At 41.6% G+C, this 72,089-nt stretch overlaps 3 protein-coding genes across 3 annotated transcripts; all 3 read left to right on the forward strand.

The window, feature by feature from the left end:
- Positions 1–24,118: 24,118 nt before the first annotated feature.
- LOC120065425 (ubiquitin-conjugating enzyme E2 variant 1-like) lies at positions 24,119–31,779 on the forward strand. Its single transcript, XM_039016430.1, has 4 exons — positions 24,119–24,250; positions 25,911–26,059; positions 28,568–28,693; positions 30,315–31,779. The coding sequence occupies exons 1-4, from the start codon at positions 24,229–24,231 to the stop codon at positions 30,459–30,461; spliced, it is 444 nt and encodes a 147-aa protein (XP_038872358.1). The 5' UTR covers positions 24,119–24,228; the 3' UTR covers positions 30,462–31,779.
- A 15,537-nt stretch (positions 31,780–47,316) lies between these two features.
- Positions 47,317–50,491, forward strand: LOC120064845 (transcriptional repressor scratch 1-like). The gene is made up of 2 exons (XM_039015439.1): positions 47,317–47,467; positions 49,656–50,491. The coding sequence occupies exons 1-2, from the start codon at positions 47,317–47,319 to the stop codon at positions 50,489–50,491; spliced, it is 987 nt and encodes a 328-aa protein (XP_038871367.1).
- An 8,703-nt stretch (positions 50,492–59,194) lies between these two features.
- On the forward strand, positions 59,195–60,748 carry LOC120064648 (transcription factor 15-like). The gene is made up of 2 exons (XM_039015273.1): positions 59,195–59,839; positions 60,456–60,748. Exons 1-2 carry the CDS (start codon positions 59,342–59,344, stop codon positions 60,519–60,521), a joined length of 564 nt encoding a protein of 187 aa, XP_038871201.1. The 5' UTR covers positions 59,195–59,341; the 3' UTR covers positions 60,522–60,748.
- The last annotated feature ends 11,341 nt before the right edge of the window (positions 60,749–72,089 follow it).

Genomic DNA, 72,089 nt, shown 5'->3' on the forward strand with positions numbered 1-72,089 from the left:
GGACACTCAAATTAGTATGATATGTTACCATACCAAACATAACATAAGACAGGTGGTTATTTAAGGCAAAAATGAAAGTAGGGTGGTTGGTCGGGTGTATAACAGAAACCTCTAGCAACCAAAGGTCACAAGTTAAAATCTTATCAGGTACAACTTGGGCATTTTAGCAACTTTTCAGCAAACCCTTCCCCTAACTCCTGAACTGGTGATAACATCTGCTGAATGGCATATACTTTTATCAAAGAGACTTAGTCATTTGTGCATACTTTTTACATATGGGTGGTAGCAGGAACTAAACACACTAACCTGGCATTACACACCATGCTCTACCCACTGAGCTACAAAGCACCTGTAACCTTCAACCTAACCTAGCTTACGTTAGCTAACATTACCCACCTAGCTCAATTTCATAATATCATACATTTTGTAAATTCATAACATATAATACAAGTTATATTTCATAACATATCATACATCCACAAATGAATACATACCATACGAAACGTATCATATCATACTAAATTAAATGTCTCGGATTTACGTACAGAATAATATGACATGCTCTGACACCAGGATGCACTATTTGGCCACTTTTACTACCTCTGACCTATTATACCAGTACAGTAGGGTGAGGGGTAAAAACATGTTTCGGTCTCAGCTTATGACAAGACCTTTGTCAAGTGTATCAGTGATCACCTTACCCAAGTTCATATATTGGTTTAACAAATATATTGTTTATCATCTGACAGTGCATCATGTCACAATCTGAATGGTACAGCCAGTGGTAGGACGGCAGAGCCAGGAGCGCTGCTTGTCTGAGAAGAGGTAGAAGAAAATGTGCTTTTTAGAGGGGTCCTTACTGATAATGAATTCAATACCTTCATTGTAATTTGTCATATCCACAAGGATGTTGCACACTTACACATTTCATCTATGCCTTTACGAGTAGTGTCACGATCGTTATAAGGAGTGGACCAAGATGCAGCGTGGTATGTTTCCATCCTCTTTATTTTGAAGAGAAACTCAAAGAAAAAACTATAAATCGCAAAACGAACCGTGAAGCTACAATAGTGCTCCCAGGCAACTATACATAGTCAAGATCCCAAAAAGGGGAAATGGCTGCCTAAATATGATCCCCAATCAGAGACAACGATAAACAGCTGCCTCTGATTGGGAACCATACCAGGCCAACATAGAAATGTATTTACCTAGATGACCCACCCTAGTCACACCCCGACCTAACCAACATAGAGAATAAATAGCTCTCTATGGTCAGGGTGTGACAAGTAGATGCATACAAAAAGCAAATATCAACCACCAAAGTTTTGTTTTGCGCAGTAACACAGCCAAACCACCCAAGATCACTGGCAGCTTCATCATTGACACTCTGATAATCAGGTGGGGGCTTAAAGGAGGAGGTGACATTACATACAGTGAACCATTAACTTAACCGCTCTTTGTATCTGTCCATGTAAGGTAATAATGAAAGACCCTTGGTTATAAAAGTGTCTCTTTCACCACAGTTAACATCTGTAAATATGGAGAACATTCGTATTGTCCTACATTGTAAGTACCCGCCTATCTACTGAGTTCTAAATCAATTATATTTATTTACATCAACTCATAAGTCTATCAAGATCAATCTAGGTAACTTTAAGTAAAGTGATGTTTTGGGAACACTTCACCTAACAGCAAACAAGTATTGATCAAATGCTTTGTTACTTGTAATCAGCATGCATGAGCCCTTATGACTTCTAAGGCTTATCTTATGTGTTATGCATTTCTATGTTGCAATTATCCAATGCTGTTATTTAGTCAGGATCATGACAAGATAATATTACATTACAGGTACTTATAATAAATCGTACAAGGTTATGTGACAACAGTAGGCCTGTCTGCATTAAGTAAATTGTTACAAAATGTGTTACTGTGTGTGACTAACCTAAAACAATGATAGGAAAGTCAGTAGGCTCTATAGTCATGTCTGTTTCTCCACTGGTCTCTCCAGTGTTCTCCAGTCCACAGGCTCTCTCTGATCAAACTGTGACCAGAGTCGTCAGACCTGGGGACAAGGTCACTCTGTTCTGCAGTGTAGAACACAAGAACCAAACCGTGTGGTATGGACAACAGAGCAACAAGCTTCCCTTCGTCATCATCTCAGCCAAACAGTCTATTGTTAGCCCGAAGGAAGTTCTAAATAAATTCTACAAAGGCTTTAACAACCGATTCACCACAACGGTGGAATACAACCGGTCCAACATGACAGTCTTTTCTAGCGCTTTATTAATGTACCTCAGGAGTTGGTGACAAAACCGTTGTTGGATCAGTTGCATTTGATGGTACAGTATGTTCTCTTAAGCATCCCATTATGGTTTCATATTTGCTTCTCTCAACTATTGACAATTTCATGAATTTTGTGTTGCATTTACACAGAGAATCTGGATGAGTCTTCAATATGTCTTCCTGAGTCTTCTGGGCAGTCCTGGGTGCTGATGGCCATTTTGTGTTCTCTCAGTGCTGCTGTCGCTGCTCTGCTCTCCTTTTTTTGTACCTGGATGTTTCACAGAAAAGGCTAAAGTTAATTCTCAAAACTTCAAACACCTTTTATGTATTAAGAACATTTTTTAACCAAATATGTTACAATGTTATTTTTTTTAAATCTGGTTAATCAATAACTTTACTGCTATAACCCTAACACCCTAATTAATTATATATATAATTATACATCAGTTGTTTGATAGAAATGTAAATGGATCAAACTTTTTGAATCACATGATGACAAGTTTCTTTGTACCAACAGGACAAAATGAACTTGAGCGCCCGAAAATAGATCAGAGACGCAACGACGATGTGCAGGTATGTAGGTATTTACTTTTACTTTATAAAATGTTGTTTTACAGGCACAGTGCACGTTCATGTAAAAGTGTCCGTTTTAGCCAGCCAGCAATTTTTTTACTGAAATCCCTGGGCAGGTTATTAAAAACAATTAAAATGACAATACAAACAGAGAATATAAGATAAAGGCTTCGTTATACCCGTAGGCATAAACCAGGACATACAGTATACTGACAGTAGGTAGAAAAGGTGCAATTCCTGAGAGCTCAATTATCATCTTTACATTAAACACACATTTTACACATCTGTACTCTCAACTACAATGTCAACTCTAGGCTAGCCCATGGTCCTACACTTTTAGAAAAAAGTCAAGAACCTCAGCTGTGCCCATAGGAAAACCTTTGAATAACACTTTTTGGTTCTAGCTAGAACCCTTTCCACAAGGTTTCTACATGGAACTGAAAAGGATTCTACCTTGAACCAAAAAGGGTTATCCTAGGCTACGGGGACAGCCGAAGAACCCCTTTTTCTTAGAGTAGTTGTTTTTTTAAACATTCAGAAGCCTTATTGTCTCTGGGACAAAGGATTGCCTTGCTCTATTCCTTTTGTACCCTGGTGCCCTGTAAGGTCTCCCCGAGGGGAGTAGCTCAAACTCCTGGTAAAGAGGATGTCTGGGGTCCATCAGTACCTTGTGGGTCGTAGTGAGGGCTCTTTTGTCATAAATGACCTCCAGACCTGTCTACTTGAACCCCAGCACCTTACTTGTTACAGAGCTAACAATTTTCCTTAGCTTATTTCTCTGAGACGTTTCCATACCAGCAGATGATACAAAAAAAAGGAAACAAACTTGGGGTTAATTGTCCCCCATGATGAAATCAGGGAGGGGGCTGTGGATCGGTCTCCGATCGTTTGTGTGTTCGTTTGAACGTTAGTCGCAAGCAATATCTCAGACAGCAAAGGGAAGATTTTGACTACACTTGGGTCAATGATCCGTCTTGCCATAGAGATCTGGCATTTACAAAATAACGCAGATTGGCTTAAGGCGGGAGCTATAGTAATTAACAGAAATATGTTAGTCCCACACGCAATCTCAATTGGCCCAAGGGGGGGGCACTGCATCATTTGTGGGGTACGACATGTTTACTGTTGTCTTGTTGATCATTGATCTCGTTCATTGATCACAAAGTTAAACTGTACTGTACAAAAACTAGGCTCCATCCATTTAAAAGTTAAATGCAATGGCCTTAAATTGTGTATCTACGTTTAAACATGTAATAGCAGAATACACAAACCTATGCTTGTTTCATTTTAACAGGGAGGCGAGAAAGGAGAGCTTTACATCATCGTAAGTTTCTCGAATGGAGATCGCAGAGGCAAAGGGAAGAACTAACTAGTGTGATCCTATGTTTTTTTTTTATCAGCTGCGGTTGGAACATGCTGATATGAGGTTTCTTAATGTTAGTACAGCCACTGGTACACATATTGTTTATCTGCTACTGTATTGTTGTAATTATATTTCTTCCTGTAAAATGTACATTGTTCTTTTGGTATGAAGCCCTTATATGCTCTTATCTGTCTTACACTGTACTCATAGTCTATGATGATTTTACTATTATGTGACCATACTGTTGTCTTCTACAATCCAGTGAACCTTGTCTGTTGATGCATTTGATCATTTATTATATATAAATGTACAGTGATGTGGCAAAATGGCTTAAGGACAACAAAGTCAAGGTATTGGAATGGCCATCACAACACCCTGACCTCATCCTATAGAAAATTTGTGGGCAGAACTGAAAAAGCTTGTGTGAGCAAGGAGGCCTACAAACCTGACTCAGTTACACCAGCTCTGTCAGGAGGAATGGGCCAAAATTCACCCAACTTATTGTGGGAAGCTTGTGGAAGGCTACCTGAAACGTTTGACCCAAGTTAAACAATTTAAAGGCAATGCTACCAAATACTAATCAAATCAAAGTTTATTTGTCACGTGCGCCGAATACAACAGGTGTAGACCTTACAGTGCTTACTTACAGGCTCTAACCAATAGTGCGGGAAAAAAAGGCGTGTGTGAGTAAGTAAAGAAATAAAACAACAGTAAAAAGACATTTGAAAGTAAGAGTAGCAAGGCTATATACAGACACCTGTTAGTCAGGCTTATTGAGGTAGTATGTACATGTAGGTATGGTTAAAGTGACTATGCATATATGATGAACAGAGTGGCAGTAGCGTAAAAAGAGGGGTTGGCGGGTGGTGGGACACAATGCCGATATCCCGGTTAGCCAATGTGCGGGAGCACTGGTTAGTCGGGCCAATTGAGTTGAGTTAATTGAGTGTATGTAAACTTCTGACCCACTGGGAATGTGATGAAAGAAATAAAAGCTAAAATAAATCATTCTCTCTACTATTATTCTGACATTTCACATTCTTAAAATAAAGTGGTGATCCTAACTGACCTAAGACAGGGAATTTTTTGCTAGGATTAAATGTCAGGAATTGTGAAAAACGGAGTTTAAATGTTTTTAGCTAAGGTGTATGTATCTTCCGACTTCAACTGTATCTACCTCCATTACCACGTAACCCTGCACATTGACTCGATTCTGGTAGTCCCTGTACATAGCAGGTTATTTTTACTTGTTATTGTTATCCACTGTGTATTTATTCCTCGTCACGAGATATATATATATATATAGTGGTAAACCGTAAGGTGTTGGGTTGAGCGTGCAGAGATTGACACAGAGACAGAGGGGCTTTAGTCCGAAAAACAACTTTACTTAAGACAGAAAATAAATATATCAAAGAAATAACTTAGGTTTAGCTCGGTCTTCTCTCTCTTCTCTGGGGTCCGTCTCTCTCCCTTCTCTCTCTTCTCTGGGGTCCGTCTCTCTCCCTTCTCTCTCTTCTCTGGGGTCCGTCTCTCTCCCTTCTCTCTCTTCTCTGGGGTCCGTCTCTCCCCCTTCTCTCTCGCGGTGTGCCATCGTGCTCCTTTTATTTAGCCTCCACGGCTGGTTGGCTCTTTCCTCTAATTACCTCCACTTAGCTGTCCGTGTCGGGGTGCCCAGCTCCCGTATTCCCAGCAGAGGGAGCCAACATCGCCTCACGTACCTCCCCTCTATTACCATCCCCCGGGGTAGACCTCCTGGGATACAACAATATATATATCATATATTTATTATTCTTTATATTTAATTCTACATTGTTGGAAAAGGACCCATAAGTAAGCATTTCACTTTTAGTCTACACCTGTTGCTTACAAAACGTAACAAATAGAATTTAGTTTGATGTAGTTTTACTTGTCATGATTTCAGTTTTGTCTCTTTGTTAAAATATTCAAGTTATAGTTGCTTGTTGGGATAAATGTGACATTTTATGCAATGTAGGCGATTTTATTGAATTTAAATCACAATTCTCATACATAGATAGCAGCATAATCGTGGGAAGTAGGTGTGCTGAGCACCCCCTGAAAAATCAGAGTATTTTTAAAAATTATTATTATTAAAAAAATAATAATCACAAAAGAAGTGCACAGGGCCTTTAATAGTCCTTTATTAGCAATATAGCCGTCTGCAGCCCCAGCGGGAGGAAAACATTGGGTTGACATATCATGATAAAATGGCTGAGACCGACAGTGTGGAACCACAACCTCAAACCAAAGAAGGAACCACTGCTGTACTGCAGGAAGGCTAGCTTCCCTTGCTAGCATACCCTTCGCTCTGACCACACTGCAGTTCTCAGTAATTCCATTTCTGGTTGATGATACTTCAGGTCATTACGCTAGCTTTACAGTGCCTTCAGAAAGTATTCACACCCCTGACTTTTAAATGGATTAAATTGAGATTTTGTGTCACTGGCATGCACACAATAGCCCATAGTGTCAAAGTGGAATTATTTAAAAAATATATTTTTTACAAATGAATTAAAAGTGAAAAGCTGAAATGTCTTCAGTGAATAAGTATTCAACACCTTTGTTATGGAAAGCCTAAATAAGTTCAGGAGTAAAAATGTGCTTAACAAGTCACGTAGTAAGTTGCATGGACTCATTCTGCGTTCAATAATAGTGTTTAACATGATTTTGAATGACTACCCCATCTCTGTACCCCACACATACAATTATCTGTAAGGTCCCTCAATTGAGCAATGAATTTCAAACACAGATTCCACAAACACCACAAAGACCAGGGAGGTTTCCAATGCCTCGCAAAGAAGGGCACCTATTGGGGGGAAAAGGCAGACATTGAATAGCCCTTTGAGTATGGTGAAGTTATTAATAACACTGTGGATGGTGTATCAATACACCCAGTCACAACAAAGATACAGGCGTCCTTCCTAACTCAGTTGCCGGAGAGGAAGGAAACCGCTCAGGGATTTCACCATGATGCCAATGGTGACTGTAAAACAGTTACAGAGTTTAATGCCTTTGATAGGAGGAAACTGAGGATGGATCAACAACATTATAGCTACTCCACAATACTAACCTAAATGACAGACTGAAAAGAAGGAAGCCTGTACAATAAAAAATATTCCAAAACATGCATCTTGTTTGCAATAAGGCACTAAACTAAAACTACAAAAAATGTGGCAAAGATATTAACTTTATGTTCTGAATACAAAGTGTTATGTTTGGGGCATGAAGAATAAAATAAAATAAACAAGGGCAAATATTGTAAGTAACTAACAAATTCTTCATAATTCTTAATGTTTGTTATTATACAGTCATGATTTTGTTACAGCAAAATGTTCCTAATGTGTCAGTTACACATCTTGAGATGTATTTCAATGTTATTTCTCATTAGGCTTAATGTTAATATCTGCTTCTCTGAAGACCTCCAATTCAACGACTGTCACAGTTAGTCCTGGGGGCAACGTTTCTCTGGACTGCAATGTAGAACACCATGAAGAAACCCTTTGGTACGGACAGCGATGAGACAAGGTGCCCTTCCTCATAATGTCTACTACTACGAAGACTGGAGGAGGGAATATTCAACATAAAGGCTCTGGAAGTTTTTCTACTAAACATCTCCAAAGCAACAAGTCTGATCATCACTGAATCTGTTCTAGGACTCTACTATTGTACTTCTAATGGAAAGGTTGAGTCTGGCTACATCCTTAGCTATACTGGTGATGGTATGTACTAAATAGCATCATTTATCTTTCATGCTATTTCTCTGAATAGATTGATGAGTAAAGACTATCAATGGAAATGTATATTTCCTTGAAACAGATCAGACCAGTGGGTCAAAGACATCATCTCATCTACTTCTCAGTCTACTGATGCTCTGTCTTCAGCAACTCCGTCCTCTGATCAGTGCTGGATGCTGGTGGCCATCTTGTCTCGTTTCTGTGTCATCTTTGCTATGGCTGCTCTGCTCTCCTCTGTCGGTGCCTGGTGGATCTATAAAATAAAAGATAAAGCTTTTTTACTAAGGGGGATTTGTTATTGGCATGCAAGTGTTGTTCTGCGTTAATTTGGAAATATTGGAGGGTTGACCACTGTTTATTCATGATTGATTGATAGTTCAGAATATTTGATATGATCAAATTAAATATGTATTTGCATATTTACAAATTAAATATGTTTTTGTATATTTTGTCATTCTCTTCAACTACTTTGCTCCATTATAATGCAAAAGATCTCTGATAAAATAACATCCAAGGCGGCAGGTATCCTAGTGGTTAGAGCGTTGGACTTGTAACCGAAAGGTTGCAAGATCAAATCCCATAACTGACAAGGTAAAAATCTGTCGTTCTGCTCCTGAACAAGGCAGATAATCCATTGTTCCTAGGCCGTCATTGAAAATAAGAATTTGTTCTTAATTGACTTGCCTAGTAAAATAAAATATCTATATTCTAATTAGCATAATAAAAAAATCCTCATACAAATCCATCAGTTTAAGATAGAGATATTTTTGCATTGGATGCGTCTCAATCCACCGCATCCGCCTATGTCGCAATTCCGCATCTGCAGTGAAAGGTGACAGAGCTAGAGTGGTGTTTGTCAGACCATGAGACATCCCGAAAATCGGTGTTCTCACAAAATCGTATGCAGCGTCCGAATGGTTTGGCCTCTCACGAACACAATGGTATTCTCCGTTTTGCTTTACGACCCCCACAAACGTCTTGGGACTCATCTGAAGTCGGTACAGCCGATTTGCCAACTTCTGTCTGTAGCGTCCAAACCGTTTGGGCCACACACTAATATGACCCCACTGTGGAAAGGTGAGACTCTCACGACCATGTACATGTTCTGCTCTAGGACGCCTACAGGGCTCACAAGACTTGTCTGAAGGTCCCCCGGTACCAGTTAAAAAAATGAATGGAAGTATATTTGGAGACTGTTTAGTGCCAAAAATAAGGGCTTAAATACATTTTTTAAAATGTATGTCCTGATCTTTCTTATAACTTTCAGATATAGGACAGACACTTCAGAACAAACTTGCTTTAGGTTTTTAATAGTAAATCTGTTATTCAATGCATTTGCATGGGCTAATAACAGTAAGGACAAAAATTATGAATAATTTTTTCCTATTTTTTGGGGATACTTCAAGGGGTCTTAAAATTCATAATCAAATAGCAAAGTATCCTTCCTGTGACCTTCTTAAAACAATTCCATTTAGCTTAGTGGAAATTCCCCGCCTGGCTTGGACAGGGCTTAGACTCTTATGGGATAAAGCTGCCTAAAGACATGTTGGCTGATGTTGAACAGATCTATTTTCTCATCTTTATTGTATCATTATTTAATCTTCTGTAGATTAATCTGTTGTTTTTTGACATTGTACACACAGGACAAACAAAGCCGGCTACACTGCAAACAGACCAGAAGAAAGATGGAAACAATGAACAGGATTCATTCAGTACATTTTCATCCAATTTATCATTCAATCCTATGAGGTGGTTAAAAGCAATGAACTGGATGTTATGATTGATTACATCGTTTTTTTGTTGTTGTTATAGTTTTACATTTCAAATTAGGGATAGATAGTGTAATGGCTGCGCTATTTGATGCTCTGTGAGCGAGGTTGGCATGCTAATGCTAGTTTGGTTGAGATTTCAGGGCCTATAATATTTGGAATATCCTTTTATTTATTACAACAGTGGTTTATATTCTATGTGTTATATTCTCTTCCGGTGTAATTTCCTACTTGACACAGTTTTTTCCCCTTACAGACAGAGGATGAAGGACTGACCTACAGTACATTACACTTCTCTAACAAAGGTCAAAGAGGCAAAGGTAGGTATCCGTTGCAACACATTTTAAGGGTAGAGCGACGTTTGGTCTGACTCAGAAGGTGCCAACAGTTTTACCACAAGAAGTAAATATAAAAGTACTATTCTAATTATAAAATAAGCGAACAAGGCGGATCTGTTGATAATAATCTAATATTGAGGTGTCATGGGGGCTCGTTCCTTAAATGTGTTGCATTGGTGTCAAGGTGGCTCGTCCGGAATCTCGCTGGGACCTCCAGATGCAGAGAATTTGAGGTGTTGGAGAGGTGTGAACTTGCAACCCTCTGCTCTCAAGTATAGCATGCTATGAACTGTACCAAAAGCCTGGACTATTGCTCATTGTAACATGTTAACTTTACCGTAGTCACTACAATCACTCTATCTAGCCCAGTTTTGCTCTTTAAATCAAATCAAATCTTATTTGTCACATGCGCCGAATACAACAGGTGTAGTACAGTGAAATGCTGAATACAACAGGTATTCAGCCTTACAGTGAAATGCTTAGTTACAAGCCCTTAACCAACAATGCAGTTTTAAGAAAAATAAGTGTTAAGTAAAAAAATACAAGTAACACATAATTAAAGAGCAGCAGTACAATAACAATATCAAGACTATATACAGGGGTTACTCGAGGTAATTTAGGTAATATGTACATGTAGGTAGAGTTATTAAAGTGACTATGTATACAGTAGATAATAAACAGAGAGTAGCAGCAGCTTAAAGAGGGGTGGGGGGCGGGGGGCAATGCAAATAGTCTGGGTAGCCATTTGATTAGCTGTTCAGGAGTCTTATGGCTTGGGGTTAGAAGCTGTTAAGAAGTCTTTTGGACCTAGACTTGGCGCTCCGGTACCGCTTGCCAACAGCCTTCTTTAACCATGTCAATTTGACTAAAACGTGTTGACCACTAAAGGGATACTTCGGGATTTTGACAATGAGTTAATCAAGGAAACAAGCATGCTAGTATATACCCATAGACTTCCAGTCATCGTGCTAACTCTAGTTAGCATTGGCTTGCGAAACTACCTCTAACATCCTTCTGGACACAGAGACATAAAAATGGTATCCATGAGTTCATCTGACTCTGGGGAAGTAAATAAAGGGCCTCATTGCTAAAATCCTGAAGTATCCATTGAATATTATACTACTGTAAGTTTGCTCATATTTGTTTACTTGATTAACATTTACATTTTACATTTTAGTCATTTAGCAGACGCTCTTATCCAGAGCGACTTACAGTAGAGTGCATACATTTATATATTTATATATTATATTATAACAGCTGACATAACTTGTCATAGCCTGTCATAATGTGGTCATGACACTGTCATGTTGTGACATGTATTGTGTAATTTTATGACTGGCTATGACACCTACATAAGTGTGTCAAAACCCCCAAAAAAATCCCTGCCAAGAAGTTTCTTTTCGTTTGAAAGTTTGTTTCACCTCTTAAGGATCGGACCCTTTTTTTTTTTTAAATTTCGCCTAAAATGACATACCCAAATATAACTGCCTGTAGCTCAGGCCCTGAAGCAAGGATATGCATATTATTGGCACCATTTGAAAGGAAACACTTTGAAGTTTGTGGAAACGTGAAATGAATTTTGGAGAATATAACACAATAGATCTGGTAGAAGAAAATACAAAGAAAAAAACAACTGGTTTTTTGTATTTTTGTTATACCATCATCTCTGAAATGCAAGAGAAAGGTCACACATCTAGCCATGAAGCTGGATGTAATTTAGATGGTGTCCACAAGAGGGCAACAGTGTATGCACAAAGTTCAGAGACTTGTCCCGAAGCCACTCCTGCGTTGTCTTGGCTGTGTGCTTAGGGTTGTTGTCCTGTTGGAAGGTGAAATTTCACCCAAAGTCTGAGGTCCTGAGTGCTCTGGAGCAGGTTTTCATTATGGATCTCTCTGTACTTTGCTCCGTTCATCTTTGCTTCGATCGTCACTAGTCTCCCTGCCACTGAGAAACATCCCCACAGCATGATGCTGCCACCACCATGCCAGGTTTCCTCCAGATGTGACGCTTGGCATTCAGGCCGAAGAGTTCAATCTTGGTTTCATCAGACCAGAGAATCTTGTTTCTCATGGTTTGAGAGTCTTTAGGTGCCTTTTGGCAAACTCCAAGCGGGCTGTCATGTGCCTGTTATTGAAGAGTGGCTTCCATACACACAACAGCTGTTAAATGCAGCTATCTGACAGATGGCTAAAGCTGAACTGGCTGTGGTAGCTACTAGCTAGTTCATTCTCTTCAGATGGGAACTTCAGTCTAGATTGGATGAAACATGTCATGTTACATGCTACATGTCAGTTACACTACTAGTTCAGCACTGGGAATAAACACTTATTTCCCTGTTAAGTCAAACAACTGTTACCTTGCCAGCTACATCAATCAAATAAAGAGTAGCCAGTTTCTGTTCTTCTTACTTTTACAACCTGGAAAAAAAGTGCAACACACAGAGACAACAGCTCCAGACAGCATCTGGTCCTATAATAATAGCTTTTCCTTCACACAGCCTGTCCTCACGCTCTGTCGTCTCCACGCAGTCCTAAATCCTGCAGGCTGAAACCGCCAAACAGCCTACCCGACTGCCTCTGAGGAATCCGCATGGTCCTGAAGCACACCGATAACGCTTTTTGTATCGTACTTCAATTAAGAAAATGGGGGGGGGGGGGGGAAATGCAATTTTAGAATGTGGGGGGGGGGGGGGGGGGGTCATGTCCCCCTGTCCCCAGTGAAAGTTGCACGCCTGGATTACATTGAGTTAACTATTGATTTATATACTATGACATCATATACTGAAAAACGGACAAGTACCCATATATTCATTTTGTTTAGTCTTTTACAAGCTGGGGGCAGAAGTAGGCAGTTCAGGGGAGTACTGTTGTTGGGAAAATGGTGGAATGGTAAGTCACATGTGTTAGTTACAGCGCTTGGTCTTATGGCAATAAAACCCTGTTTGAATTCATTCTGCTTCCAGTGTTGTACTTGCTATCCACACCACATTGCTATTTCCTAATGTACTACAACTACTAAATATTAGACCACTTTAAATTAGACTACTTTTGAGGAAACAAAACATCTTACAAACTTTGGAGTTCATTATCGCTGAGAAATCTACATAATTATGAGAAATATGACTATACAGTGTCTATTGTAACTGATTCTTCTTACATGTCATCCTTGCAGACAATATCTGTATTTCTGTGCATGAGTTTACCATGAATGTGAGAAACCACATTTCCAACCACTGAGAATCACATAGGCTGGTGTTAACAGGTTGTTGGCTTCTTTGACCCCTCAACAGCTCACGCACACATCTCTCAATCATAGGTCTTCTCATAAAGACGCTGTTTTCTTCACCATTGTGAAGTACAGAATGTTGTTTCCAACCACAACAGCTTTAGTTAGACCAAGAGGTTGACATAGCGACCCACACAAGGCCAGCATACATGTACAACAACACAAATGTATATAAATATATACAGTACCAGTCAAAAGTTTCATTCAAGGGTTTTTATATATTTTTTTTTTACAATTTTCTACATTGTAGAATAATAGTGAAGACATCAAAACTTTGAAATAACACATACGGAATCATGTAGTAACCCAAAAAGTGTTTAAAAAAAAATCTAAATATATGTTATAATTGAGATTCTTCAAAGTAGCCACCCTTTGCCTTGATGACAGCTTTGCACACTCTTGGCATTCTGCCAACCATCTTCACCTGTAGAAAATAGTAAAAAATGAAGAAAAACCCTTGAATGAGTAGGTGTGTCCAAACTTTTGACTGGTACTATATAAATTAAAGAGAGGTACTAAATTACTGTTGGAGTACTCTCATTAAATAACCCCCCAATAAGTGTAATTTTAGATACATGTGTATAGTCTGGAAAGATCACTTCACATGTTGGGTGAACATAATGTACTGCAGCCACTTTGAGAGAGAGGGACACACTGAACAACTCATTTAAACAGTAAAGGTGTGTAAGAAAAAGGGCTGGAACCAATGCATGTAGTGCATCACTATTATCCATTTATCAGGACTGGAGGAGTTGGAGATACGTTACAATAACCTCCCTGACATATTACTTAAGATTAAATTACATTAAATGATAGCTTTGAAGCCGGAGAATGTGGAGGATGGTGTGAGAGCGATCTGTGTCCTGCACAACTACATCAAGAGGAAATCCCAGAGCAAGGGGTCGCAGAGGTCAACACCGGTTGAGGAGAGGCATCCAAGAGCAGGCCTGCAGGAGGTCACCCAGGCAGGGGGCAAAAACACCACCAGGGAGGCAAAATTAGTGAGGGAGACCCTAACGGAGTACCTCATCTCTGAAAACGGGTGCCGTTCCATGGCAGAACGACGTCCGATCATACTCTCCTTCGTAATGCCACTCAGAAATCAAATGTATTTTTTAAGAGCCACCCACCACTTTCCAAAAAGAGCAAAGTAAATTCCATTACATCACATTGTGCATCTTATTTCTCACCTACATTGCATTCCCCAATCAGTAAAAAGTGAACCTTATCCAACTTCATTAAATAACAGGTTATCACGTGGATGTTTGGAAACAAAAGTGACAAAAGTGTACATAAGAGGGATAAAAATAATATAAAAAAGAATACACCTACTTCTGAGCCAATTACAAGGGCCACCAAAGTCATACAAACGTATCCGTTGAGTAATTTATATCCATAAGGAAGTAGAGTATGTGCATAACAACAGTTGACATGGAGAGATGTAAGCTGTCAGATGTGAATCCTTTCCCCAGTGACATTTAATAGTTCATATTGAATTGTAGGCCTGTTATAATAACATTGCTAGAACATAAGATAAAACAAGTTGTGATAAATACATAAGCTAGATATGTTAGGCTACACTATTATAGACGTAGTTGAGTATATAGCCATAATTAAAGTTAAATTGGAGATGGAAGCCTTTTGGGGTGGCAGCGTAGCCTAGTGGTTAGAGTGATGGTCTAGTAACCAAAAGGTTGCAAGTTCAAATCCCTGAGCTGACAAGATACAAATCTGCTGTTCTGCCCCTGAACAAGGCAGTTAACCCACATAGGCCATCATTAAAAATAATAATTTGTTATTAACTGACTTGCCTAGTTAAATAAAGGTAAAATAAATTGGAGGAAACTGAAATAAGACCAACTTTTCCAGAAGACACATTGGAGAACAAATCAGTACAGAGTTCTCTGGTGTGTATATCAACCAATGTTAATTTCATCACAAGAGCTGTTGTTGATCTAAAACCTACAAGAACACCCTGTCTGTCAGTAGAATATGATTTTATTCTATTTTTCTCCACCATTGAAGTTAAGCGCACTGATACTAACGTACCACAAACCTCAGGGACACTAATAGTACATGTAGAGAAATAGATCTGTTCCCTTTTCATAAGACCACATCATTCAGTGAAGACAAATATTAGAAGTGTATGAACAAAAGAGGGCACTGTAACACAAATAAACATTTGTGGCCCAAAAAAAGTTGGGCTTCACAGCTAGGGCTTGATTAATTTAATACAGGGATGGGTAACTGGAGTCCATCAAATCAAATGTTATTGGTCACATACACATATTTAGCAGATGTTATTGCGGGTGTAGCGACATGCTTGTAGGCCCGCAGACCAATTTCTGTTTTTTAAAAAATTAATATATATTTTCAGTGCCTTCAGAAAGTATTCAGTCCCCTTGACTTTTTCAACATTATGTTACGTTACAGCCTTATCCTAAAATGCATTAAATAAATAAAAATCCTCAGCAATCTACACACAATATTCCAGAATTTCAAAGTGAAAACATTTTTGCAAATTCATAAAATAATTTGAACAGAAATACACTATTTACATAAGTATTAAGACCCTTTGCTATGGGACTCGAAATTGAGCTCAGGGGCATCCTGTTTCCATTGATCATCCTTGAGGTGTTTCTACAACTTGATTGTGGAGGCCACTTGTGGTAAATTCAATTGATTGGACATGATTTGGAAATGTATTATTTCTGTTTTTTATTATTTAATAAATTAGCAAACATTTCTAAAAATGTCTTTATGCTTTGTCATTATGAGGTATTGTGTATAGATAGATGAGAGGGAAAATAACAATTTAATCAATTTTATTATAAGGCTGTAACCTAACAAAATGTGGAAAAAGTCAAGGGGTCTGAAATACATTGCATTCAGAAATTATTCAGACACCTTGACTTTTTTGATCAATCTACACGCAATACCCCATAATGACAAAGCAAAAACAGGTTTTTAGAAATCTTTGCTAATTTATTATAAATAAAAAACTGAAAAATCACATTTACATAAGTATTCAGACCCTTTAATCAGTACTTTGTTGAAGCACCGTTGGCAGCGATTACAGCCTAGAGTCTTCTAGGGTATGACGCTACAAGCTTGGCACACCTGTATTTGGGGAGTTTCTCCCATTCTTCTCTGCAGATCCTCTCAAGCTCTGTCAGGTTGGATAGGGAGCGTTGCTGCACATCTATTTTCAGGTATCTCCAGAGATGTTCGATCGGGTTCAGGTCCGGGCTCTGGCTGGGACACTCAAGGACATTCAGAGACTTGTCCCGAAGTCACTACTGCGTTGTCTTGGCTGTGTGCTTAGGGTCGTTGTCCTGTTGGAAGGTGAACCTTCGCACCCAGTCTGAGGTCCTGAGCACTCTAGTGCAGGTTTTCATTAAGGATCTCTCTGTACTTTGCTCTGTTCATCTTTGCCTCGATCCTGACTAGTCTCCCAGTCCCTGCCACTGAAAAACATCCCCACAGCATGATGCTGCCACCACCATGCTTCACCATAGGGGTGGTGCCAGGTTTCCTCCAGACGTGACGCTTGGCATTTAGGCCAACGAGTTTCATCAGACCAGAGAATCTTGTTTCTCATGGTCTGAGAGTCTTTAGGTTCCTTTTGGGAAACTCCAAGCAGGCTGTCATGTGTCTTTCACTGAGGAGTGACTTCCATCTGGACACTCTACCATAAAGGCCTGATTGGTGGAGTGCTGCAGAGATGGTTGTCCTACTGGAAGGTTCTCCCATCTCCACAGAGGAACTCTAGAGCTCTGTCAGAGTGACCATTGGGTTCTTGGTCACCTCCCTGACCAATGCCCTTCTCCCCCGATTGCTCAGTTTGGCCGTGCGGCCAGCTCTAAGAAGAGTCTTGGTGGTTCCAAACTTCTTCCATTTAAGAATGATGGAGGCCACTGTGTTCTTGGGGACCTTCAATGCTGCAGAAATGTTTCGTACCCTTCCCCAGATCTGTGCCTCGACACAATCCTGTCTCAGAGCTCTATGGACAATTCCTGTGACCTCATGGCTTGGTTTTTGCTCTGACATGCACCGTCACAACTGTGTGACCTTATATAGACAGGTGTATGCCTTTCCAAATCATATCCAATCAATTGAATTTACCACAGGTGGACTCCAATCAAGTTGTAGAAATAGGAGGCACTGAGCTCAATTTCGAGTCTTATAGCAAAGGGTCTGAATACTTATGTAAATAAGGTATTTTAAAAATGTTTTTTTATACATTTGCAAACATTTCTAAAAGACTGTGTTCGCTTTGTCATTATGGGGTATTGTGTGTAGATGGCTGAGGATTTGTCCATTTTAGAATAAGGCTGTAACATAACAAATTGTGGAAAAAGTCAAAGTGTCTGAATACTTTCCGAAGGCACTGTATCTGTGACCAACAGATGCTTATCTGTATTACCAGTCATGTGAAATCCATAGATTAGGGCCTAATACATATATTTAAATTAAATTATTAACTTATATGAACTGTAATTCAGTAAAATCGTTGCGTTTATATTTTGGTTCAGTGTATGTAAAGTTTGATTTGATTGATGACATTACAGCTGTAGAATATTAAATAAACTGTCATTTTCAGATGAGGACAAGTGAAGTTTTTCCATAAACTTTTAATGAATAACTTAGGATTTTATCACTTGACATTTCAATCATATAGTGGGAAGGATCCTATAAATCAAAACTGAATGCCTGTACCACTCCGAATAAATAAATAATGTGCATTTGAAGATTTGTCTCTGGTCATGCAACTACAATACAGGCTGGATGTCTAAGCAAAGTCAATTCTGAATGTCAATAGATTTTTAGATTCATTCTCATCAATGACAACATTCTAGAACTGAGTTACCACTCAACTGTCTAGTATCCGGGTTAATGAATATATACTTGATTAAGTGTCTCTTTCCTTGTAGAATGTTGACAGCTGTGTAGAAAACATTGTATTGCTAAGATGCTCAAACTTAACTTAATAGCTACACTTGTTAAACAGAAAACCAAAACATATGGCAGCAGATCCACAAGGTCTGCCATGAAAGGTGACTGTATAGTTCCCTTAAGGAAAAGCACCTTTAGTAAATCCGCTTTCTCTGTGAGAGCTTCCCATGTCTGGAATACACTGCCATCAGACACACATAACTGCACCACATATCACACTTTCACAAAATGCATGAAGACATGGCTATAGGTCAATCAGATTTGTGAACATAATCCCTAGCTGTGTATTGTTGCTTTCCATGTTGTCTGTTGTCTGTAGCTTGTGAGGTGTGGAAACACTTTGTTGCTTTTATGAATTTTGTCTTGCTGCTTTTTGTTCTATGTTGCTCTGTCTGTATGCTATGTCTTGCTTGTCCTATGTTGCTCTGCATGTGCTCACTGCTCAATGATTGTCTTTATTGTAATTGTTTTTAATAACCTGCCCAGGGACTGCGGTTGAAAATTAGCTGGCTGGCTAAAACCGGCACTTTTACTGAAACGTTGATTAATGTGCACTGTTCATGTAAAAATAAAATAAACTCAAACTCAACACTCAGTGACACAGGATAAACTTTATCTGGCATGCTGGCCCTGACCAAACCGGTAAGTTGCCTCTCACTATAGCTGCATTTCTCCACATGGCTAGACTTAGAGTGGTATTCTCCACTTTTAATGCTCTTATGCTCATCCTTTAAAAATACCATAAGGTCTCAAATAGACACCAAAGTCGACATACTGTACAAACAATTATCTAGGCTAAGTAAAACAAAATAATTGTTTTGATCTACTGCTCTGCTAACTAACTAGCCAAAGTGTAGTCAGTCAGTGGCTAGCAAAAACAGAGAAAGGGGACGTAAGAAATTCATGGCTTGGTCTCTGATTGCGCTGGTGAACGGTAGCTGACAATGTCAGCAAGAGATGATGTGCAGGAGCTTCCTGCAGGAATTTGTAGCTTGCTGAGGTCTTCTCTGTTGCTAATTAGCATTTCCAACCTATAAAAAAGAACATGTCTAATAAAATCCTATAATAGGCTAATAATGATTATTGTTCCATAGCCTAATTGTTCTCATGTAAATTGCTTTTGACGCTCTCCGCTCCATCTACAAACTACATTTGTACTCTTGCATTATGTTAATAGTAGGCTAAGTTTGCCTACCTACCACATATTTATTGAAATGGGCTATGGCGGATAGGTAGGTAATTTGGTGTGATGCTCGGCTGTGCGCTGCCCGACTCCAGCGGTGCCAGTCATGTTCAAATAGGCAAAACTATAGTATGTAAGAAATGAATATCATGTCACACCACAATGTCGTCACCATCGATGATGGTTGTCAAACATCGACTTCTGATTATATTGTAATATTGCCCAACCGAGGTAATTCATCCTCTCATCAGGTTCCATTTTTGAGGTACCGGTGTAATTGAATTAAAAAGAAATACTTTATACCAATCTTCCTCACCACACCGCTTCCCTCTACACTCAACTCCTTTCCTTCTTCCTTGCTGTCCATTTCCACATCTCCACACTCTTTCTGCTCCTTCATCCACTGTAATAGTAAACTATTCAAATATCTTGAATTTGCAGGCATGTCACGTTGACTCAAAAAGCTCTCAAGAAAGTGCTCATGACTCTGTGGTCGAGCAACTACTCTCTCCTTGAGTGACAGGCGGCAGCCAGGGCTTGGTATGGCAAGTGGCATGCAACAGGAGGAGAGGGAGAAAGACAACTCAAGTATCAAACTTGAATGAACTATAAAAAAAACATTACACATGACAGAGTTGATATCACATTTAACAAACCAAACATTGAGCATGGTTACATGCACACAATAACGATTATCAGAGTTGTGGACTTGAGTCACAAATTTGATGACTTGATAGAAAATAAAATAACTTGAGACTTAACTTGGACTTGGAGCCTCAAGGCCTTGACTTGAAACTGATGACTTGAAATTATCTGGTCAGATACAGGAGGTGCAGCATCGCCCTTGTAAAAAAAAAAACATGCAAGTTGCAACAGATAGGTTAGTGAAATGCACACTCTGCACTCTTATTGGACCAGCAAACTGTCACTCCACACAGGTCGGGTGAGCTAGCAAACAGATTGCTGATTTGCTGTACAGCTATTGGATCGGGTGAAGCTCAAACTTCAAATTGTAGGGAGAGAGGATTGCCATAATAAATAAATATGCAGCTCCAAAAATTATTTGGCGATCAATAATATTAACTGTTTACTTTGCAAGCTCACCAGCAATGGGGCAACAATTTCTCGCATAGGCCTTAAAGGTCTTTTGGTATGTAATAATTACTTGAAATGTAGACTTAACTTAAGCTAGCATTTGGAATTTGTTGTTAAAATGAATTATAAGCCTACTGTGCGAAGATGCTCTCCAAACTCCCACCAGTGGAGAGTGCTTTTTTTCTCTTGTTGAAATGTTTGCTTTTGCTAAATGCACAGGCCCTATGTGGTAAATCTATATTCCATTTAATAGTCAAATAATTGCTAGCGTTTCATCATTCCATCCCCATACCTTTTGCAACATGTGGACATATGTGTTTTATGTCTGATAGGCCTACGATACATTTTAATATAGCCAAACATTTCTTACCCTGTTCTGAGTGGGCGCGATGTTTAAAGCGCACATGAACGTTCGCAAGACTCATGAGGTAGAAGTTCTGTTTATTTAATTCAATGTATGGTTTAATTTGTTTATATTTCCCGTGTTATGTCGGAGATCTGTGTGTCTGTGTCCTATGTCTCTATCATTTTTGTTGTGCCTAATAGGAGCATGCGGCCTCAGTGCACATAGAACTCTTTGGAGTCAGAACGTTGAATAAGATAGAATTATTGTTCCATGTATGCATGGTGTTGAAATATCATTACAAATAATTACGTCTGATTAAGACTAATGTACAAATGTAACAATGGATGTGAAAATTGCCTTTATACTGAACAAAAATATAAATGCAACATGTGAAATGTTGATTCCATGTTTCATGAGCTGAAATAAAACATCCTAGAAATGTTCCACAGACACAAATGCTTATTTCTCTCAAATTTTGTGCACCAATGTGTTTATATTATTGTTAGTGATCATTTCTCCAATATAATCCATCCACCTGACAGGTGTGGCATATCAAGAAGATGATTAAACAGCATTTTCATTACACATGTGCACAATAAAAGGCCACTCTAAAATGTGCAGTTTTGTCACACAACACAAAATCACAGATGTCTCAAGATTTGAGGGAGCATGCATTTGGCATGCTGACTGCACAAATGTCCACCAGAGCTCTTGCCAGAGAATTGAATGCCTCCAACATAGTTTTTGAGAGTTTGGCAGTACGTCCAATTGGCCTCACAACTGCAGATCACGTGTAACCACGCCAGCCCAGGACCTCCACATCTGGCTTCTTCACCTGCGGGATCGTCTGAGACCAGCCACCCGGACAGCTCATGAAATTGAGGAGTATTTCTGTCTGTATTGAAGCCCTTTTGTGGGGAAAAACTAATTCTGACTGGCTGAGCCTGAGTCCCAAGTGGGTGGGCCTATGTCCACCCATGGCTGCGCCCCTGCCCAGTCATGTGAAATCCATAGATTAGGGCATAATGGATTTATTTACATTGACTGGTTTCCTTATATGAACTGTAACTCAGTAAAATCAAAGAAATTGTTGCATGTTGCATTTATTTTTGTTCTGTATAGGTAGATACTGTGGGGTTTTTATAAGGTTTTTTGACATGCTTAACTAACTATAAGCTAGTAGGGCTTCTTATGCATTAAAGTTTGAATTGCTGACTCTTGTGAACCTGCATTTTCCATTGTTCTCACTTTTACCAGTGCTCAGGGCCTAACCATGAATATCAGCCTGAAATGTGTGTGTGTATGAAATATGTGTGTGTATGCAACAAAGTATCAGTAGTGTGGGCGCTGTACTGTGTGACGAGACTGTGCTAATCTTAGAGAGACACAGGAGGGGGGTGAATCAGGAGACTGCTGACCAGACAATAACAGATAAACTATACACACGAAAAACATATGTGAGGTTCTGAGTCATGCACTATAACCCAATACTATAACAAACGTGATTAGCAACTGTATTATATGTGATTGAATACTATAACAAACGTGATTGGATATTGACAACCTGTTGGCCTGGGCGCCTGGATGTCTGTGTGTGTGTGCTGGAAGTAACAGTTAGCTCAGATAAGAGTGCTGAGAAGCTGTAGTTAGCCTTGAGCGAGAACAGTGGACATTGTATACAGGTGCGAATATCTCAGACAATGTTATAAAACTGTCTGACCCCAGTCTCTGGGGTGAGGGAGCATAATCTACACAGCAACAGCGAAAGGACACCAGAAAGCGCAAAGAAGCTGGGACCAGCTTATGTGCCAACATCAACGATAGGCTGGGTAAGTCTAAACCACGCCCAGTCTCTACTCTGACAGGCCGGCTCGGAAGCGGGAACTATCTCTGTCACGAGTATAATATACTATCTTTGTCAGAAACAAATCAGTTCCTTGTTCCACCCTGCGGGGTGGTGCAGTGAACCCGTATATACGAAAAATGTATTTGCCATTTATTAACTTTTGAATTAAACAATTATTTTAACCAAGTTCAGGTGTGGTATTGTTCCTATCTCAGTTGAACTTTCGCAACCCTAACAATACTCACCGACTGTAGTTACATGTACAACACACATTACCTTCCTAAAAAGTAAACAGAAAACCAACATAGGCTAACATAATGACTTGTGACCTTTTTATTGGCAAGTCTTTAGTGAGCTAGTCAGCTACTTTTTCACGTGGTGACATGCTAGCCAAAGTTAGCCCAACCGGGGAAGGGATATTTAGCTAGCTAGTTACCATTAACTCCCCGGTAGTGTAGTCAGACTGGCTAGCTAACGTTAGGTCGGCACCATGGCAAGGATAGTTGGTTAGCTAGCATGTCACCACTTACAAATGTCTGAATACACGAACGGTGAGCTAATGTTAACTAGCTAGCTAAATATCGCCTGGTGGGCTAACGTAAACTCAGTCACTTTTGAACATCGCTTTGGTCCGTACAATTGACCTTATTTTAGCGCCCCAAAAACGTAATACTTCCAGATCAACTGTAATGTCAATACCATTGTAAAGCACAATTTCTCCCCTTTCCAACAGAATCAATTACATGACCCCAAAGCTGCCCGTTTCTGCATGATTCAAGAAGGCAATGAGCCCCGTCTGGTCTTTTTAAAAATGGCGGGTGGGGAAGCGAAACTAATGCGTGATAGTGAGAAGGAGAGATGTTGTGTGGGAAAATTGCTTTTTTTCACTCGATCTGTCCAACTTATCACCTTATCGCCTCTAAAATGTAAATAAAACATTATAAAGAGTTTATATAATGTGTCATTACATACCTATTTGAAGGTTTGTGTCGAATTTGATTCGGGTTTTTAGGGCGGTGCTAAAGTAATCTTAGAAGTAAACAGCGGCTTTGAGAATGATGATCGCATGCAATGATGACGCAAAAAATGACTAGGTATCCCCCTTACCCCCGTCACTGTCCATTTCTTGTTTTTAAAGGATGAGAGAAGTGCTACACCTGGTGGAGAGAGATTGTAAGACAGAAATAGTTGCTTTATGCGTGCTGTATGTTATGGCATGACACGGGTTAGAAGAATCCCGGAACATATTCCAGTCTGTGCTAGCAAAAAAAAGAGGGGTTCCTACAGGTGCAGGAATGCCCCGAATTGTGGGCTGCAATTGCACCCTTCTCGAAAATCTTGTTTATTTTGACCTTCGGCTCCAAAAACTGCTCAAACAGACCAGTCGATTTGCACTGACGTACTCGAACGTGCGCGTCCTCGCTATTCAGTGACAAAGATGGCGGCCGCCGCCGGATCAGGTAATCTAATTTCCCGTTCACACATATGTGATATTCATTTGAGGAGCTTGTATTTTACGTTTAATTTAATAACTATATTGCATTCCGTTATGAAACATTAATCTCAAAGACATTCCACAATTCCCCGAGACATGTTTACTAGATGAATGTGTGTGAGTTAGCTCAGCCAGTATTGCTAGCTACTAACTAGCTAACGTTAGCGCAGTTTGCTCTTCTCCGACTATTTGTAGCTCTCGACCAACTCACTTGGTGCATTTAAAATATTACTTGATTCTGCCATAATTTGTATATAAAATATTGTATTTGTGGTTCTAGTGTGGTTTAGCCATCGTCTGTGTATTCGTCTAACTTACTAGCTAGCCTATTCAACTGCAGCGTCATGTTTCTGCGCAGCTAACGACGCTAACATTACTAGTAACGTTAGCTGGTACCAGTGGCAGCTGAACCGAGACAACTTGCAAATCGAGCTTGGCAGAACTAGTATACATGTTTCGAATAACTGAAATAGCTAACTATAGCTGGCATCTGTCAAAATGCATTTCTCCAACTGTGTATTAGCGGTTAGTTAAGTGAACGGAGTGCGTATAATTTGTGGAACGTTCCAACAGGAATCTGTTCCAAAAACGTAGTAAAGTACAAAGTTGCCAACAAACAACGCATACAAAGTAGCACGATCAATAAACATAGCTAACTAGCTGCCGCATAGGCATCAACTCACCACGTAGCTTATTCTTAATGTTTGTCCATAGGCTACCTGAGATATTTTTCGGAATAAACGTGGTGAGTGAAAACCTAATGAAATAGCCCAGGCCCTACCCGGTATCTAATTCGGCCGCTATACAACTTTGGATGCGTTATTTGTTGGCAACCTTGTTATTTACTTCGTTTTTGGAACAGATTCATGTTGGAACGTTCAACAAATTATACCCTCCCAGTAAAATTAAAAGTAATGAGAACGAGCTAATTATCTATTATAGATAAGAGTAGTTTTACATTGTTAACTAGGTAGCCCCGCACCTCTCTGATTCAGAGGGGTTGGGTAAAATGCGGAAGATGCATTCAGTTGCACAACTGACTAGGTATCCCCCTTTCCTTTTCGATACCTAACTAGCAAGTGCACTTTGGCCATCAACTACACACCCACAACTTGAGAAAGTGATCGCTATGGTAATTGCATGTGTCAGATTCAGTGGTGCATGAATAATATAGGATAGCTAGTTACTTGGTTCCTACTAATTGTATTTGATTAGCTAACATACAATTAGCTGAGGAGGGTTGTGTTAAATGAATCACTATCAAAATTCATAGAATTAGGCCTAGCTACATGTTTGCCTAACATTGTTCCATTCCTTTCATCAAAATCTAACAGAGTACTGCAGTATTGCGCCACACATTATAGATCCTAAGTGACTTAAAACCTCTCAAGCATCATCCGGTTTTTACCTTTCATGTCTTCCTGTATAAACCGTATTACAACGAACAGTGTTTTCAACCTTGCTCCACACTTTGCATTTTTAATGAACAATTCAACAGAACCCATTGAGTGAACTTGGCACCCTGGTCTGTGTGCAGAGCAGTGAATTTTCAGTTTCTTTGTAGTAACTACTAGTTATGTGTGGTTGAAAAATGTCTGCTTTGAACCTTGTATTTTTTTTTTAAGTCATCAAAGTTCCCCGTAACTTCCGGCTACTGGAGGAGCTGGAAGAGGGCCAGAAGGGTGTTGGAGACGGGACAGTGAGCTGGGGACTGGAGGACGACGAGGACATAATGCTGACTCGCTGGACAGGCATGATCATAGGGCCTCCCAGGGTAATGGAAAACCAACGACGCACACACACACAAACGCCATAAGGCCTCTCAGGGTGACAGACCAAACACCGTCACGCCACAGAAATCCTTGCTTTCTCAGTCCTGGTTTCCTCAATTCTTCTCAAGTGCATTGCATTTCCTTCTCTAAATTATAAGCGTTGAGGAAGTGAGAAAACAAGGACATCGCAAATGGATTTGGCAGCTAATGCCACTTTCTGATACAGCAACTGTCGATTTTCACATCTATATCCACAGTTGACGATCAATATGGAATCACCTCTATTTTAACCCCAATTGAGGAATGAAAACATATGGAACATTTAGATTTTAGAGGATGAGCTGCTGCTCAATCATAGCCAAGAACACTGCTTCAGCTAAACCATGCACACCGCAGGTCAGCTCTAAACCATGCTCAAGTAGCAGGTGTGAAATCGCTAGCTAGTTAGTTAGCTGTTTGCACTAATAGCAGCCATCATGGTGTGATGTCACCCGCCCTGAGACCTAAAGTAGTGTTGCCCTCTCCCAACCGAAACCATGATTTTGTCAGCTAATGAAGTACATGTGTTCTTGTTGATGTTGCTTGTGAGCATGAACAAAGAGGATAAACATAGCATAAATCACCTTTCTCCCAGTGGAGGAACCAATAATTTACAGTGCCTTTGGAAAGTATTCAGACCCCTTGACTTTTTCCACATTTTGTTACGTTTACATCCTTATTCTAAAATGGATTTTAAAAAAATATCGTTAATCTGCCCACAATACCCCATCATGACAAAGCGAAAATAGGTTTTTAGAAAAAAACATATCTTATTTTTAATAAGTATTCAGACCCTAAGCTATGAGACTCGATATTGAGCACAGGTGAATCCTGTTTCTGTTGATCATCCTTGAGATGTTTCTACAACTTGATTGGAGTCCACCTGTGGTGAATTGATTGGACATTTGGAATCACACCAGTCTATATAAGGTCCCACAGTTGACAGTGCATGTCCGAGCAAAAACCAAGTCATGAAGTCAAAGGAATTGTTCGTAGAACTCCGAGATAGGATTGTTTCGATGCACAGATCTGGTGGAGGGTACCAAAACATTTCTGCAGCATTGAAGGTCCCCAAGAACACAGTGGCCTCATTCGTTCTTAAATGGAAGAAATTTGGAACCACCAAGACTCTTCTTGGAGCTGTCCGCCCGGCCAAACTGAGCAATTTGGGGAGAAGGGCCTTGGTCAGAACAGAGTTCTAGAGTTCCTCTGTGGGGATGGGAGAACCTTCCAGAAGGACAACCATCTCTGCAGCACTCCACCAATCAGGCCTTTATGGTAGAGTGGCCAGACAGAAGCCACTCCTCAGTAAAAGGAACCTGACAGCCAGCTTGGAGTTTGCAAAAAGGCACCTAAAGGACTCCGACCATGAGAAACAAGATTCTCTGGTCTGATGAAACCAAGATTGGCACCACCACTACGGTGAAGCATGGTGGTGGCAGCATCATGCTGTGGGGTTGTTTTACAGCGGCAGGGACAGAGAGTCTATTCAGAATCAAGGGAAAGATGAATGAAGCAAAGTACAGAGAGATCCTTGATGAAAATCTGCTCCAGAGCGCTCAGGACTTCATACTGGGGAGAAGGTTCACCTTCCAACAAGACAATGACCCTAAGCACACAGCCAAGACAATGCAGGGTTGGCTTCGGGACAAGTCTCTTAATGTCCTTGAGTGGCCCAGCTAGAGCCCACACTTGAACCCGATCTAACATCTCTGGAGAGACCTGACAATAGCTGTGCAGCAACTCTCCCCATCCAACCTGAGGATCTGCAGAGATGAATGGTAGAAACTCCCCATATACAGGTGTGCCAGGCTTGTAGCATCATACCCTAGAAGACTTGATGCTGTAATCGCTGCCAAAGGAGCTTCAGAGTACTGAGTAAAGGGTCTGAATACTTATGTAAATGTGATATTTCAGTTTTTATTTTTTATAAATTAGCTAAAAATTCTAAACCTGTTTTTACTTTGTCATCGGGTGTTGTGTGTTGATTGAGGGGAAAAAAGCTATTTAATACATTTTAGAATAAAGCTGTAACGTAACAATGTGAAAAGTCAAGTGGTCTGAATGCTTTCCGAAGGCACTGTGTGTATCTCACTCACACACACACCATTGGGAGGGGAGGACCACACCATGAGCGCGACAGCAATATAATTGAAATAGAAAAATTCATATTTTATTTGGACAGCCAAAGGAGTTTTGCAAACAAAGGATGAAACATCCATGAGTCAAAGAACCACACGCGTTCTGTCTCAGATGCACCTCCGTTTTGCGGGCTCCTTTAATTAACAACATAGGCCAATACTAAACTGGAGCCAGCAGTCCAATCATAGGCCTACAACAAGCTTACTCACTGTCATGGCTCACCGCTCATGATGATAACCAAGACAGCTACCCACTACCATGCAGGCTTTATCTTGAACCAAAACCTGTTTCAGGACTTAAATCTTGCCTTTCTGATGTCTTTCTTCCAGACAATCTACGAGAACAGGATGTACAGTCTAAAGGTAGAATGCGGACCCAGATATCCTGAGTCTCCCCCTTTTGTCCGATTTGTGACCAAGATCAATCTGAATGGCGTGCACAACTCAAACGGTGTGGTAAGTCTCTGGTCATACATGTCCTATTGTTCGGGTTGGATTCAGCACCTTTTTGTATTTTGGAGTATGTGGCCGGAAGGCCTACAGTTTGCAAAGCACAGCGGATTCATTACCTACAGACGCAGGACTGGTTTACCAGACCCAGATGAAGTCCTAGACTACTAAAAAGCACTTGATACTCTACTGAACATGGGTTTTTGTCCAGGAATCTGCGTTTGTTTGTTTGAGGGCACTTTTGTCCTTGTCTGAGCTGAAGGCACCAATGAGCATAAAAATAATAAAAAATATAAGAAATTAGCCAAGGTTTGAAACCCAATTTTCTTCTACAGAGGCCATAGCTGTCTTTAGAATACTCATACTAAACATACTATTTGTGATGTAAATTGAGTGTAAAGTAAGCTTATTGGTCATAGTATGGATATAGTTAGTATACCAAAAGTTCCCGGATGTCAAACTATATTCGCCAAAATACGAAGTATACAAGCAGTGGACACTATTTCCGTGCTCTTAGGGCCCATAATGCAATTCTTCAGAAAATGGGCGTGGCTTCACAACGGTCTCAGATTTTAAGAAAATGCTGGAAAATATTCAGCCGAAGTCCGAGATCGGATACAAATTCATTGCTTTAACTAATTATGACAAATGTTGAGCAATGTAATAAAGTACTTTTCAAATAAGTTTCCTTACACGTTATGTTGACTGACAATTTGTTAGCTACTCCATCCTTGCGACCCGCATATCATTACAGCAGTATGTGCCGGTAAGTTAGCTAGCTACCTAACATTAGTTGGCTACTAATACATCAAACTTGCCAGTATATTAACTATATGCTATCTAACTACCCAATATTTATTGACTTGATTATTCCTGTCATTTTTAGCTTTGCTAAATGGTTTAGTCGTGCGTTCTCAATGGACATTCAGGTGCATTCGTAAATTCACTCGTCTGAGGGTACCTGTGTCAGAGCGCAGAATAACTGATGAATTTACGAACACTCAACACCAGTTGAATATGGCCGGTGTCAGTAAACGTTGACAAAAAAGCGTAATTAAATTGTTGCCAGCAACAGTTTGTCACCAAAGCTCTAGATAACATGAAAACAGCCTAAGCAGCTCTGCTAGATTTGAGTAAAATGGTCAGAGTGAGGTATTCTCTCACTTGAGTGTGGAAGTAGCTAGCAAGTTAGCTTGGGTGCTTGACTGCCGTTGTGAGGTCAGAACGCTCGGATCAACCCTACTCCTCGGCCAAAGCGTCAAGTTACGCTGCTTGGCAGAGTGCGCTCTGAACGCTCCGAGAGCGAAACGCTCAGAATTTAAGAACTCTGGCACTCCAGATTGAATTTAATAACACACCTTAAAGTCGTAAAATTTCTAGCTAGTAATTTTTGCTAGCAAGAGGTTGCATAGCAACAGCATCAACTTCCAGTAGACAGGCGAAGCGCTAGTACGTTTAACTGAAAGTATACTGTTCGTTTACAGTATACTAAAATTAGCTGTGTGTATATATATCTCTCACTCATTAAGTTTGTAGTATACAGTATGTTAAGCTGTGTTCGAATACTCATACTATGTCTTTTCCAAGTTGTGTGTGAGTCTCTTACATGGCTATAACCTCCCCTCAGGTGGACACGCGGGCGGTGGCGGCACTGGCTAAGTGGCAGAACTCGTACAGCATCCGTGTGGTGCTGCAGGAGCTCCGGAGGCTCATGATGTGTAAAGAGAACATGAAGCTCCCCCAGCCGCCCGAAGGCCAGGTCTTCAGCAACTGAGCCCCCTGGCCCTGACAAGCCCTGCTATCCCTACTCTCCCTCACGATCTCCATCAACACACACACACGTAAATCTACACATACAGTACATGCACTCGCACTGATTCAATGCTTCCTCACATCTGCACACTCGCACAAACCCCCCCCCCCCCCCCCACACACACACACAGCGTTACGTACCCCTTATTTTTCTGAGACTCTTGAATACTCTGTTCTCACATAAGCTCTCTTTTGCCAGGCCCCTCTCACCTTCTGTCCTAAATGCCATGCTCACTTCCTCTCTCTCTCTCTCATTAGACAGAGATGGTTGCACAGGTGGACTCCAACCCCCCCATCATCTACCCAACTGTGCAGACCAGACATTACGATACAAATTACTGTACATCTTACATCTTTTCTTCTTCTTCTTTGTGTTCTACATCCAGATTGTAAAATAACATAAATGATCTTATTGAGTGTACCTATCTTATGTGTGTGCTGGATTCTTCAACCCAAGGGTGGTGGCATTTACTCTGTAGTGTGTAGCAGGGGTGGAAATCAAGATGACTTGCTGCGCTGCAAAAGAAAAGTAGATCCCGTGGCCCCACTGAAATGTGGACAGTAAAGTTGTAACTGTTCTGCTCTTAATGTCGCTGCAAGACTAGTTTTTATGATTCTGCTTGCTCTGTTGGTCTACGCAGTGGCTTAGGATACACTGCATAGTCTTGCCAGGGTCTGTTTCTGAAATCCAAAAAGCGACAACCCCCCACCCTTATGTTTTATTTTTTGAACCACTCTTGGTGAAACGGCAAGGGAGGGAATTAAAACATTTATTGGTGTTTTTCAGGCTAGCATTGGTCTCAAACTGAGCAACCAGCTTCTCAATCCCGATTATGTGAATTTCTGGGCCTTGGCACATGTACGGTACATGGGATTAGGCATTCAACACTGTGTGTGTATCAACTGGGCACTCGGTTCATCGCCCACTCCTATTTTAAACCTCTGGCCTCTCTGCCATGTGGATTGTTACGCTTTGTGATTGAATGGGGAGGAAGTACATTTTGAGGGGAGGGGTTAAATTACATTGGGTTTCAAATACTTATCTTATGTGCTTGGCACCTTTTTCAGGTTCACATTACTAGGTGGGGAATGATGAGTTAGTTTTTTGTTTCATCTTTAGGGCTGACCTGTGTATGTTCGTTGAGGTTATCTCATACAGTGGGCCCACTGAATGCAAAATATGGCTTTAGATGTTTATTTTTTAACCGGTGTGATTCTGTAGTCTGGGTGATGGTGACCTGTGCATGGTTTTATTTTAATTAAACATAATTACTTTTGCATGTGTTTGTCTCCTTGTGATTCTCAATCCATTTCGGCATGGGCAGCATTCCGTCGCACAGTGAAATGAAAACATTGTATTTGAAGTATCTAAAACGTGTATGTGTTATCACATGTCTTAGAATGTGTATTTTGTGTTGTGCAGGAACAATGTTAAGATGCTAAAGAAGTATCATTATGATTTTTTTTTTTAAAGTATAGTTAATTTAATATATTTACCCTAATCTTAAATTTGCATCAGCATATTCTAAATCTTTTTCATTACAATTTCATTAGCAGTTAAGTTTAATAGAGAATTAAGGTGTATACTACCAAACTTGAGGGTTCTGTTTTTCACTATCAAATTATAAACAATGCATTTGAGAAAGTATTAAGGCCCCTTCCCCTTTTCCACATTTTGTTATAGCCTTATTCCACAATGGATAAAAAAATAAATAATGAAATCCTCATCAATCTGCACACACTACCCCATAATGACAATGCAAAAACAGGTTTTAGGAAATTTTAAAAACTTAGAAAACATACCTTATTTACATAAGGTATTTTTCTTTTCCATGAGAGGTGCATCAGGTGCATTTTGTTTCCATTGTTGATCCTTGATGTTTCTAAAATCAGCAAAAAAAGAAATGTCCCTTTTTCAGGACCCTGTCTTTCAAAGATAATTTGTAAAAATCCAAATAACTTCACAGATCTAAATTGTAAAGTGTTTAAAACACTGTTCCCTGTGCTTGTTCAATGAACCATAAACTAATGAACATGCACCTGTGGAACGGTTAAGACACTAACAGCTTACAGACGGTAGGCAATTAAGGTCACGGTTGTGAAAACGTAGGACACTAAAGAGGCCTTTCTACTGACTGAAAAACACAAAGTAAGATGCCCAGGGTCCCTGCTCATCTGCGTGAACGTGCCTTAGGCATGCTGCAAGGATGCATGAGGACTGCAGATGTGGCCAGGGCGATAAATTGCAATGTCTGTACTGTGAGACGCCTAAGACAGCGCTACAGGGAGACAGGACAGACAGCTGATCGTCCTCGCAGTGGCAGACCACGTGTAACAACACCTGCACAGGATCGGTACGTCTGAACATCACACCTGTGGGACAGGTACTGGATGGCAACAACTGCCTGAGTTACACCAGGAACGCACAATCCCTCCATCAGTGCTCAGACTGTCCGCAATAGGCTGAGAGAGGCTGGACTGAGGGCTTGTAGGCCTGTTGTAAGGCATGTCCTCACCAGATATCACTGGCAAAAACGACACCTATGGGCACAAACCCACCGTTGCTGGACCAGACAGGACTGGCAAAAAGTGCCAGTCGCGGTTTTGTCTTACCAGGGGTGATGGTCGTATTCGCGTTTATCGTCAAAGGAATGAGCGTTACACCGAGGCCTGTACTCTGGAGTGGGATCGATTTCGAGGTGGAGGGTCCGTCATGGTCTGAGGTGGTGTGTCACAGCAACATCGGACTGAGCTTGTTGTCATTGCAGGCAATCTCAACACTGTGCGTTACAGGGAAGACATCCTCCTCCCCCTTCCTGCAGGCTCATCCTGACATGACTCTCCAGCATGACAACGCCACCAGCCATACTGCTCGTTCTGTATGTGATTTCCTGCAAGACAGGAATGTCAGTGTTCTGCCATGGCCAGCAAAGAGCCCGGATCGCAATCCCATTGAGCACGTCTAGGACATTTTGGATCGGAGGGTGAGGGCTAGGGCCATTCCCCCCCAGAAATGTCCGGGAACTTGCAGATGCCTTGGTAGAAGAGTGGGGTAACATCTCACAGCAAGAACTGGCAAATGCACTGCAGTACTTAATGCAGCTGGTGGCCACACCAGATACTGACTGTTACTTTTGATTTTGACCCCCCCTTTTCTTCAGGGACACATTATTCCATTTCTGTTAGTCACATGTCTGTGGAACTTGTTCAGTTTATGTCTCAGTTGTTGAATCTTGTTATGTTCATACAAATATTTACACGTTAAGTTTGCAGAAAATAAACGCAGTTGACAGTGAGAGGACGTTTCTTTTTTTGCTGAGTTTACAACTTGGAGTCTACTTTTGGTAAATTCAATTGATTGGACATAATTTGGAAAGGCACACACCTGTCTATATAAGGTCCCACAATTGACAGTGCATGTCAGAGCAAAAAACCAAGCCATGAGGTCAGAGCGAAAAACCGAGCCATGAGGTCAAAGGAATTGTTCTTCGACCTCATGAGACAGGATTGTGTCGAGGCACAGATCTGGAGAAGGGTACCAAATCATTTTCTGCAGCATGGAAGGTCCCCAAGAACACGGTGTCCTCCATCATTCTTAAATGGAAGAAGTTTGTAACCACCAAGACTCTTCCTAGAGCTGACCGCCCGGACAAACTGAGCAATTGGGGTAGAAGTGCCTTGGTCAGGGAGGTGACCAAGAACCCGATGGTCACTTTGACAGAGCTACATAGTTCCTCTGTGGAGATGGGAGAAACTTCCCGAAGGACAACCATCTCTACTGCACTCCACCAATCAGGCCTTTATGGTAGAGAGGCCAGACGGAAGCCACTCCTCAGTAAAAGGCACATGACAGCCTGCTTGGAGTTCGCCAAAAGGTACCTAAAGACTCTCAGACCATGAGAAACAAAATTCTTTGGTCTGATGAAACCAAGATCGAACTCTTTGGCCTGAATGCCAAGCATCATCATGTCTGGAGGAAACCTGGCACCATTCCTACGGTGGATCATGTTGGTGGCAGAATGCTGTGGGGCTGTTTTTCAGCGGCAGGGACCGGGAGACTAGTCAGGATCGAGGGAAAGATGAACGGAGCAAAGTACAGAGAGATCCTAGATTGAAACCTGCTCCAGAGCACTCAGGACCTCAGACTGTTGCAAAGGTTCACCTTCCAACAGGACAACGACCCGAAGCACACAGCCAAGACAATGCAGGAGTGGCTTCGGAACAAGTCTCTGAATGTTCTTCAGTGGCCCAGCCACAGCCCGGACTTGAAACCGATCGAAAATCTATGGAGAGACCTGAAAATAGCTGTGCAGCGACGCTCCCCATCCAACCTGACAGAGCTTGAGAGGATCTGCAGAGAAGAATGGTAGAAACTTCCCAAACACAGGTGTGCCAAGCTTGTATCGTCATACCCAAGAAGACTTGAGGCTGTAATCGCTGTCAAAGGTGCTTCAACAAAGTACTGAGCAAAGGGTCTGAATACTTATGTAAATGTTTAATTTCAGTGTTTTTTTCTAAACTTGTTTTTGCTTTGTCATCATGTGGTATTGTATGTAGATTAATTAGGGAGAAAACCAATTTAATACATTTTCGAATAAGGCTGTAATGTAATAAAATGTGGAAAAAGTCAAGTGGTCTGAATACTTTCCGAATGCACTGTAAAATACATTTAACAACAATATAAAAAATGCTATAGGGACACATATTAGCTTACATCTTCATTGGATTTTTGTAACCATTTATAATTGAGCAATAAGGCCCAAGGAGATGTGGTATATGGCCAATATACCAAAACAAAGGGTCGTCCCTTTTTTTTTTTTTTTTCTCCTTTATTAAACAGGTTTTTCTCATTGAGATAACATCTCTTTTCCAAGAGAGACCTGGTCCAATAGCAGCAGGGGGAACAACGTTTCAGACAAAACAACTTATACACTAACACAACATTAAACAAAACTATAAACACACATACAGTACAACAAAAACATTTTACGTAAAAACACGAAAGTCTTGACTAAAAACAGCTTTCCTAAAGTCAATTGCACTCTTCTATGATATATACATCAATCAAGTGTTTAAACTCCACCAATGAAACTAGATCATGAAATTTTGAAATGTTCAGGAGAGCATTCCAGGACCACGGAGCTAAGTAACTAAAACTATTTCTACCGTGACCTGTTCTAATTTTTGGTACTGTTAGAAGCAAATGAGAATGGGACCTTCATTTATATTTTTTTACTGAACTGGCTAAAAAAGAACAGAGATAAAATTGCATTTTACCCAATATGGCCTTATAAATCAGTGTATACCAGTGTTTAAGCCTACGCAAGGTCAATAACGACCAGCCAACAGTGCTGTAGAGATCACAATGATGTGTTAGACGTTTTTGATTTGTAATGAACCTGAGGGCTGTATGACACACTGAATCAAGTGCTCTCAGGGTAGTGGTTGAGGCCTGCATATATATAACATCACTCAAATCTAAAACCGCCAGTAATGTACATCGTACAAGCTCCTTCCTGGCCTCAAAATAAAAACAAGCCTTATGCCGGTAATAAAAACCTATTCTCAGCTTGAGCTTCCTTATCAAGTTATCTACATGCACAGTGAAGCTCAGCTAATCATCAACCCACACACCCAAATATTTGTACACTTTAACTTGCTCCATAGTATGTCCAGCAAATGTAGCAATGACATGATTAGTAACATGCCTGGCATTTGAAAATACCATGAATTTAGAACCAGCTTTAAATCATACAGATTCTGTTGTATGATGTTAAATGCTCTTTGGGCATTTTCAAAAGCTAAAGATAAACTACTACGACTTGAATAAAGAACAGTATCATCTGCATAAAAATTAACATCCGCTGTTTCAATAAGATCCCCAATGTTGTTGATATACAAAATGAACAACAGTGGGCCCAAAATAGAACCTTGCGGAACACCTGAACACACCTCTATGGACTCAGATTTACAACCATCCGCCATTACACATTGTGTGCGATTTGATAGGTAATTTATAAACCAATCTAGAGCATGACCAGTAATTCCACAACATTTTAACATTTGCACTAACACAGCATGATCCACAGTGTCAAAAGCCTACGACAAATCAATAAAGACAGACACACAATGTAACTTCTTATCAAGAGCACAGTGGATGTCATTTAAAACCTTCAATGTTGCTGAAACAGTGTTATGGCCAGACCTAAAACCTTATGCGCAACGTGGAGTTCCTGGACAGCCCTTAGCCATGGTATATTGGCCATATATCACAAACCCCAGAGGTGCCTTATTGGTATTATAAACTGGTTACCCAACGTAATTAGAGCAGTAAAAATAAATGTTTTGTTATACCCATGGTATACAGTCTGATATACCACAGCTGTCAGCCAATTTGCAGTCAGGGCTTGAACCACCCAGTTTATAATTAAACACAGCAAATGTGGCCCAATATGTAATCCCCATGCTAGTTTTACGAAAAAGATTGCAGACATCTGCAAACTGAAATCTCAGGATGTCCAACAAGTTCCCCTGTCTCTTTCTGTGGCAAATGTCAAATGTGACACTAGGCTTTGACGGAAAGACTTCTGTAGTGTCATGCAGATTTTCATGATACTGGAAGGATGGACCTCCTGATTTGACACTGGTCTTTCTCATTTGTCAAAGGCAGAGAGGGTAAAGTAGCCACCCACCCAGAGAGAAGATTTGGGGAAGACCAATTGGGGGAGAAAAGTCCTTTATGAAGTAAGCGGTCATCCGCTGAGTAGAAAACACGTCTGCTCAGCAAATGGGGATTGTTCTCGTCCATCTTGATAGAGTGACTTGCAAGGTGCAGCATCTCTATGGGAAGCAGACCACTGGTCCTCATTCAACAGCTGTTCCCCTTTGGCCGCCGGGCTCAGCCACCGCTCCTCTCCTGCGAGGCCAACGTAGAGACGGGACAAAGAGTCACGTGACCTGGGCGGTTTTTAGGGGAAAGCAGCACAAATTCATCACAATGAGAGACACAGCTGGGGGTGCCCCAGTCTCCTATAGGCTACGTCACACAATATGGAGAACTCTGTGAACTCAAAGGAGTGCCAAAGAGTACACCTCATTATATCAGGGCCCGTATTTATAAAGTTCTTCATAGTAGAAGTGCTGAATAGGATCAGGTCCCTCTTGTCCATGAAGTCTCATTCTTTATGATCTAAAAGGCTAAACTGATTCTAGATCAGCAGTCCTATTCTGCAATGGTTTATGAATATGGCCCCAGCAATATATAGGTTTTCTATCAGGATTTCTTTTGGGGGGGTATTGTGGTTTAGGCAATAATTCACATCAACAGCAAATACCTAGAATCACACAATTTAAGATCAGCTAGGCTTATGTGATTTTCCATCAGAACATCTCATAGTAAAAATTCTAAGGAAAGTAGACTGTTCTTTTTCATTGAACCATTGGGTAACACTTTACTTAAAGCCTGAATGAATAATGCATTATGATGCAGGTATTATGCATTGTAAGACCTGTTATGAGCATGTATGACCCCTGTATAATGTCTTACTATCATCTTATCTTATCATCCTCTTGGTTAACCCAGAACTAAAATGTCACGTCAGCTGCTTGATTAAGTTCGGGAGCCACTTGGGTGGGGCTCCCGAGTGGCGCAGCAGTCTAAGGCACTGCATGTCAGTGGTTGAGGGCTAAGTGCTCAATCACCATAATAGGATAGGAATTCTCAATCATTTGGACCCATCTCTTGCTGCTGGATCAAATAGGTCCAACTGGCAAGCAGGACACAGGTGTTTGTAGGATGCAGTTAGGACCTACTGGTAACCTCATGGGTACACTCGCAAATACAAGGGGAAGCACAGCCAAGAGCTGCCCAGTGACACGAGCCTACCAGACGAGCTAAACTACTTATATGCTCGCTTCGAGGCAAATAACACTGAAACATGCATGAGAGCACCAGCTGTCTGGAAGACTGTGTAATCACGCTCTCCACAGCCGATGTGAGTAAGGCCGCTGGGCCAGACGGATTACCAGGACGTGTACTGCGAGCATGCACTGACCAACTGGTAAGTGTCTTCACTGACATTTTCAACCTGTCCGAGTCTGTAAAACCAACATGTTTTAAGCAGACCACCATAGTGCCTGTGCCCAAGACCATTAAGGTAACCTGCCTAAACAACTACCGACCCATAGCACTCACGTCTGTAGCTATGAAGTGCTTCGAAAGGCTGGTCATGGCTCACATCAACACCATTATCCCAGAAACCCTAGACCCACTCCAATTTGCATACCGCACTTAGAGATCCACAGATGATGCATACTCTATTGCACTCTACACTGCCCTTTTCCACCTGGACAAAAGGAACACCTATGTGAGAAGGCTATTCATTGACTACAGCTCAGCGTTCAACACCATAGTGCCCTCAAAGCTCATCAATAAGCTAAGGACCCTGGGACTAAACACCTTCCTCTGCAACTTGATCCTGGACTTCCTGACAGGCCGCCCACAGGTGGTAAGGGTAGATAGCAACACATCCGCCACGCAGATCCTCAACACAGGGGCCCCTCAGGGGTGCGTGCTCAATCCCCTCCTGTACTCCCTGTTCACTCATGACTGCACGGCCAGGCACAACTCCAACACCATCATTAAGTTTGCCAATGACACAACAGTGGTAGGCCTGATCACCGACAACGATGAGACAGCCTATAGGGAGGAGGTCAGAGACCTGGCCGTGTGATGCCAGGACAACAACCTCTCCATCGACGTGATCAAGATAAAGGAGATGATTGTGGACTACAGGAAAAAGAGGACCGAGCACGCCCCCATTCTCATCGACGGGGCTGCAGTGGAGCAGGTTGAGAGCTTCAAGTTCCTTGGTGTCCACATCACCAACAAACTAACATGGTCCAAGCACACCAAGACAGTCGTGAAGAGGGCACGACAAAACCTATTCCCCCTCAGGAGACTGAAAAGATTTGGCATGGGTCCTCAGATCCTCAAAAGGTTCTACAGCTGCACCATCAAGAGCATCCTGACTGGTTGCATCACCACCTGGTAAGGCAACTGTTCGGCCTCCGACCGCAAGGCACTACAGAGGGTAGTGCGAACGGCCCAGTACATCACTGGGGCCAAGCTTCCTGCCATCCAGGACCTCTATACCAGGTGGTGTCAGAGGAAGGCCCTAAAAATGGTCAAAGACTCCAGCCACCCTAGTCATAGACTGTTCTCTCTGCTACCGCACGGCAAGCGGTACCGGAGCGCCAAGTCTAGGTCCAAGAGGCTTCTAAACAGCTTCTACCCCCAAGCCATAAGACTCCTGAACACCTAATAAAATGGCTACCCAGACTGTTGTTATCATCTATGCATAGTCACTTTAATAACTCTACCTACATGTACATATTACCTCAACTAACCGGTGCCCCCGCACATTGACTGTACCGGTACCCCCCTGTATATATTCTTGATATTGTTATTTTACTGCTGCTCTTTAATTACTTGTTACTTTTATCCTTATTTTTTTTAGACTGCATTGTTGGTTAGGGGCTCGTAAGTAAGCTTTTCACTGTATTTGGCGCATGTGACTAATAAAATTTGATTTGATTATTGTGATGCAATAATTCCCATGGCAATGTAGAATGTTCATTCAAATGATGTTAACTGATGTGGCTTATGCTAGGCAGGGCAAACCCGTATGAATAAGAATATCAAATAGACTATGACTTCAATATGACTTGAGTCTTGACCAATATACTGTACATACAGTGAGCTCCAACACATTTTTATGTTGTTTTGACTCTGTACTCCAGCACTTTGGATTTGAAAATGCTACAATGCAACTATGAGGTTAAAGTGCAGACTGTCAGATCTAATTTGAGGGTATTTTCATCCATATCGGGTGAACCGTTTAGAAATTACAGCATGTTTTGTACATAGTCCCACCATTTGTAGGGGACCAAAAGTATTTGGACAAATTCACTTATATGTGTGTTAAAGTAGTAAAAAAGTATTTGGTCCCATATTCATAGCACTCAATGACTACATCAAGCTTGTGACTCTACACATTTGTTGCATGCATTTGCTGACTACTTCTTCCCTAAATAGTTCTTGCATAGTTTGGAGCTGTGCTTTGGGTCATTGTCCTGTTGTAGGAGGAAATTGGCTCCAATTAAGCATCGTCCACAGGGTATGGCAAGGCGTTGCAAAATGGAGTGATAGCCTTCCTTCTTCAAGATCCCTTTTACCCTGTACAAATCTCCCACTTTACCACCACCAAAGAACCCCCAGACCATCACATTGCCTCCACCATGCTTGACAGATGACGTCAAGTACTCCTCCAGGATCTTTTCATTTTTTCTGCGTCTCACGAATGTTCTTTGTGATCCGAACACCTCAAACTTAGATTCGTCTGTCCATAACACTTTTTTCCAATCTTCCTCTGTCCAGTGTCTGTGTTCTTTTGCCCGTCTTAATCTTTTATTTTTATTGGCCAGTCTGAGATATGGCTTTTTCTTTGCAACTCTGCCTAGAAGGCCAGCATCCCAGAGTCGCCTCTTCACTGTTGATGTTGGTGTTTTGCGGGTACTATTTAATGAAGCTGCCAGTTGAGGACTTATGAGGAATCTGTTTCTCAAACTAGGCACTCTAATGTACTTGTCCTCTTGCTCAGTTGTGCACCGGGGCCTCCCACTCCTCATTCTATTCTGGTTAGCGCCAGTTTGCGCTGTTCTGTGAAGGGAGTAGTACACAGCGTTGTACGAGATCTTCAGTTTCTTGGCAATTTCTCACATGGAGTAGCCTTCATTTCTCAGAACAAGAATAGACTGATGAGTTTCAGAAGATAGTTCTTTGTTTCTGGCCATTTTGAGCCTGTAATCGAACCCACAAATGCTGATGCTCCAGATACTCAACTAGTCTAAAGAATGCCAGTTTTATTGCTTCTTTAATCAGGACAACAGATTTCAGCTGTGCCAACATAATTGCAAAACGGTTTTCTAATGATCAATTATCCTTTTAAAATGATAAACTTGGATTAGCTAACACAACGTGCCATTGGAACACAGGAGTGATGGTTGCTGATAATGGGCCTATGTAGAAATTCCATGAAAAAAATCTGCCGTTTCCAGCTACAATAGTCATTTACAACATTAACAATGTCTACACTGATTTCTGATCAATTTGATGTTATTTTAATGGACAATTCTTTTTGCTTATCTTTCAAAAACAAGAAAAATTTTAAGTGACCCCAAACTTTTGAACGGTAGGGTATATCTTATATTTATTCATTTAATGTCGTAAACTTGTGTTTATTAAACCAACTGCCTGATCATCAAATGAAGTATCTGTAGTCGCACACATCTTGATTATTGACTCCATTCTCTGATTGCACTCCATTTGTTGCGTTCAGATGTCAACCACAGACAGAGAGAAGACCAGTTGTGGGAGGAGTCACATGATCCACTGACACACATAGTACCACACCATTCTCCAGCATGACCCGATGTGTATGGGGCTGCGCCGAGCAGTTTTGAGAGGCCCATCTGCTCGTGTGGTCAATACCACACACACACATTTAAACACACACTCTCGCTCAAAGAGAGTGAGACCCACAACTAGAGTGCCAATTAGCTAAATGAGACAGATTGTTTGCTTTGTGTTGAGTTTCATTTCGAAGGACGGCGCACATACAGTACATGTATCATTTTGGGTTTGCTTTGAGATTTGTCCCGTTGATTGAAACGGCTATTGATTAAGTTGATCATACTCTGTCATATGTCCTTTTGGACTTTCTCATTAAATAAACAAACGTGTTGATTTTGTTTAGATTCTTGGGCATTGGAGAAAAGTGGAAGGTGAGTTTTCCCTCCCTTGATAATATGGACAAATAAACATAGGGAAACTGAGGGCTAGTTCAGCTTACTTGGGGGCTGCAGAGGAGCTGTTGACAAGGTTGTCAGTCTTCTATCTAGCATATCTCATTTATAATTTAAAAAATACTTACCAAAGGCCCCCATTCGCAGAAAATAAAGTTATATGTTATATGTTAGTATTCCTGACTTCCTGTCAGTTTTGACTGGAGCCAACTGCTTTGTCAGTGCCGTCATGTGTCGAACCCAGATATTTCACCCCTTTATTCTGCAAAAAAAAACTAAAATGGCTGATAAACCAATGCAACTGATAAGGGAAATGGAGAGTGATTTGGGCAAGGTCACTTGGGCACTGTAAATGTCCATCTCTGTGTCACGGCGCCAGGCTTCGCCCCAACAGCCGGGTCCCAAAGGGAGCAGCTGAGTTGCTGGCTGTCGCATGGCTTTAAGGTGACGGAATGTAGCCCTCTACCAATATCCCACCCCTTACACCCCCTCACACTACTGCACGCCCCATTACGAAACCCTGAGCAGATGGCCCCGGGACAAAGAGTGTGAGAGGGGGAGAATTCCCTCCCCCCTGAACACACCCACACCACTTTCCCCCTTAGACCCCCTACCCTCTAGCACACAGCTCGTGGTCTCAGCACTACAGCTGGCCCCTATCACACCCATTGTAACCTCTCCTCGAACCCCCCCAACACACAGACACACACACACTTTCCTGCACGTGCCACGTGCCCCTCAATTAGGCAGAATTGATGATGCGTTCTCCCAACATTCCTTTTTCAGCTCATATACAGATACAGTGATTATTCTAGTGGTACTTCATTTTGTGAAAAATAGCTTTTTTAATGCGGACCATAGCCAAATGGTATGTTGTTTCCTTTCAGATAAGAGTCCCCATTGGGGTCCTCTGCAGGTAATTCTCCCTTAATACTACTAATAATAATTAATAATACTCCCTTTGACAGTGCAATTGAACCGCGAGCGCTGAAGGGCTATCTGGCAAAGAGTCATTTAGTGTAAGTGCTCTCAAGGCCACAGAATGACACTTGTAGAGACAATGTCACCCCAAGTGGCAGCATCAGTTGATTGCATATTGAATAGGGACAAGGGAAGTGATATATGCCCCTCTGGGTTAGAAATATGCAGTATTATTGGCAAGCATGAAGTCCCAAGGCCAAGTGTCCTCCTACGAAAGTTAATTCACTCTGGATTTGTCCCAAATGACACCCTACTCTCCACATAGTGCACATCTTTTGACCAGAGCCCTATGGGTCCAGGTAAAAAGTAGTGCACTATATAGGGAATAGGGTGACATTTGAGGCGCAAGCCTCTTTATCAATATCAGGAGCCAAGGTCAACGGGATGCTATTGGGACATTTAGACAATAAAATTGGGTTATTTCAGTAATGTGATAGACACAAATGGTACGACATAATCATTTTTTATGTCTTATCAGTGTAGTGGACACCTGTTCTTTTTCTGAGACACAATAGAATTCACCAAACAGGCAGTCGTCAGCATTTTCAACATTGTGTAATGTCATTGATCTACTGTCTGAAGCTGACCTTTGCATGTTGTTTGTACATTTATTTATTTATGGGGGGTGTTTGAGCGAAAATGGCCACAGTCCACGTTTTAGCACTATAAAAAAAAGAATCACATGTTCTTATATCCTGTGTTCCTGGTTTGTAATGTATCATTATTGGTCAATAAGAACACAATCACAAGTACTATTGAAATGAATGTCTCATGCAGTACAGTACATTTCTCCAATTGTCTGCTCTAGCATCCATCCAGATCAGGCATCATGTCACAGCTTTCTCATCCTAATGCACCTTATTCTCTCTTCTTCTGCCTTCTGTAGGTCCCAGTTCCCAGGAGACCTGGTCCTCCTCACACCACCACAACGGATGGACGTCGTGGAGAAAGACCGGTGGGAGGGAGGGAGTGACACGTTTGATTGATGACCACCGAAATGGAGAGGAGAGAGACGGACAGAATCCTTTTATCAGGATTGAGGCCCGACTAGATTAAAATGTAGTTGTACAACCCCCGTTGTGCCCCCCGACAGCTCTCCGCCCTACTCCATCTCTCCCCCCTTATCACAACACCTAATGGGTTGATGTTTTTCTCGTATCTCTTTCCGTGACCTCTCATCAGACCTTCTTGTTAAGGTCTTTGGGTGGGATAGGGATGGTGAGGATAGAGTTGATTGTAATGCCTTTTCAAGTCACCTCAAAATTCAAGTGGAGGTTTTGTCATGTGTTTGTCCTATGCAGAATCCCTGTGATCCTTGTAGCATTGTTTTCCCAAGCAGAAATAGAGCTGAAGTCAACTAAATGTTTATGTGCGTTATGGGTATGTATAAGACTACACTAAAAGTATTTTTTTAAAGAATAATTCTTCATTTTCAACTCGGTACATACTCAGAAATAAGTGAGTGAAGGGAACAAGTGGAGTGAAGGTGAAAACAAGTGAATTCCTTTCTTTTCTCAGATTCACTCACTGGTTACTGCCGATTAATGGACAAGACAATCAGGCTCATTCATTGGCTTGCAGCTGTCTCATTGTCAGGTGCTGAAGAAAGCGACTTTAGCGAAGCGCTGAAAAGACGTTCTTAGTGAAAAGGACCTGCATTTGTTTTGCAGAGGGCCCTCCACCAATGACTGGATGCGATTAGCACAAATTATCTCAATTATCGCTACTAAAACAGACAACAATAGCCACTCCCTACTAACACACTGTATGGCCTAATTGCTATGCGGTTAGCTAGTCAAATAGTGCACAGTCGCACACAAAATGAATGAATGATGTGTATTGAGTAAAAACACACGTGCAATGTTGTACTTTATGTGTAAGTATCTTTACAGATTTGCAGGATTGCACATTTTCTACCATTACCTTGTTCCTTGTATGAGTAAAACACTTGTTTTCCCCCAAAAGAAATTAAACAAAAAAGGAATGAAATTAGGCATATCGCTTTTCTTGTTGTTGGAGGGTTTTCCTTCTGTTCGTGCATTAGCAAAAAATACATCCAAAGACTTTTGAAGTCACATAGCCCACGATTTAGTCCAACTGTACCTTTAGAATCTATAAACCCATCTGTGTGTGTGAGTGTGTGTATCCTCACTGTCCAGGCCTTGGTAAAGCCGAGTCCCAGCCGCCAGGCCAAAAGTCACGTCCGGTTGACGCTGGGGTTAAGATATTCTTAAGTGGACATAAAACTGCCAGAAACCTACAATAAGGGATGAGAGTGAACAATATCAGCTGTGGTCTCAGCACTGATTGCAGTATCTCTGAAATGTCAAAAATGTAAATGTAAAATGTGGAAGTGGTTTATGCTGGAGAGATACACATCGCAATGTAATGCCCTCCGTTCATTACATCCAATTCAATATGTACGGCTGATGGCTACATTCACATTTTACAGCCTCTGTCACATATATGTACATGTAACTACCAAAATAAAGGAAACGCCAACATAAAGTGTATTAATAGGGCGTTGGGCCACCATGAGCCGCCAGAACAGCTTCAATGCACATTGGCATAGATTCTACAACTGTCTGGAATTTGGTGTTTTGTTGATGGTGGTGGAAAACGCTGTCTCAGGCGACGCTCCAGAATCTCCCATAACTGTTCAATTGGGTTGAGATCTGGTGACTGAGACACACAAACCCTTTAAACCCCCTATGCTCCCTCTTTCAAAGCCACTGAGATCTCTTCTAGTGATGGTAGCCAAAATAATGGGCTGCCCAGCATTTTTTATACATGACCCTAAGCATGGTGGGATGTTTTAATTTCTTAATTAACTTAGGAACCACACCTGTTTTCAATATACTTCAATATACTACCTCATTTAAATGTTTCCTTTATTTTGGCAGTTGCCTATATATTGCCTTTTGTTAAAATCCATATCCCCATTTACAGGAGGTTGGTGGCACCTTAATTGGGGAGGACGGGCTCGTGGTATTGGCTGGAGCAGAATAAGTGGAATGGTATCAAACACATGGTTTATATGTGTTTGATGCCATTCCATTTGCTCCGTTACAGCCATTACCGTGAGCTGTCCTCCCCTCAGCAGCCTCCACTGCCACTTACATATACTTTATAAAAGAAGATTATCATTATGAAATCAAATTCCATTAATCAGCATTTAGCCGTTAAATATTCTAATATCTGCAGAAGGGGGTAAGACAATAGGAGACAAGATGTTGTGTGTAGTGTCACCCACGTGCTTGAGCCATGCTATTGTCTGCTCTCTCTCTCTGTGTGAGCGGAGTGATGAAGGGGTGAAAGAGTGGGGGTGGGAGGGGAGGAGGGGGAGTTGGCTGCAATGTGCATGTGCACTCGTGTGTGTGTGTGTGTGTGTGTGTGTGTGTGTGTGTGTGTGTGTGTGTGTGTGTGTGTGTGTGTGTGTGTGTGTGTGTGTGTGTGTGTGTGTGTGTGTGTGTGTGTGTGTGCGCGCGCTGGCATGCACAGACGGCTTGTGGTAATTTGATGTGTGTCCCCGGGGATGTTTGATGGATTAATGCTAAGCAGGCTCCCTTTTCCAAAGGCACCACCTGATCTTAGGGGACTCGTGTTCCATATAAAAGCCTGTGCGAGTGCTGAGCTCAGCTAGTCTAGCCATCTCCTCTTCTCTCACCCTCTATCTCTCTACACTTTATTTCTTTCTCTGTGTTCTTTCTCCTATCCTTTGTCTTTAACTTTTCCCATTCTCTTCTGTCCTTTCTGTTTCTCTTCTTTCTGGCATTCAGACTGAGGCTTTTCAGGCTATTCAGGCCTGGGAGTTTTAGCAGTGAGGGAAATCTCAGAGCATCTTTTAGCATCGTCCACCACCATTTTGGTTTTCTTTGACTTGAGGCCTTTTCTAAAGGGTGCAGTCCTTTGACTTTTTCCTGTGCAGTTTTGTTCTTCATACGTGGCATTAGGAACAGCCCGTCAAGAAAATGCCACGTTCCTTTTTGGTGAAGCAACTGAAGGTCCACGATTTCTCCTCCTCCAATCATTCTCATCAGCATCACAACGACGGATCGTACACACTCACACGTGCCATCACCGAGTCCACCACCAACTTGGCGGTCCATTTGAGTGAAAATGGTGAGTCAAGATTACTTTAAAATTCTGTTTACACATTGAAAACAAAAAGTGCATTTTCATCATTAATTTCCTTGCTGTATATTTTTTTATTATTTTATTTTTAATGAACCTTTATTTAACTAAGCAAGTCAGTTAAGAACAAATTCTTATTTCCAATGACGGTCTTCCCCAACCAAACCCTAACGCCGCTGGGCCAATTCTGCGCCGCCCTATGGGACTCCCAATCACGGCCGGGTTGTGATACAGCCTGGAATTAAACCAGGGTCTGTAGTGACACCTCTAGCACTGAGATGCAGTGCCTTAGACCGCAGCGCCACTCAGGAGTATATAGATTAGAGTTGTAGGTTTTAGATATTTTTTTATGTTGCAGTACTGTATTTGTTCAGGAATGGAAAAATCACAAAAGCATTTGTTTAAAAAGATTATTGTATTTAAAAAAATATTCAGTAAACGGATCAACCTCTTGATCCATGTCTTCTGCCATGAAGCCTGTGATGTTGTGTTTGCAATTCAATCCTTTTGTTTTCTAACCAGTGATGCTAAATAGTATTCAGGTCACACTGGACCAATCAATTTAATACTGAGCAGATCACACAACAGGCTTTAATACTATTGTGTACATACATAATGGTATACATGGATGCGTACATTAGGCTTGAAATCCCATCCAAGCCTTTGTGATGTCCAAACCTCTCCATCACCACCAGAAAGCAGATATCCACATGGGACTGGTTTGTCCTTAGCTGTTATTCTTGAGCTTTCCCCTTATCATCACCAACCCCCCTCCATATCTCCATCTCCTCATCCTCCTCCATCACATCTGATCTTACAGGATGCTAGATACCCACAGGGGGTCAAATTGCAGAAATTAAATCCCTCTCTCTCCCTCTAAAATCCATTGACAAAATATACAGTTTCTCTGATGAATTGACAAAACTCAATGTTAAATGGTGAAAAGAGCATACATTAGAAAATATTACCTTAAATGGAAAAGGGCAAGATGCTTTATGTAACATCATTTGTTTATGATGTCACAAAATAGATTTAAAAAATGAGAGGGGAGTACAATCAACTTTAGATGTACAGGTTTTGTCAACTCATACTGTGATTTCAGGGCAAAACACTTCCATAAAAATGTGTGGTGTGTTTTGTTTTTGTTGTTGGTGGAATGTCCTTCATAACCACAGAGCTTTGGCTCGCCGGATCATCTGTCCCCAGATTTAGGATGCCAGCTGTCTGATTCCCTTTGTGTTGCAGGGGGAGCACAATATAGTGTGGACTGCTGTCAAGATCAGACTAGAACTCCTCCTCTCCATCCCCATCCTCAAATAACACTGCACCTGTCATTCAATCTTTCTATTACCATACTCACAGGCACTTTCAACACGCCACAGATGGAGAATGATCTGATTAAAATGAATTAGTGCTTTGGGGGATTTCTCTTCTGAGACATTCTGTTTTGGCCCAGATTTAGATATGGTGGCATGGGATGGGAAGGTGACAGGTGGATCGGTTGTGGAGAACTAACAAGTGTGTTTCATTTTTTGACTGTTGTGTCAGTGCATACTTGTGTTTCGTATGTGATGGTGTTTTGATGTAGTTAGCAATGATTGTCCTTAGATGCATCCCAAATGGCACCCTATCCCCTATGGGCCCTGGTCAAAAGTAGTGCATTATATAGGGAATAGGGTGCCATTTGGGATCCAACCCTTGTTCTGAGCCGGATGAGTTATTGATCGCTGCAAAACGGTGCACTGAAGAGTCATTCATATTTAATTCTCAAATCTTGCTGAACTTGCAATTGGTTTCCTGTATAGTTTCATATTGATTCGCAACGCATGGAAGATCCAGCTCACTGGACACACACTGGTTGAATCAACGTCGTTTCCATGTCATTTCAATGAAATTATGTTGAACCAACGTTGAATAGACCTTGAATCGATGTCTGTGCCCAGTGAGAGATTTTTACTCAATGGCTCAACAAAAAACTAAAAAACAACAAGATGCTTTCAACTGGCATCAGAAAGAGTGCTGGAATCATAAAACCATAGCATCTGGAATCATAAAACCATAGCATCCTCGACACCAAAACGTATTTTGTAACAAATTATTTAGTAAAAATGTGTATACATTTTCATAAATGTATGCCCTTATTTATTCAAAATCCTTCTCTTTCAACCCGCTACAGGCTACATCCAGGATTATGTCATCCCCTCAATATGCCAGAGCACAAAGGATCTGGGTTCGAAGCGGCAGACCGGGCTCTCTGTGGGGCCCCTGTACTCTCCGGGGAGCACGGGGAGCAGCGGGGGGGAGGACTACTCTGACCATGACATGGAGCAGCCCGACAGCCCCCACTCGAGCGTCACCACCGAGTCGGATAGCAGCATCTACTACCCGGTGGGCGCTTTCCTCATCTCCGACGGCCGCTCTCGAAAAAGGGCCAACCACAGGCACCAACACAAGGAAGGTGAGGAGAGAGATAGCAGTACAGAAGCAAGCTCCACAAGAGCCACAGCGGTCAAGGCTGCCAAAGGGAAGTCCGGGAAATCCAAGGGACCGGGCCTCCACACGTGTGGCGAATGTGGCAAGACCTACGCCACCTCATCCAACCTGAGCCGCCACAAGCAGACGCACCGCAGCCTGGACGGCCAGCAGGCCAGGACATGCCCCACGTGCCACAAGGCCTATGTGTCCATGCCGGCGCTGGCCATGCACATGCTCACCCACGACCTGCGGCACGAGTGCAGCGTGTGCAGCAAGGCGTTCAGCCGGCCGTGGCTGCTGCAGGGTCACATGCGATCGCACACGGGCGAAAAACCATTTGCCTGTGCCCACTGCGGCAAAGCGTTTGCGGACCGCTCCAACCTGCGTGCCCACATGCAGACGCACTCAGCCTTCAAGCACTATGAGTGCAAGCACTGCGGCAAGAGCTTTGTACTCAAGTCCTACCTGAACAAGCACTACGAGTCGGCCTGCTTCAAGGGCTCTGGAGACGAAGAGGACTGCTGCTCTGAGGACTGATCAGGGATCAGTTTATTTTCTATTTCAGCTTATTTATCCAGGTCGGTTTCACTGAGATAACATCTCCTTACAAGAGAGACCAGGGTTGTGTTCATTAGGGCATATAACAGAAAATATTTTTTAAATGCTTTGTAACTGAAAGCGAAAATGAGGGTTTCTTATTGGACAAATCCAGGTAGTCCCTCTCCTTGTTTCAGTATGATTTCTTCCATTCGGTGCCTAATAAACACAACCCTTGTCAAAGACGGCACTCCTCAACACTCGTCTTCCTCTTCCTGCCTTTTGGTAGAGAGAAATAATAATGGCATTGAGGGTTGTTCAAGAACATAGAAGATAACTGATGATGAGGACTGAATAACTTATTAAAATGTGAATATTTTTTATTCAATATTTATTTTATGGATTCTTATTTATTTACTTGCAATAATTTACATTCCAGTATTATTTTAAATGCCAATTAGCTCTTAATTCCCCTTAAACATGTCTTCCACAAGATACATATTTGTTTATTTATTAATTTTGTTCATTTATGTATTTATTTATTTATCAAATGATGAATTGATTGGTTATGTTGTTAATTGTGGATTTATGAATTGAACATCTTATAAAATGCTGTAATATATTTCTGAGACTAAGTAGAAACTAATCTGATCTCATTCACAATAATTGTTGATATATTCCTGTTCTACGTAGGAAATTATTAATATGCCCCTTTGTTTTTGAATCTATGCAAAGGATGTAATTGTAAGCTACAATGTGATAGTTAGACATGTAAAGACATGTAAAGTGAAATTGTTATACCATTATTAAGGATTGGTACCATTAATTATTTGCCCTATGTAGGTCTACAATACAGCTGTTGAATTTGAATTGTACTCAACTTTGTATGTAATCATGAAAAGCCTTGAAAAAATGCCTTGAACTTTTACCAAGTAATATTAATGATTAAAATATCATATTTTCACTAAGTTGTTCTCTGTGCCGTGTTCCATTTTCAAGGGGTCAACCATCATCAACTTAACACACATGTTCACTCGAGGTAACATTACCTGACACATAAACCATTAAGAAAACAAAAGTATCAACAAATTCAGAATATATTTTGTTCGAATCCTTCTTGCTTCACACAACAACTTTGAGTTAATTCAACTAAAAAATAACAGACAACCAACCATCAGTTATTTACTTTAACTGTAGCTCTTCTCTTGACCAGCAGAGGGGGCTACCACTTTTATGAGAAAGGATCCATCAAACAAACACAAGGTTTGTATGACCAACCAGTCAGTCCTTAGTATACAGTACATAGGGAAAACCACCATGTAGGGTGTGACAGCAGTGTGTTTCCCCCATGCTTGTGTCTCCAGAGAGCCAGTCAGAGAGCCAGTCAGAGAGCCATCCGGATCTAGTTTGGGTCAGAGGCTCTCCACTGGCCCGGCTCGGCCACCTGACCACACCACGCTGTGGGGCTGAGGACAGGATGTGGACTGGGTCAGGTGTCATGAGAACCAGGCCCCTTTCCCCCCTCTGGCCCAGACGGGGCCCCAGAAACTTCCCTTCGCGGCCCCCGGCCACTGGGTCCCCCATGGGAAAGTACAGCTGTGTCTCAGTGCACTCCAGACTACTATTTTTAGACACAATGCAGTCCGTACACACACACACAAACACCCATCAAACATACACGCGGTATTCTAAACCACAATCCATGAAAAGGATGTACCTAGCTATTAAAAACAGCCAAACCCCACACACTATACATAAAAAAAACATCAAAACAATTAACAAAAGAGTCCGTATCCCCACTCCAGGTCCACTCTCAGCCAATCGCGACTGAGGATACAAGCGGCCCAAATCAAGAGCACGTTACATCAGAGGGATATAGCGGAAGAGGCCTTTTATAGCCTACCTTTATTAAATCTGATCAAATCTTCAACCTTGGAAGTAGGATCATAAAAGAGGAGTTTTTATGGCCCGCCTTGTAGGTTCTTGTAGATTCTCCAGCCTGATAAACTAGCTGGCCCGTGAACACCATGGAGTTGAGACAAGGGTCCCGAGGTCCCATGCGATCCAAGAGGAAGCCGTCTAATGTGGGTCAGAGGAACCGCAGGCCCGGCCAGGCGACCATTAAGGCCTGTTAGCAGGCTTCTCCAAAGAATCGTCGCGTGTGAGAAAACTTCCTGTTGTGATCGAGGGGTTGACCTCCAAACTGTCTGGGAGAGATGAGGGTCTCAAAGGAGATGATGATGACATGATAGTTAGTTCATCAAATGCAGTATCAAACCTCGGCACCTACTCCGTTTGGATATCCGTCCGTTCCACCAAAAATACCACCCAAATGTCCCCAGGTCAATACTTGACCTAGCGAGTGTAACCTTGAGAAACTGTCACCTATAATAGGAAATGCTTGCTGTTTTTGAATCTATCTAGCAATGTAACAAAATACATTGTTATTATATAGGAAACATATCTAAGTACTATCTCAAACCAGAAAATCTGCTGTTCTGGGAAAATCTGCTGTTCTGCCCTTGAGCAAGGCAGTTAACCCCCACAACAACTGCTCCCCAGGCCCCGATGACCTCGATAAAGGCACCTCTCTGATTCATAGGGGTTGATATAAGCCACTTTCAATGAAACATACCGAAATAAAACTAACTATGCAAGACTTAGTATGCAAAACCTATGCAAGAGATTTTGCAGAGCATCAGATTAGGATTCTATTGCATTGACAGGCACCAGCAGTCGTGAGTAGATGTGCTTGTTTTCAGATCAAAGCGAGAGCTGCATGTAGCCACGTGTAAACTTACATAATCATTGCTAGTTGTATGGAGTTATTGGCCCTGTTCTATCTAATTTCTGGTCAACATTGGGAGAGTGGTTGCTTCCTACAAGAACACAAAACATGTACATTTCTAGCCATCTTTGAAAAACAGGTCAGGTAAAAAGCGTTTTTTATGTCTTAAAGGGGCAGTGTTGTATTTTGAGATAGGCGTGAATAAGCTACGTAGCTAATAGGCACAGGGTAGCCTACATTTTCATCTGATTCTCTGGGAATAATAATACATTTTGTTTTGTAAAGTGTTTTCTTGCATCAAACACAATACAACATTTTCACTCACCTCCATTTCCAGTCACCTCTGAAGGACAAGTGAATAAACAGGTTAAAACCTTTTCTCAATAGGGGGTGCTGTTTGCACTTTGTAATAATTTCGTTCCCAAATTAAACTGCCTCGTACTCAATTCTTGCTCGTACAATATGCATATTATTATTACTATTGGATAGAAAACACTCTCTAGTTTCTAAAACCGTTTGAATTATATCTGTGAGTAAAACAGAACTCGAGTTGGAGCAATTTTCCTATGAGGAAGTGAGAAATCTGAAATCTGCAGGCTGTTCTGAGGTCGGTTTATTAATTTGCATGTCTTCTATTGGTTGAGATGCACTGCATACGCCTTCCCCTGGATGTCAGCAAATAGTGAGAATTGGAATGGAGTTGCTAGGCAGATCTGAGGCCTTATAAATGGGCTGGCAATGTGGGGTCCTCTCTTTCCCTCGTTCGCCATGACGCAAGACAGACCTCAGGATGGCGTTCTAGAAAGCTCCCGTTATAGCCCTTAGATATATCCGGCTCTGATTTTATTCGATATAGGTGTTAAAGACATCATAATGTTGTTATTTTAAACCGAGTTATATCAGTTTATATCAGTATATTGCGATTTTCGGGTATTTATTTGTGCTGCGTTCTAGTGAGTTGGGCACGTCTGGCCCACATGGCTAATGTTTACTGCTAATTCCAAAGTTGAAGGCGACAATCTACAACCGAGCAACGATTCTTTTGGAAAAAGGACAACTTGCCCAAGATTCTGATGGGAGCTCATCAAAAAGTAAGAACTATTTATGATGTTAATTCGTTGTTCTGTTGAAAAATGTAAAACTCATATTCCGCCATTAATTTCGGTGCGGTCTCGCTTTAACGCACGCTGTATGTCGTAGTAACGTTAATTTTAAAAATCTAACACAGCGATTGCATTAAGAACTAATGTATCTTTCATTTGCTGTCCAACCTGTATTTTTTAGTCAAGTTTAAATTTAGTTACTGATTAGATTAGGTGCCTCTCCCAAGATTTCTCCCAACATATTGTTGGCAGCTTGGCTACTATTCTCATTGTATAACCACGATTTGTGCCGCTAAATATGCACATTTTCGAACAAACTCTATATGTATTGTGTAATATGATGTTATAGGACTGTCATCTGAAGAAGTTTGAGAAGGTTAGTGAAAAAATTAATATCTTTTGCTGGTTTATTCGTTATCGCTATTGTTGGCTTGAATCAATGCTGTTGTGTGGTTGGCTATTGTAGTAAGCTAATATAATGCTATATTGTGTTTTCGCTGTAAAACACTTAAAAAATCTGAAATATTGGCTGGATTCACAAGATCTTTGTCTTTCATTTGCTGTACGCTGTGTATTTTTCATAAATGTTTTATGATGAGTATTTAGGTAATTCACGTTGGTCTCTGTAGTTATTCTAGTTGCTTTGGTGAGAGTTGTGATGGTGGCTGCAATGGTAAACTATGATTTATACCTGAAATATGCACATTTTTCTAACAAAACATATGCTATACAATAAATATGTTATCAGACTGTCATCTGATGAAGTTGTTTCTTGGTTAGTGGCTATTTATATCTTTATTTGGTCAAAATTGTGATAGCTACCTATGCAGGAAAAAAATGGTGAAAAAAAAAGTTGTGTCTTTTGCTATCGTGGTTAGCTAATAGATTTACATATTGTGTCTTCCCTGTAAAACATTTTAAAATCAGAAATGATGGCTGGATTCACAAGATGTGTATCTTTCATCTGGTGTCTTGGACTTGTGATTTAATGATATTTAGATGCTAGTATTTACTTGTGACGCTATGCTAGGCTATGCTAGTCAGCTTTTTTACTGATGGGGGTGCTCCCGGATCCGGGATTGTGTGCAAGTAGAAGTTAATGTCAAGCCCTGCATGTTTTTTCAAAAGTCTCATGGAATGTAGACCTACAATGAACACCAGACATTGGCTGCTACTGTAGGCTGAATGATAGAACAGCTATTTCCATGTTAAAATGTTATGGGATGCATTTTCTCCATCGTTTTGGATGGTAGGCCATTCTGGTAGGTCTACATTATGATTTTAAAAAATCATGTTTTAAGGGAACATTGGACCTATCTCATTGGACCAGTCTCAAACATGTACATTTTTCATAATTTGTTCATGTAATCCTCAAATAAAGTGAAACTAGAGTAAATACATAGTGGTGTAGTCAGACTACTGAAGTATAGGGCCATTTAGTGCTGATTTTAACTGACACTCCCACCTGTCCAGATAACTCAGCATGTCGAAAGCTGTGTAAGACGATCAGTATCTTTGGGAGGGCGGGAGAGAGGGAGCCCGGGAGAAAAAAAGAGGGGGGAGGGTTAGATTGAAAGCCTCATCTTTAGGTCACATTTAAGGGGTCAAAAAAGTATAGTATTGCTACTTTATAGTCCTACCAAGTTGCATGAACTGAGGGACAAACTGGAAATAATGGTATTGATAGACATTAAAGTAGAATAAAAAGTGTCATGTTCTTATATTTAATACGGTATATAATAACAATGACAACTGATGTGTTTCAGCATTAAATAGTCCCAGTCAGTATTCCCATAATAATAAGGAATTTCCCTCGACCACGCCCACAAATTGGGGGAAAATAACATTTCCCACGTAGGGAAACAGAGCCTGCGAGAAAAGCCCTGTGGCTTCAGGCTATTCGGGGTGGGAAATGTGGGGTCCCGGTGCCCAAGTAGGCTACACGTAGCTATGTGTGTGGGAAACATTTCATCACAGGTAAGACTTGTTTAGTATAGTCCGTTTGTAACTCCACTCACTATTTCTAGCTGACTGTATAGTCCGTTTGTTTGTGTTGTTGGTCTTGGTAGCTTAATGTTCTAGTCAGTAGCTAGCTAGCACTCACACACGTGGCTGCTTGGGATACTAGGAAGAAGGCAATGTTGAAAAGTCATCTTTAAAGATGTTGTACTTCTCTTAAATGTAGTTTTGTCATTGATTTAAACAAGCAGACAACAAGAAAATTGTGTTTGAAAAATGTCATGTTTTTGCTGTGGGCCAATGGAGTAACCTAGTTAACCTTGTTTTCCCCACAGGCGGGAGGGGCAGCGACATTCTGTTAAATACAAACATCATCATGATGCACCCCTCCACAAAAACGGTGTGATGTTTGCAGCAATAACCACTTCTATTGGAGCAGTCTCTCTAAATGAGTGATATAGGCACCTGAAATGTTATTCAGACCTCATATCCTACCACTGCATTTACTTTTCTGTACAAAAACCTCATGCTGGAAGTATTGTCAATATTAAAATCTATTGTATATATTCTAGGAGAGCTGCAGCTGGCAGGGTGATATTCGGTGTAGCTACTCTAGCCTGGTTCTAGATCTGTTTGTGTTGTCTTGCCAACTCCTACACTCTTAGAAAAAAGGGTTCTTCAGCTGTCCCCATTGGAGAATCCTTTTTGGTTCGAGGTATAACCCGTTTGGGTTCCATGTGGAACCCTCTGTGGAAAGGATTCTACATAGAACCCAAAATGGTTCTACCTGGAACTAAAAAGTTTTCTTCAAAGGGTTCTCCTACGAGGACAGTTGAAAAACCCTTTAAGGTTTGAGATATAACCTTTTTATCTAAGAGTGTGTGATGACTTCATGACCACAGGTGTAGGCAAGACAGCACAAACAGATCTGGGACCAGGCTAGAGCTGCTCTGGGTCGGGGTTTCATCGGTTTTCTCCGAGGCTTCCATGAGTCAACACGCCTGACTACAGAGAGTATCTAACCCTAGCGGGTCATCATGGCAGTGCTCTGCTGGCTCTATTACAATATTAGGTCTGACTCACGATGTGGTCACCATAACATCACTCAAAACAGTGCAGGAGTTGTACAAGAGAGAAAACAGTCAGGAGGAGTTGGTGTATTGTCCTAAAGGGACCTATTTGTCAGGCCTGTTGTGACACACTGTTCAGCTGCCTGCCTATACAGACATCACTTAAAAACGTTATCTTGTTTTTCACTTTCTTTTGTCATGTAATGGTCACAACTCGTGGTTTCTTGCAAATGTTGTTTTTTATTTCTTATTTTTCTGTCCTAAAAAATTACCAATAAATTTTTGCACCATAGTCTATAAATTGCACTTAAATACCACCTTCTCATTGTACACCTACAAACACTAATTTGGAGCACACTGTGACTGCAAACTAAATATCCCTTAGTTAATTACCTCAAGTTTTAAGTGGTATTCCTTGGTGCGGGGGGGGGGCAAAGTATTTACGGTTCCAAACTGTGAGCTGGGGGAAAGTGAGTAAGGGGTCGTGTTGCTGGCCGGCTGAGGAGCAGTAAAAATAACCTTGGCTTGTGGTGTCCCAGTTTATGAGTGGGCACCGGGTCTTCTGCAGGTCACCATTGTTGGTGCAGCTGAGCTAGTGCCAGAGCCAGCAGGGTCTGCCGGTGGTTCGATGTGTCAGAGGTTGTGTTTGTAAAGCAAGCCAAACAGGCCTTTTGATGGCACACACCAGAGAATCTGGAAGCCATTTGCTTTTCCGCACTCCATGTGTGCATCCCAAACGGCACCCTATTCCCTTTATAGTGCACTACTTTTTTAAATCAGGATCCATCAAACGTAGTCCACTATATAGGGAATAGGGTGCCATTTGGGGCCGCAACCAGAGAAAGTGGAGGGCTTGATCACCTCCAGCATCTGCTGCCTGTTTATTTACCCAGCTCACTTAACCCTTTAAACAAACTAACCAGGGCTCACCGTTGTGCCACTCTTAGATTGGCCTCTGAGGACAGAATCTGTCACAGGGGCTTTAGACTAATACCCATAGAGAGACATAACATATACCTTGTTATAAGACATTGTAATGTTGTGAAGTTATACATATCTTAAAAAGCATCATACCTGGATGCTTTAAGTAAAATGTTATTATTTGTAAGAGGAGATAGTTTAAAACCCCCTTGTCAATGATCCTAGGCCTACTTTAGTTTGATCACATGATAATAAACTGTAATACGTATACTTGGGCCTACATAATAAACAATTTGTTGTGGTTTCAGATTGCCTGCTTTCTAGCAGTTTTGGTAAGTGCACTTGGTAAGTGCACACCTTTTTATATCTTATGTAGGTCCTTGTTGACCAAAACCTACATTTTTATATAAAGGATTGTTTGAGTGCCACACCATCCTTTTTGCATAATTACATATTTTGAATATCCAACAATGGTATTAGGCCAATTTAAATTAGTGCAATGTTGGACAAAAGGTTTTTCTCATAACAATAGCTATTTTTTTGATTGTGGTGCATAATTAAATGGCAAAAGCAGCCTCCAGTGTCAAAGTGTTTAAAGGGAATTCAATAAATAATTGAAACTCCACCATATCATGTAAATTATGCTTTAATTTCTGAAAATGATACTGACCTATTAAAATTATAAAAGTTGTTTATAGTCTATAATAATTTTGGAGGGAAATTGTTTCTTTTGGACAGTTATTGGTCCTTTTGGACAGATTGGTTTGCCTGAACAACCCCTCCCCTTCTGCTGAAGAGCTACAGTAGGCTATAAGAGCTCACTCAAGCACGTTTACACACACTCACTGTTGACCATCCGGCCACACCATCCTCCGGGGATATGTCAAAACATTTTTTTTCTTATTCGAGGGGGAATTCTTATGCACGTTCTGGTCTCCACGGCTGTCCATGCCCACAAATTAAACTGTTGGCTTCTCTAGGGAATAGTTTCATTATACTTTAGTTTACCATGGCCTCTACCATGCTTCGGCCGGTGGCAACTTACCCCTTCTCCTCATATCCTCCTGACTTCAACATGATGTCGGACGACGAGGGGAACCGCAGCGGGAGCGACGGCAGCTCGGACCAGAGCTATGGATGCTGTGTCTCTTCAGAGAAGACTTGTCGGCAGATTTCCCGCGTGGTGGGAGTCGGTGGGGTTGTTGTGGTCAAACAGCGCAACACAGCCAACGCCAGGGAGCGAGACCGGACCCAAAGCGTCAACACCGCCTTCACCGCGCTCCGGACACTCATACCCACGGAGCCGGTGGACAGAAAGCTCTCCAAAATTGAAACGCTCCGGTTGGCGTCCAGCTACATCTCGCATTTGGCCAACATTCTTGTCCTTGGGGACGGGTGCGAGGATGGGCAGCCGTGCTTGAGTGCAGTGTATCGCGTGCAAGGAGATGGCGAGGGGAAGCAACCCAGAACAATCTGCACCTTTTGCTTGAGCAACCAGCGGAAAAGGGTAAGCGTGCATGACAGTGCTATGTCAAGTATGAATTTCAAATATATTTAACTTATTTTACGTAGTAGACAGGCAGTAGCCTACGGTTCTGAAGTGGGCGCGTGGCACCTTTGACAGCTAGTATTGCATCATGTTATTCCTCGGTTTTTCCAAAAATAGTAATTTCACAATGATAGTATGGCATAAAAACAATACTAGGCCTATTTTGTTAAATACTTTCTTACCATGTCACTTGAAGATTCATCATAATGGGCATCCATCAGTTAAGGGCAATTTGTCAAACATGCTCAAATCTGTCAAACAGCTTCTTGAGAGAGAACACACAAATGGAAAATGATCCCTGTTGGGACATCGTGCATTTATTAATATAATTTTCAGTCTGCTTAGATATCCTTTAAAGGAAAAACCGAGGAAGGGTTTGTTGATATCAATGACATTAGATTTCACTAAACTATTTGTATTATCCAAGGGAGAATGAGCATGGATTTCAGCCAAAGACAAAGATGCATGTAGTATTCATATGTTGGTCGCAGATGGTTCCTGCTTTAGAATTTTCCAGAAATTAATTCTGATGTTAATGAATAACATTGACCTAACATGACATTTATTTTTGCAGGGGAAAGATGGTCGGGGTTGTCTGAAAATGCATGCAACCCGTGCACTACGAATGAACCGAAGATAGACAACTCTCAGACTCCAAGGATGGTTTAGTTCAAGTCCGCACCTCAGGGAAAAACTCCAGCTATCACACCTAGACCGACACATTGGCCAGAATGCCTTCGAACTTCGGAAAAAGACTGTCAAAAATGAGTATCAGGAATGTGTTTGCTTGAGAAATGAATGTTCCTCTCATAATGCTGGTTTGGTGAAATGTGATTTTGGACGAACAAATGAGACTATTTGGTTGCCTTTTCAACACCCTTTTGTATTTTGCTTTGAAATTAAATATATTTTTACATAGTTGTTGTTGTCCCTAGTCTAATTTCAGCCCCTCATACCAACACATTTGTGGTGATGTTTTCATATGGTTAACTCCTTACACTTGTGGAAATTGGGCCATATTGAAATGTTTCTAACATAATAACAATAAAAAGCATATGCATGACCATGGTAGCAATTGAAAGAAAACACTTTGGAGGTTATGGGGAAATTAACACACCAAAGGTTAAGACACAACAGTTTACCTGACACAAGACTGAATCCAAACATTACACTGTTGATTTTAAGTGCATTTTACATTTACTGTACTTTTCACAGCATTTGGCAAAAACTAAATCTCAAAATACTCTGGATACATTCAGTAACATAAAAATAATATTCATTGACATTTTGGAATAGGTGCAAGATAAGAAAAAAACAATTACAGGGGTTTGACAGAGGTCTAACTGGTGTCTCCAATTGGCCACACACCTCTCCAAACTGTGCACAGTTCTTAACTAATTTCAATGTATTTATATGACTCAAGGAAAGAGCCTTCAATAAGGTGATTTTTTTTTTACTCTCCTAGCTTTGATAGGAACACAGCCCAGATTCCCCACAATCACACAATTACTGTTTTTCTTTACGCAATCCAAAAACGCTCCATTATAAATTGCAAACTGGGTCAGGTGGGAATCATTTGAAAGCTTATTCTCTTGCCAACATGGTTATGAAGTTGGTTAACAAGTTATAAAATATGATCTTACAGTGTTAGGCTTTCAAAAGCCACTTCAGACAAACATATTGTAATTTTGGTGCTAATAGAATGTAGTCATGACATGAGTGTGTTCCGCTGCAAGCAACACGACAAACATAGGCTCATTCTGTTCAGGACAACCCAGGCAGGGTATAACACATGTCAGTCATCCTTTTAACTGTGGATCAAACATAGGCTCATTCTGTTCCGGACAACCCAGGCAGGGTATAACACGTCAGTCCTCCTTTTAACTGTGGATCAAACATAGGCTCATTCTGTTCAGGACAACCCAGGCAGGGTATAACACATGTCAGTCCTCCTTTTAACTGTGGATCAAACATAGGCTCATTCTGTTCAGGACAACCCAGGCAGTGTATAACACATGTCAGTCATCCTTTTAACTGTGGATCAAACATAGGCTCATTCTGTTCAGGACAACCCAGGCAGGGTATAACACATGTCAGTCCTCCTTTTAACTGTGGATCAAACATAGGCTCATTCTGTTCCGGACAACCCAGGCAGGGTATAACACATGTCAGTCATCCTTTTAACTGTGGATCAAACATAGGCTCATTCTGTTCAGGACAACCCAGGCAGGGTATAACACATGTCAGTCATCCTTTTAACTGTGGATCAAACATAGCGATCATAAACGTTGATACTGTAAATTACATTAGTTTTCAAATATGGAAATGTGATGTGCACATTTGGACTCACGGGTGTGTGGTTTGCTTGTATGACATCAAAGCTGTATTTATTATAATCCTCAATGTCTCATCTTTCAGAACACATCGACTTCTCTCAATTTACAGCATTTCCCTCACTCAGAGAACAACAAATGTGCAAAAGTAGCACAATTAGTGGGAGGGATGGGGGGGGGATCTTCGCGCGCCCAAGTTTATAACGTTTGTTAGTCAAAAACCATACAGAACTGTGAAGCGGAAAACCGGAACTCTGACGTCATGTATAGCATGTTACTGTACAGTGACTGCGTTCCAATTTAGGCGTTTAACAATGACAAAATCTGCCATTTTCAACCCGTTTACGTGATGACAGGAGTGGAAAGGGCTACCGAAATGTCCACCAACAAGGTGATGTAGTGAATTGTTTGAAGATAAAGTATATATGGGACATTTAAGTACAGATTTGCCTTGAGCAATGCTAAGGAATCTCTGAAAGGAAGTGTGAGATGGGGCCTTTCCAAAATAGCTGAGCTGGCCGATTCTAAAGTGGCCAACCAAGGGCCTTTTGAGCCTAGTAAGGATAGGACATAGCAAAGTGTGTGAGGAAAACATTATTCACTCCGAATCATCATTCTCTGAATTTGCTGTACAAAGTTAAAGGGGAAAACAGGAAAGGCAACATGAGTAGATCTATTGTCAAGACTAATGATTACTCATGGAAACCATCTAAACGTGTGGCACATTGCTGAACCGATGCCCAATATCAGGAAATGATGGTTAAAGGTAGTGAGCTGAACAATTGGTAGCACTTTAGTTAAAGCCTCAACCAACTCAGGGGCTTTTGGTTGTAGTGTCTACCCTGAGATTGGAAGGTTGGGACTTCAATCACTGGCCAAGTCATACAAAGACTGTAAAAATGGGACTTGATGCATTTTGCCGGGCGCTCAGCATTAAGGAGATTGGGGGTAAGGCTCTGCGATAGACTAGCGTCCTATCAAATCAAACTTTATTTGTCACATGCGCCGAATACAACAAGTGTAGACCTTACTGTGAAATGCTTACTTACAAGCCCTTAACCAACAGTGCAGTTCAAGAAGAGTTAAGAAAATATTTACCAAATAAACTAAAGTAAAAAAAATAATAAAAATTAACACAATAACATAACAATAACGAGGCTATATACAGGAGGTACCGGTACCGAGTCAGTGTGCGGGGGTACAGGTTAGAGTGAATTTGTAAATGTAGGTAGGGGTGAAGTGACTACGCATAAACAGCGAGTAGCAGCAGTGTACAAAACAAATGGAGGGGGGGTCAAATTAATATTCCGGTGGCCATTTGATTAATTTTTCAGCAGTCTTATGGCTTGGGGGTAGAAGTTGTTAAGGAGCATTTTGGTCCTAGACTTGGCGCTCCGGGTACGGTAGCAGAGAAAACAGTCTATGACTTGGGTGACTGGAGTCTCTGACAATTTGGACTTTCCTCTGACACCGCCTATTATCTAGGTCCTGGATTGCAGGAAGCTTGGCCCCAGTGATGTACTGTGCCGTACGCACTACCTTCTGTAGCGCCTTATGGTCAGATGCTGAGTAGTTGCCATACCAGGCGGTGATGCAACCAGTCAGGATGCTCTCGATGGTGCAGCTGTAGAACTTTTTGAGGATCTGGGGACCCATGCCAAATGTTTTCAGTCTCCTGAGGGAGAAAATGTTTTGTCGTACCCTCTTCACGACTGTCTTGGTGTGTTCGGACCATGATAGATCATTGGTGATGTGGACTTGAAACTCTCGTCCCGCTCCACTACAGCCCTGTTGATGTTAATGGGGGCCTGTTCGGCCTGCCTTTTCCTGTAGTCCACGATCAGCTCCTTTGTCTTGCTCACATTGAGGGAGTGGTTGTTGTCCTGGCACCACACTGCCAGTTCTCTGACCTCCTCCCTATAGGCTGTCTCATTGTTGTCGGTGATCAGGCCTACCATTGTTGTGTCGTCAGCAAACTTAATGATGGTGTTGGAGTCGTGTTTGGCCATGCAGTCGTGGATGAACAGGGAGTACAGGAGAGGACTAGGTACACACCCCTGAGGGGCCCCAGTGTTGAAGATCAGCGTGGCAGACATGTTGTTACCTACACTTACCACCTGGGGACTATTACAGCGCCCCGGAGACACAGTACGCAAACCCACTGTGCCCGCCGACGAACCATCAAACATGCCATGTGTCAATACAGAACTAAGATCGAATCGTACCACACCGGCTCCGACACTCGTGGGATGTGGCAGGGCTTGCAAACTATTACAGACTACAAAGGGAAGCACAACCGAGAGCTGCCCAGTGACACTAACCTACCAGACGAGCTAAATAACCTCTATGCTCGGTTCGAGGCAAGTAACACTGAAACATGCATGAGAGCATCAGCTGGTCCGGATGACTGTGGGATCACGCTCTCTGCAGCCGATGTGAGTAAGAGCTTTAAACAGGTCAACATTCACAAGGCCGCTGGGCCAGATGGATTACCAAGACGTGTACTCCGAGCATGCGCTGACCAACTGTCAAGTGTCTTCACTGACATTTTCACCCTCTCCCTGTCTGAGTCTGTTATACCAACATGTTTGAAGCAGACCACCATAGTGCCTGTACCCAAGCACACTAAGGTAACCTGTCTAAATGACTACCAAACCGTAGCACTCATGTCTGTAGCCATGAAATGCTTTGAAAGGCTGGTCATGGCTCACATCAACACCATAATCTTAGAAACCCTAGACCCACTCCAATTTGCATACCGCACCAACAGATCCACAGATGATGCAATATCTATTGCACTCCAAATTGCCCTTTCTGTATTCATTGACTACAGCTCAGCGTTCAACACCATAGTGCCCACGAAGCGCATCACTAAGCTAAGGACCCTGGGACTTAACACCTCCCTCAGCAACTGGATCCTGGACTTCCTGGAGGGAAGGGTACTGCGCCCAGTACAGAGGGTAGTGCACCCAGTACATCACCGGTGACAAGCTTCCGGCCATCCAGGACCTCTACACCAGGCGGTGTCAGAGGAAGGCCCTAAAAATTGTCAAAGACTCCAGTCACCATAGTCATAGTGTAACGATCTTCTTCGTCTGATGAACAGGAAGGATCGGACCAAAACGCAGCGTGGTAAGTGTTCATGCTTTATTGAAAAAACTGAACACTAAATACAAAATAACAAAGTGAATAAACAAAAATCGAAACAGTCCTGTAACAACACAAAACAGAAAACAACTACCCACAAAACCAACATGGAAAATGGCAACCTAAATAGGCTCCCCAATCAGAGACAACGAGTAACAGCTGTCTCTGATTGGGAACCAATCCAGGCCACCATAAACCTACAATCCCCTAGACCATACCAAATCCCCATAGATAGACAAAACCCCTAGACAAGAGAAAAACCCAAATACAAAAACTAAACAAACCACCCTTGTCACACCCTGACCTAACCAAAAAAATTAAGAAAACAAATATAACTAAAGTCAGGGCGTGACACATAGACTGTTCTCTCTGCTACCGCATGGCAAGCGGTACTGGAGCGCCATGTCTAGGTCCAAGAAGCTTCTGAACAGCTTCTACACCCAAGCCATAAGACTCCTGAACAGCTAATCAAATTGCTTCCCAGACTATTTGCACCCCCCTGGACCCCACCCACACTGCTGCTACTCTCTGTTATTATCTATGCATAGCCACTTAAATAACCCTATCTGCATGTACATAATTATCTCAATTACCTCAACACCGGTGCAACCACACATTGACACATTAACTCTGAACCGGCACCCCCTGTATATAGCCCCGCTTTGTTATTTACTGCTGCTCCTTAATTATTTGTTTTTCTTATCTCTTTCTTTTTTTTTAGGTATTTTCTTAAAACTGCATTGTTGGTTAAGAGCTTGTAAGTATGCATTTCACTATAAGATCTACACCTGTTGTATTTGGCGCATGTGACAAATAACATTTGATTTGATTTAACATCGGCTACTGAGAGCGATATCACACAGTCATCCAGAACAGCTGGTGCTCTCGTGATTGCTTCAGTGTTGCTTGCTTTGAAGTGAGCATTAAAGGCATTTAGCTCGTCTGGTAGGCTCGCGTCACTGGGCAGCTCGCGTCTGGGGTTCCCTTTGTAGTCCGTAATAGTTTTCAAGCCCTGCCACATCCAATGAGCGTCATGTCCTGTGTAGTAGGATTCAATCTTAATCCTGTATTGACCCTTTGCTTGTTTGATGGTTCATTTGAGGGCATCGCAGGCTTTCTTATAGGCATCTGGATTAGTGTCCCGCTCCTTGAGAGCGGCAGCTCTAGCCTTTAGCTCGATGCGGATGTTGCCTGTAATCCATGGCTTCTGGTTGATTTTAATATATATATATATTCTCAATGGAGAATCTTCATTGAAAGTGCACTTTATTCCAGAACTTGGTTTAATCTGGGGTGGGGAAACTGGCTCCACGGTATATATTATAATTCAGAAATGTTCACAAGTTGTTCACTGTTTTCACAGAGACAGACTGACACACATTTTCTGTTTTGACTGAGTTAAGTGTGCATATGTACGTATGGTCACTGTGGGGACGACGTCGTCGATGCACTTATTGATGAAGCCGATGACTGAGGTGGTATACTCCTCAATGCCATTGGATGAATCCCAGAACATATTTCAGTCTGTGCTAGCAAAACAGTCCTGTAGCGTAGCATCCGCTCCATCTGACCACTTCTGTATTGAGCAAGTTTTTGCTTGTAAGCAGGAATCAGGAGGATAAAATTATGGTCGGATTTGCCAAATGGAGGGCGGGGGAGAGCTTTGTGTGTGGAGTAAAGGTGGTCTAGAGTTTTTTGAGTCTGGTTGCATATGTGACATGCTGGTAAAAATGTGGTAAAACTGATTTAAGTTTGCCTGCATTAAAGTCCCCTGCCACTAGGAGTGCCGCTTCTAGGTGAGCATTTTCTTGTTTGCTTATGGCCTTATAGAGTTGGTTGAGTGCGCTCTTAGTGCCAGCATCGGTCTGTGGTGGTATATAGACGGCTTCAAATAATATAGATGAGAACTCTCTTGGTAGAGAGTGTGGTCTACAGCTTATCATAAGGTACTCTACCTCAGACAAGCAATACCTTGAGACTTCTTTAATATTAGACATTGCGCACCAGCTGTTATTGACAAAAAGACAAACACCTCCACCCCTCGTCCACCCCTCGTCTAGCTTCTCTGTTCTGCCGGTGCATTTAAAATCCCTCCAGCTCCATATTGTCCATGTCGTCATTCAGCCACGACTCGATGAAACATAGGATATTACACTTCTTAATGTCCTGTTGGTAGGATAATAGTAGGTCATTCATTTTATTTTCCAATGATTGCATGTCAGCAAGTAGGGGTTCATTGACCCCCCCCCCCCCCCCCCCCCCTTTGTTTTTACACTGTTACTACTCGCTGTTTATTATCTATCCATAGTCACTTTACCCCTACCTACATGTACAAATTACCTCAACTAATATCTACCCCCACACATTGCCTCTGTACCGGTACCCCCTGTATATAGTCTCATTATTGTTATTTTATTGTATTACTTTTCATTTATTTTTTACTTTAGTTTATTTAGTAAATATTTTCTTAACTCTATTTTCTTAAAACTGCATTGTTGATTAATTAAGGGCTTGTAAGTAAGCATTTCACTGTAAGGTCTACCAGTTCTGCACATGTGACAAATAAAAGGTGATTTGATTTGATTACTTGTACATCAAGCTGCCACATGCTACAGAAACAGGAGAGGCTCGTGCTCCTATGAGCCATTCCAGCTCACTCGTGCAAAGCTACTTACTTAATTAAAGCCTGGAGGTATAATTAAGCAATAAGGCCCAAGGAGGTGTGGTATATGGCCAATATACCACGGCTAGGGGCTGTTCTTATGCATGACACAACGCAGAGTATATGTTGGCCATATACCACAAATCCCTGAGGTGCCTTATTGCTTTTATATACTGGGTATAACCAAAACTAATTGTTTACTGTTCTATTTATGGTTAGAGTTGGGCCACTAACCAAAAGCTTGCCGGTTTGAAAACCCAAGCCGACAAGGTGATTTTTTTTTTCTTAATGCAAGAAGGCACCTCAAGGGTATGTGGTATAATAACTCAGTTTCGCATTGTGCATAAGAACAACCCTTAGGGGTGGTATAGTCCCAGTCGGTAGATAGAACACCCGTCTGTGGGGAAAACAACCTGTGGTTACCTAGGTTACCCCATTGTCTCAGCAAATGAATACGGGCCTTGACCTCCATTTTTTTTTTGTATGCTTGTTTTAGCCAATTGCAAAACTACATTTAAAAAAAGTACAATATGTCTAAAGATGACTTTTCAACATTGCCTTCTGCAGAGCATTCTCCCTACTTAGAAAAAACATAATATTGTCGCTTCTCTCATGCCCATTTTCATGATGTTGCTAGCAGCCATGTGATTGAGACCTTGCTAGCTAGCGCCAGAACATTAAGCTAGACAAGACCAACAACACAAACAAACGGACTATACAACTACAAGTTGTGAGTGCAGTTACAAACGGACTATACTAAACAAGTTAAACGTCTTACCTGTGATGAAATGTTTCCCATACACATAGCTACGTGTAGACTACTTGGGCACTGGGTCCCCACATTTCCCACTCTCCCACCCCGAATTGCCTGAAGCCACAGAGCTTTTCTCGCAGGCTCTGTTTCCCTACATGGGAGCATTGCGAATCATAGGTCGGAATTTTTGACCTGGTTACATGTATACCACGGTTTTCAGCCAATCGGCATCCAGGGCTCGAACGGCCCGGTTTATGATGGCCATTATAAAACGGGTTGGTTGAATCCTGGATGCTAATTGGTTGATAGCATCCATTCCTGAAAAATGTCATAATGCCATAATTCCATTTCAAGTATCAATGCACGTCCACTGTTACTTCCCCATGCTTCTTCCATAGCATTGTGCCTTTCTGTATTTTGAAAGTTCTATATCTTGAAAGTTCTATATCTTGGAAACCTGATTGGTGACATGCAACATTTGTTGGGACTATATCAACAGTGGACTAATGAAACAAATACCAAAAGATAGTTTTTGAGTGGAACTTTGCTTTAAGTAAAGTGTTATTAACTGAACAAATTACATGTTTGAGTTACAGATCCACAAGTCTATCAATTCTCAGGTCTGCAGTACAGTGCACTTAGAGTAGAAAACCATTCAAGGATTTTAGCTTAGAATGTATTGAAGCTGCATTTCAAGAGCTGCAAAGGATCCAAGTAAGCAGTAAGTTGCAGGGTGTTCTTTGGCACTGGTGTGTTACAGTGAATCTCGCGGGCTTTTAATGCACATGTGCTATTGATCAGTCACACCTAATATCACCTAGCAGCCTGTGTCGAGCAAAACACAGCTGCTGATATATTAATGGTGTAAATCACAAGTCTAGTCTCCGGAGCTGGAGCGGTATGGGGGGATGGGGGGGCGTTTTTAAGAGGGGAGTTGTTGCTTTGTAAGCACTTCTAAACTGGTGCAAGTTGTGATTTAGCTTTTTTTTTTATAATCATCTGTCATAAAGACAACTTATTGCTGTCATATTGACTTATATGTCTTTTCTCCATAACACACGAGGTAATCTTGTTTGAATAGTTGGTTACCTCAACTCTGATAATGTAAGAACAAAAAAAATCTATATTTGCAGTTAGTTAGTTACCATTATCAGATTTGGAATGTTGTCACGTCACCAAAATTACTACATTACTGTAAATGACAGGTGTCACAAAGTGGCATTGCAGTGGTGAGTTACGTTACAGCCGTAACCCATGAAGAACGTCCAAATAATTGCGCACTTGCATAAAAACACTCCCAGTCCCACTCCCCTCTCTATCTGCTGAGTTCAAACAATATTCGAAAACATTTCTAATACTGTAGTTGGGCTCAAGTGAGCTTGCCTGGTTGCAATGGAACCAATGGAAGAGTCCTAAACCACGCCCACCTGGCACTCCAGGCACACTAAAGCAAACGCTCAAATATATGAACAATTTCAAATAGTATTTGAAACTGATATGCTGTCAAAACAAATCTAAATAGAAGCTGCTTCTGCCTGATCTTATCCTGAAAGTCTGGGTCTTGGGCCCACAAGGGCCCCTTCAAATGGCTCCCAGAGGGCCCCAAGGCAGGAAGATGTCACGGAGGAACAGGAAGGAAAAGCCGGAGCAGCCAACACGGCAGAGGCCCTCCCTGTGGGGCCAGCAAGTCCTGGGTCAGTGCCAGTACTGACATCAGCCTGCAGAGCTGGGGTCCAGATGTCCAGCTTCTAATTTTAATTCCTGGGTGGGAAAGCCTGGCATTCCATCATGTATTATACAAGTCTAGAGGGATAAACTGTAACACCAAGTCCCTAACAGCTGATAAGGTTACAGGAGAAAAGATGTTACACTGTAACAGTATGGCAACCTGTACTGTAATACCGCCAGGCATGGAGGCTGTTGTTTTTATTGTTGCTTACCTTGATTTTACCGAGTAAGTTGACGAAGAGCAGATATTTAAAGCAGCAACCTGTACGTCATTGAGAACAGAACATTTAACTGCCATGGGGTTAGGACGGAATAAAAGGATCATATACATTTAGAAGTAAATTGTCTTGTCAACGAGTCCCAATGCATCAATTCCTCAATTCCCATCTGCTAGACATTTGCTAAGGAAACCATGGGACAAATACATGGGGCTAATATTGTGATTCAGTGCCCTCCACCATGCTTCGACCAAAACAAACACTTATGCTGCTGTATCTCAGATAATCGACCAGGGAGCTTGCCCCCCCCCCCCCCCCCCCCGATTCAACTTAAAGCTTCCTGGCCAACTTGCATGTCAGGAGAGCTAATCACCATCAGACACGGCACTGCGGCAAGAGACATGGCTTTGGATACGCTGCTTCCGATTTTTTATGATCCTTTTTTCCATGGTAGGAGGGTGGGGAGCCACCCAATCCAGCCAAGCAGTCCCAACCAGAGCCAGACAGAGGGAGGGATACAATGTGTGCGTGCATGTGTGTGTGTGTGTGTGTGTGTGTGTGTGTGCGTGGGTGTGTGTGGGCGCGTACCGTAGAAGCGATACTGTTGACACACTCTCCACCCGACGGACACCCTGTGGGCTATTGTTTCTCTACAGTGTGAGGAAGGGAATGAATGCTCTGAGACATTAGCCCAGAGACAATGTCAGTCTGCCGGGGCCGGGCCCTGATTGCCGTGTGTCCCTGGCTCCCGCTTCTGCCGCTGGGCCTCAGACCCAGGGTGGGGTCCTTAATGCAGAGGTGAAAAGGCGGCTAATTTCTAGCCTGATTGCTTCCCTGTCAAATTATTAAAAAATATGAGTGCACAAGCAGCCCTTCAGGAGGAAGTAACCATCCATCATGGCATAGTTATTCTTTGTTGTTTTGCGCATGAGCATGGGCTCACTGGGGGTCAAGTGGAGCTGCCCAACCATCAGGCATGCTTGTATAATACCAGACACTAGGCACAAAACCTCTCAGAGTAGGAGTGCTGGGACAGGAGGGTCAGGTCCCTCCTGTCCATGCCATCTTATTCATTATGATCTAAAATAAAATAAAATATCCTAGATCACCACTCTGAGGCGCTTTATGAATACGGGCCTTGACCTCCATCTACCAATTTTATGAGTCTTCTATACATCTCAATGTTAGAATGATTAAATCAGGAAATGGAATGCAGGTCGTGTTGTTTAGCGTTCTTTTCCTCTCTTGTAAACTTTACGTGTATCTAATGGTTGCATCACCACAAAAGTGTAACTCTGTGCCGTACACTCATTGACCAACTATTTTCTGTATATCCTAACTTCGACATTAGATGGTGTGAATGACT

Source organism: Salvelinus namaycush, chromosome 20 (assembly GCF_016432855.1).
Source record: "Salvelinus namaycush isolate Seneca chromosome 20, SaNama_1.0, whole genome shotgun sequence".
Taxonomy (NCBI): domain Eukaryota; kingdom Metazoa; phylum Chordata; class Actinopteri; order Salmoniformes; family Salmonidae; genus Salvelinus; species Salvelinus namaycush.

Bases quoted from the DNA above. Each gene is read 5' to 3' on its own strand.
- LOC120064845 (XM_039015439.1), top strand. From the start codon at position 47,317: ATGCCACGTTCCTTTTTGGTGAAGCAACTGAAGGTCCACGATTTCTCC. The intron at 47,468-49,655 runs GTGAGTCAAGAT...AACCCGCTACAG, and splicing joins GGTCCATTTGAGTGAAAATG to GCTACATCCAGGATTATGTC.
- LOC120065425 (XM_039016430.1), top strand. From the start codon at position 24,229: ATGGCGGCCGCCGCCGGATCAG. The intron at 26,060-28,567 runs GTAATGGAAAAC...TCTTTCTTCCAG, and splicing joins TGATCATAGGGCCTCCCAGG to ACAATCTACGAGAACAGGAT. The intron at 28,694-30,314 runs GTAAGTCTCTGG...ACCTCCCCTCAG, and splicing joins TGCACAACTCAAACGGTGTG to GTGGACACGCGGGCGGTGGC.
- LOC120064648 (XM_039015273.1), top strand. From the start codon at position 59,342: ATGGCCTCTACCATGCTTCGGCCGGTGGCAACTTACCCCTTCTCCTCA. The intron at 59,840-60,455 runs GTAAGCGTGCAT...TTATTTTTGCAG, and splicing joins TGAGCAACCAGCGGAAAAGG to GGGAAAGATGGTCGGGGTTG.